Here is a 72,089-nt window from a genome sequence, read left to right as displayed (position 1 = left end):
CTGTTAAGTATGGAGCCTGATTTACCCTTGTACTTTTATGTGGTAAAAGCGCACATTTGTAAGGCCCCCATTATGAGGAGAAGCCATCGTGCGTGAAGGAAAATCACTCACCGGAAACCAAAATTTTCATGGACAAGAATCGCCGGAATATTATGGCCGTACGGCGGTCGGAAAGTGGTCGGAAATCAACCGGTCGGTTGGCCGGTGGTCGGAAGTCAATGGTCGGTGGCCGGTGGCCGGTGGCCGAATTCAAAAGCGGACTTGTCTTCTCAATGGGCAGCCACACATGGACGGATTGGAGGGTCCGATTTGGACTTATTCGCACAAGGGCGGCTACACATGGCTGTCTCTCATAAGAGAGGGCAACCCTTTTGGCCTATAAAAGGAGGCCATTTCTACACACATTTCATAGTGTGAAGTTGATGCAACAAGGTGAGTGTGAGGTGGTGAGAGTGAAGCAAGGCGGGAGCTCCATTAAGGGTATAATCCCTTTGTAAACTACTTCTTGTTTTGAAGTATTAAAGCCATTGAGTGGCTTCTTTCCCGTGGACGTAGCCCACATTGGGTGAACCACGTATATCGTGTGTACTCTCTCTCTCTCTCTACTCTATAATCTGGTGTATGTAAATATGTCTCTCTCCATTAATTAATCTACTCAATTATCTATTTAGCTACGTCTTATTTCCTAACATAAACAAATAGAGGAGGGCCCAATATTATTTGCTTGTGAAAAGAATATACAATTTGAGTCTTTTTTAAAGGAGAAAAACTATATGTATATTCTTAAGAGATATTGGGCCACCTATGTAGGGGGCATAGAAGACTTGTAGAGATGGACCATAATCTTTGGTAAAGACAAGTGGAGAGTTGATTTTCCATGGTAATTTATCTATATGGGATGGAAGATGGATATATTATTTTTCTACTACTAATTCACAAGAGGTAAGAAAGTTTGGGGGTAGATAGTTGGTTATTGTATGCTTACTTTTATTTGCAAAGCAAAAAAGAAAAGGGTGGTAATATAAATATATGACTAAGGTGACATTTTTGAGAAGAGTACAATGTATGTGTCGCCACAAAGGTTAAACGAAGAGGGGGAATTTACTCTAGATAACTTAATAGCGTAAAAAAATATATACACATATGAGGAAGAGGACATTGAGTAGGCTGAAAAATGTTGCAAAAAGATGGTTACCATTTTATGCCACTCAGGACTAACCTACAAAATGAGGGGATGATCACCATCGAATTGAATTCCTACTAAGAATCTCACCGCATAACAAGCCTCCTTATTGAGTTTCATAAGCTCAACAAGAGGAGATCATGAGGTAAGTACAAGAATTGGTTGACAAAGGGATGGTGAGGCCTAGATCCTCTCCCTCAGTGTTCTCCAATTCTTTTAGTCGAAAAGAAAAATGGTACATACCGTATGTGTGTGGACTATTGAGCACTAAACCATATCACTATCAAAAACAGATTTCCCGTGCCTCGAGTAGAAGGTCTGTTTGATAAGCTACAAGGTTCTACCTACTTCAATAGGGCTGACCTTAAAAGTGGCTATCATCAAATAAGGATAGGGGATTAAGATCTCCTAAAGACCGTGTTTTGCACAAAGTTTGGTCTTTATGAATATCTAGTCATTCCTTTTGGCTTTACTAGTGCACCAGCTACGTTCAATCGTCTAATGGAGAAAATCTTTAGACCCTACCGCAAATTCACTAGGATATCATCATCTACTCCAAGTCTTTGGAGGAACAAAAGCAGCATCTCTAAGTGATTTTTCAAGCACTTGGTATGTGTGCATACTATAGATGCTTCATAGCAAAATTTTCTCAAATAGCAGAGTCACTACATGACTTAACTAAGAAGAATGTCAAGTATTTATGGATTGCTAAGGACCAAAATGCTTTTGACAAGCTCAAAAAGAAACATACCTCCCAACCAGTCCTCATGCTTCTGGATCTCTCAAAGCCACTTGAGGTCCAATGTGATGCTGGTAGTGATTGCCTTGGAGAAGTTTTGCTTCAAGAATGGCATGCCATAGCATATGTATTGAGCCGAAGGCTCAATACATATGAGCGTGTTTTAGGAATTTATGAGAAAGAGCTTTTAACTGTTTTACATGCCCTAGACACATGGAAGCATTATTTATTGGGGACTCCATTTATTCTACAAACCGACCATCAAAGTCTCAAGTACTTCATGACGCAAACCAAGCTTTCCGACAAACAAAATGATGTGGACAAATTTTCTTTTGCAATTTAATTTCCATATTGCTCACATTGCTGGTAAGCACAATCAAGTGGATGATGCACTTTCACGATGACCAAAAGTTAATGCGGTGTCTATAGCTACTCACAATGATCTATCTTCTATGATAGATGAGTATGATACTAACCCTGACTATAGAGAAATAATGTCAGTCTTTGCTTTGGGGAAGAGAGAGGAACCATTCACCTTGTAGGATGGTTATCTTCTCCACAGAAATAGGATGTGTTACCCACTCCCTTCATGAGAAATTAATGTATATATCCAATGCTTCTTCCTATGCGGGGCATAGAGGCATTTAACCTACTCTCCGAGGAGTAGAAACGTACTTCTATTGTCCTACCATGAAAGTGGACATACAATGTGTAGTATACCAAAAGACCAAGTATGATAGAGGGAAGCAACCTGGATTACTCCAACCATTTCCTATCCCAAATTCACCATGGGAGAGTATATCCATGGATTTTATCTTTGGATTACCCAAGTCTATCCATGGGAATATGGGAATATGGACAATAGTCGACAGGTTTAGCAAACAAGCACACTTTATTCCTGTCAAAAGACTATTAAGTTACATCAAATGGAAACTCTCTTCATATCCAGATTTTCAGACACCATGGATTACCAACATCCATCGTGACAGACAGAGATCCTAGAATGACCAGAAATTTTTGGAAAGATCTCTTTGAAAATCTAGGAACAAGATTGAATTTCTCTTCATCCTATCACCCACAAATGAATGGCCAAAGTGAGATAGCCAATCTTACGATACGTGATCTACTAAAGACTTATGTTACAGAAGTAGATCAATGCTCTCAATGGGAAAAGTACTTACCTCTTGTAGTTGGATGCAAGGAATATAGCTTAAGGATAGTATGAACCCTGTAAATTCTTACAATGCTACATTAGAGTAAGCAAATATACAAATTTCTTTTAAATGACCAATGTTTTTGTCTTATAAGACAAGTTCTCTTTTCATTGTGCACAAATTTAAATAGTATGCATGCTTAGAATCATGTTTGTGATGACGACATCTCTCAAACACCAAGTAGAATTTGTCACTCTACTTGGGAGAACGAAATGGACTAAAGAGAAAACATGCTTGCGGCAGCTATGTCTCCCAAGCACCAAATGGATTAGTCATCCATCTTGGAAAGATGTATTAGGGTAAAAAGGGATCCTCTGCCCGCTAAGCAAGATTGACTAATGACTAAGGGCTTTATCTCTTCTACCTCATAGTCGAGGACGACTATGATTTCAAGAGAGAGGTAATATTATAAAATCTAATGTCTAATCCTCTACCCGCTAAGCAAGATTGACTAATGACTAAGGCTTTATCTCTTCTACCTCATAGTCAAGGACGACTATGATTTCAAGAGAGAGGTAATGTTATAAAATCTAATATCTAACCAACCCAAATGATTTTCTCATATTAAAATGATCATTTAATGTGGGAGAATAAACAAGAACAAGGGTTAGGATATAGATCTATCTCAACACGGGGCTGATGGTAAAGGGACCCAAATGAGAGATGGTATGTCAAAGAGAAAAGCTTAACCAATGGAGCTCAAATAACTTAGGGTTAGCTTCATTGAAGACCTCCAATAGTTAGTGTTAAGAGTTCTTTGACCTTAGTTGAGATGGGAACCCGGTTCAAGCTTAAGGTGCTTGAGGTGCTTGTCGTGCTTGATGACTAAGGTGCTTGTCATGCTTGCTGACTAAGGTGCTTGAGGTGCTTGTTGTGATTGCCGACTAGGGATCTTGAGGTGCTTGTGGGAACACCACCCAATCTTGAGGTCCTTTGTCATGCTTGCTGACTAAAGTGCTTGAGGTGTGCAAAAGTCAATCACTATCCCTACAAGGAGGGGAGGATCCCTACAAGAGGGGGCTAGAGATAGAACACACACACCCTCACACAAAGCAAGATTGGTACAAAGAAAACAAAAGGGACACTTGTCAAGCTCCTCTTGATGTTTCCCTCATTGTGTGCCTAAAGCCTATTGGTTGACCACCCAACAGGTCCAATGATAAATTAGTAGATTTAATTAATTGTTTTTGCATTTATCAAGTCCTTCATCTCAAAGGGGAAAGGGGGACACTTGTCCCAAGACTACCCTTGTTGCTTGTAATGCCTCCTGCTTGTGATTGCCTAGGCCTGGAGGGGTCCAATGAGCTTCAAGCATGAGCTACAAGGGAGGGTCGACCAAGGAATCTAGGGGAATTCTTGGGGGGTATACTCCCCCAACACACACTCTCTCTCTCTCTCTCTCTCTCTCTCTCTCTCTCTCTCTCTCTCTCTCTCTCTCTCTCTCTCATTGTGTATTGTGCAAAGTGCAAGAGCTCCCTCTCCTTCTCCAAGCAAGCAGAGAGGTTGAGAGCCTACACCAACACTCTTGGCTATGGAATGCAAATCCAACCAAGAGCCATGCTTCAATTTTTAAGCTTGTCATCTTCTCCATCTTCATTACTTTGCTATTATGTATGCTAGCAAGAAGAGTGATGATAAGTGATGAACTAATTCTTTCTCCTATGAAATGTTTCTTCTTCCTCCTCCCTACCCCCATTCCCTGCTAGCTCTCTCCATCTTCGAAGGTATTTGAGGTATTGGGATTCAGGCTCGGGATAGTTAATGCTTTCCACAAAAAATTATGTTATGCTCATGATGCATGAAGCTTTCCATCTTCATTGCATCACCTAGGTCACAAGGAACACAAAGATTGTATTGTACCAAGTCTCTCTTGATGGGAGAAATTATAATACAAATGCCTATTGGAGGGGGACCGTTGGAGGGGGACCAGCTCCACATAAATCTGGTCCTCAATTGTTGTCATGTTATCTAAATTCTCTCTTTTACAAAAGTATTGTTCGTGCCAAGTTAACTAAATGCTATGTTTATGTTGTTACCATCAATTAAGTTCACCCGCTATGCTCACAAAGTAATTTCATAAAAGTAATTCTCTAATTTTTGCTACTCTCAAAGTTAATAGGCCATTTCCATTACATCAAAGCTATCCATGAGATAGATGAAATGGACACTTTCCTACTAATATCAAGTATATTAATGAGCAAGTTATTTCTACAGGTGAAGTCTTTATAACAGCTCCCTTGTGCAGATTTTTCTTTATGCTTTGCCAGATTCTTACCAAACTTTTGCTAGTATCTGGAGACTTATGACCCAAGGAAATCCAAAATTTTTCAAGTTTGATACAATGCACATTGCTATTGCAAGAGTCACTTTAAAGAAAAAACAGGGCTAAACAGCATGCAGTTGAATAGGCCTTTATTACAGGAAAAGTGGTAACAGCAATGTAGCCACTTCGCATGGTTCTTATGTGAGAGGTAAATCACATGTTCCTAATTTTTTGTTGGCAGTAATTTTTCTGGGAATTATGGTGAAAAGGAAAAAACAGAAGATGCATTACCATTATTGTAATTCTAATGACAACTTGATTAAGTAGTGTCCTAAGTTGAAGTAAAAAGAGGCTGCAAAGAAAGAGGTTCATTCCACTACAAGTGTAGCTATCGTAGAGTCTTCTATGAAAGGAGACTGTGATGTTGATATAGATGCAAAATGGGCATTTAGTGCAAAGTGCACTTATGATCCTTCTGTCCATGATGCATGTATGTCAGTTGTTGAAGATGCTCATGTATGGTACTTTGACAGTGGTGCTACAAAGCACATTGCCTCTCATCATGACTTTTTTACCTCTCTTGAGGATATTCCTCATGGGAGTTCAATCACTTGTGGCAACAATGCCTCTTATCCGGTCAAGGGAGTTGGAAAGATTGTGTTGACTACTGCAAATGGCAGTTCTTTCACACTTGCTGATGCACTTTATGTACCTGGAATCAAGAAGAAACTTTTGTCTGTATCTGCACTTGATAGACTTGGTTGTGTTGTCAAATTTGTGGATGACAGATTTACAGTTCATGATCACAATTTGGTGATGAAATTGCTGCATTTGGTATTTTGTGTTGTGGGTTATATATGCTATTTTAGATGCAAAACTTTGGTGTGCATGTTTTGGGCACGTAAATTTTGTCTATTTGCTGCATTTTCACAAATCTAATATGGTTCCTTCTTTGCTGCCTCTTGAAGCACCTGTAAAGAATGTTTGTGAAGGCTGTATTTTTAATAAGATGCAGCGTTCAAAGTTTTAAAAAAATGGTTCAGTTATTAGGACTACATACAGGTTGCATCTCATGCATAGTGATGTTTGTGGGCCCATGCAAACTTCGTCCTTAGGCAACTACCTTTACTTCGTGACTTTTATTGATGATTACTCCAGGCATGCATGGGTGTATCTACTTTAAATCTAAGTCCAAAGTGTTTATGTGCTTCAAGCAATTTCTGGCTATGGCTGAAAATATCTCTAAATGTACTATGGACACCCTCCGTTCTGATTGAGGGGGGGAGTATATGTATCATGAATTTAATGTATTTTTCGCCAGTCCTGAGATAAAACACCAATGTGCAGTGCCCTTTACACCTCAACAAAATGGTGTTGCTGAGAGGAAAACTAGGCCACTTATGGAGATGGCATGATGCTTGGTCAAGATTCAAGCTTTGCCACATGCGTTCTATCATGTGTCCTACTTATGTACTTAACAGGTGCCCTATCAAAGCTCTTAGTCTATATGACTCCATATGAAGCATGGCATGATAGAAAGCCATCTATTGATGATATGCGTGTTTTTGGTAGTTTGGCTTATGCTTTGGTGCCACAAACGCAGCACAAAAAATTGGATGATAAGGCTATCAAATGTATTTTTGTTGGTTATAGTACTGAAAGCAAAAGTTACAAGTGATACCATCCACAAAGAAAGCATATCTTGTTTTCACGTGATGTTTTGTTTGTAGAAGGTTGTGTTCAACCTTTGCTTTCATGTACTTGAGACAGTAATGTAAGCTAGTGGGACATTTATCACAGTTTTTTGCCTCTTTTAACTGGTGGCAACTTACATGTAAATTCCAATGAGGCAAATATACAATCTATGGAGGTTTCTAAAAATGCTACGGATCCGCCTATTTTTTATGTCGATGTACTTGATGTGGAAAGGGTTGAGAATGAGTAGGCTAGAGGTATGTCAAAATGGTTGATGCATACTTTGTGTGAGAGTAAACTAGATGCACCTTTCTCTAGTCGTACTCGTTCAAGTTCTCGCCATGCATCTTATGCATCAGATTTTTATGATTTGGCTATGTCTAGCTTATGCGATGTTGAGAAACTTTTATCTTTTGATGAAGCACAAAATCCAAAAAATTGAATGGCTACCATGCAATCAAAATATGATGTATTTAAAGAAAATGAATGACACATGACTTTGTGTGATTTTCCTCCTGGAAAAGAGTCCATTGGTACGAAATGGGTTTACAAGCTGAAACGTAAGCCAGATGGTGAGATTGATCGCTATAAATCTCGACTTGTTGCAAAAGGTTATGCATAGAAAAATGGCCTAGATTATGAAGAGACTTTTGCTCCCACTGGACTTACGGCTTCTGAGTATTTTCTATGTGCATTAGTAGTTCATTTTGGATGGGATGTACATCAATCAAACATTGTTACTACTTTCTTGATTGGTGACATATTTGAGGAAGTTTATGTAATGTAGCCTCATGGTTTTGTCAAGAAAGGACAAGAGGATAAAGTGTGAAAATGTAAGAAAGCTTTGTATGGGTTCAAGCAGTCTCCTCGTGCGCTTGGTATGAGAAATTTGACACTCATTTGGCCGAACAAGGCTTTTTTAATAGTCCAACAAAAAGCACTTTGTATATAAAGCATGAGCGTGATGTACTTCTCATTGTTGTTCTATAGGTGGATGATTTGTTGATCATTGGTCTGAAGCAGACACATATTACTAAATTTAAGGCTGATTTGAATGCTACTTTCAAAATGAAAGATATGGGTTTTTGCATCATTACTTGGGCATACAGTTTAAGCAGTGTGATGGTGGTATTGCCTTGTGTCAAACACATTACATAGAGACATTGCTACATAAGTTTGGACTTGAGGAATGTAAGCCTATTGCCATTCCCATGGAATCAAGTTTGACGTTGAGTCTTCATGATGTTGGTGATCTTACCGATGTAACTCTTTACCAAACTGCTATTGGATGCCTTATTTATGTATGCAATGCTCTCTCTCTCTCTCTCTCTCTCTCTCTCTCTCTCTCTCTCTCTCTCTCTCTCTCTCTCTCTCTCTCTCTCTCTCTCAAGCATACACACACACGCACACACGTGAGCACACAAAGGAGAAGGAGACAGAGATGGAGCAAAAGCACTTCTTTGCTTGTACCTCCAAGAATCAGGATTTTTAGGTCAAATGGACCTTTTATAAGAGTTTGACCCATTCACACATGGATGTCCACAGTGATCATTCATTGCAAAACTACTATAAAAATAAGATAAGTGGTGCGTCTCTCATTGGCGATCACCTACACACCTAATGGACCGACAAGCTCAGTCCATGACTCAATCAAATATTTAATTTGGTGTTCATTAAAGGTGATAGGGTGTCCATGAGGGTTAACATGTCCCCCTTCCTTATGTAGATTCTGTCCTCAGAAACTATTGAAATGAAGCTCGTTCATGAGGTGGAAGAGCATTTGAGATTGAATGTCCTTAACCTTCTTCAATCACTGCAAAATCAACCAAAATTGGCACACTAACTATATTCTCATATACAATTAAAAAGCATAAGCAGTTGTAAGCACACAAATTGATTGGTAACATAATATTCAACAATTTGTTAGTAGTAAAACATTAAATTGTAATATAATCAAACGCATAAGCAGTTGTAAAGGTCAAAAACTAAACCAGTCTGGGTCTCCAGTCTGGGTCTCTGATTTAATGGTCGAAAGGCACTAGAGGTCAACTATTAATACTATGGGCCAGGTTCTCAATTCTCTATGGTCAATTATGTTGTTTAATCACGAGAGCCAAGTATTTCATGTCCGAGGGCTGACTAGAGGCTATACCTAAAAGACCTTGTAGTTGAGGTACGATAAAAGAAATTGCTCATGAAATCATCACCTTGCTTATTCCCTTTTCTTTGACCCCGCCAAAGTTTTTTCACATTGATTGAATTTTGATGTGTGTGCTTATTTTGTATGCCTTCGGCTTTTTTCTTTTCAAGGAAGAGCACCCACAGTGGGAACCTCTAGGGATGTAGTACCATAGGCAAACATGTGAGTGAAGTACCAAATCAAGCTAGGATTTCTCTTCCAGCTTAAGATTTTACATTGTGGCACTTTTGGGTTTTTTTTCGTTTGTCATTGCATTTCAATTTTGAACTTTGGGGGGTCAAATGACATTGTTTCCCGTCCCAGGCTCATCACACTAGTAAACTCCCTTTATAATACTTAAGCTAAAGGTCAATATGGACTAAGTCCACTAGAAAGCCCTAGCACATTGCACACAATGTTGCCTAAATCGGATTAAGAACCTAAAGTAACCGTTGATTATTAGAAAGGCATTCCCCATGGTATTAAGAGAAGATCTCTAACTCCTAACTTGGTCAAACTAGCTTAGTCAAACTGCTTGATTCCGAAACCTAGACAAGGGATTATGACAAAAAATTAGGAAGGCATAATCTAACTCCTAACTTGGTCAAACTAGCTTAGTCAGACTGTTTGATTCTTAAACCTAGACAAGGGATTATGACAAAAAATTATATAGAATCTAATGTTTAATTTAAGTAGATGTGATGAATATTGTGCTACCAATCACATTTAAAGCATACAAATATTGATGCTAAAAAGAAGACAAGAGGCAATGCTAATGGACAAGAAACACATGTTTGTGTTGATGATCACACTTGATTTGAAGAGTGAACGAGAGAGAGATTCCATGAAGTTTGCTACCTTCTTGCTTGCATGCCCAAAAAACAAGCTCGTATGTCTGCAAAACAAAATATTAATTACACTACTCACTTGAGTTTGCTTACCTCTCTATATCTTTCCATCAAGATGCAAACCAATCCATTCTCGGCTGGCTGAACCGGTACAGATCGTCTGCAATGCAAATTGCCACTACGTCCTGGTATGTCATTGCAGATGGGAATGTCATGCATATCCAGAGTGCTTTCATCTTCTTTACACTCATCCCTTGCCCTTGGTATGAGTGATCCACGTTGACGAAGGATAGTAGCTGCCACTACGCAACATTTTGTGCAAAGTGCCTAAGAAGTCCTTTCCAAATGGATGTTGCATTTGAAATCTCCAATATATCATGGCACGGTCAAAGATATTGTTGTGCATTAAGCAGATGCGGCTCTTTGCATCATCCACCCCATGTAAGTTGTATGATTCTATGCCCTCGTTCATCTCATCCACTTACGTTGTGCTCTACTTTCTGGGACTAGGGATTTCAAGCAATACCCAATGATGCCCTCAAACGTATGCAGGTTTTCCTGCCTCAATGCTCGACACAACACATTCCCCCCAGATGGGTTATCCTTGTCCCAGCTTAGATAAATTTTCAATTTTTTGTTTATAGCAATAAGGGAACTACTTCACATGCGTTCGACCATTTGAAAGTGTAGGTGGAACATGTAACATTCAATGGACTAATAACTTATGTGTAGCGGAAATTAGCATGAACATAGTGGGCATTTCATTAGAATAGATTCCTAATGAGAATTACAAGAGTGCTTGGGTGGAGAGAGCAACAAAAAGCATAACACCTAGTTAGATAGCATCGACAATACTTTCAAAAGAGAGAGCAATTAAGCTATTGACAACAGTTGAGGACCGGATTTTCATGGAGCCGGTCCCCCCTCCAAAAGGCTTTGTATTATGGTTTCTCCCATCAAGAGAGACATTGTACAATACAATTCTTTGTGTTCCTTCAAGACTAGCTAGTGCAATGAAGATGGAAACTTCATGCACTAAGCGAAACACTTAACAAACACAACTTGAATTATCCCCGTTCTCAGACCCAAGACCTCACACACCTTCGAAGATGGTGAGAGCTAGCAGGGTATGAGAGTAGATTGAGAGGAAGAAGGAGTACCTTACGAGAAAGATGTACATCTCCTCACATAATCACTCATATGTAGCATAGCTTAGCTTAGTAATTAGCTTGGTAGAGGAGATGAGCATGCATTGAAGCTTGGCTCTTGGTTGGATTTGCATCCACATGCCAAGAGAGTGTTGATGTAGGCTTCTATCTCACAAGCTTGGAGTAGGTGATGAGTTCTCCATTAAAGCTTGGGAAGAGATAGTCTTCTCTTTCTTCACACATGAGATTGTGTGAGTGCGTGTGTGTGATAATGCCTTGCAAAAATCAGCCCCCTCTCTCTCTTGGGCGAGCCCTCTTGCTAAATGCTCTTCCTGAAGCCTCATTGGCCCTCCCCAAGTCAAGCCAATTACAATTAAGCAGCATAAGTGATAGCCTTCTGACATGTGTCCCCCTTTCCCCTTTTGTGAGAGCTTTAGGTAATTAAATAATTAAACTAAACTCTCATTGGACCCCTTTGCCTCCTGGCCAATAGGAATCAGGCAAGCCATGGGGCTCCTGAATGCTCATTGGACCCCTTGGGAGACTGCCCAATAGTCTTGTAGGAGACTTAATTCTCATTGGTTTCTTTTATTAAATGTTTTTAAATTAATTAAACTAGATTTTCTCTAGCTTAATTTTCATTGGTCCACTTCAAGGGTCATCCAATAGAAATTGGGCACACCTTGTGGGCATCTGGCCTAGGGAGCTGACATGTGTCCCTCATTCCCTTTATGTAAAGGGAGCCTGTGTGTGTGTGTGTGTGTGTGTGTGTGTGGCTTTCTCTCTCATCCCCTACCTTTAGGGCTCGCCCCCTCCCATGTAGGGATGTGCAAAGACTTTTAGGGCACACACAAAGCATCCAATTTTCCCTAGGGTTGACCTTTGGACACAACCTTTGAATTTTGGAACCTTAGCATTTTGGAAGTCTTAATGGGCTGAACCTTAGGGTCTTTTTAGCCCATTGTTGCACATGGCTCTTTTGCAGATGGCCCCCCCCTTTGGATCCCTATTTTCCCTCCTTTGGATCCCTACTGTGGCCGGTCTGCTAGCTTAACCAATATTCTAGCTTTTTCTCCCCTAGCCTTCCCCACATTAAATGATCAGGTTAATATGAGAAAATCATTTAGGAGAATTAGATATTGATTATTATGACATTACCTCTCTCTTGAAATCATAGTCGTCCTCGACTATGGTGTAGAGAAGATAAAGCATGTTCATGAGTCCTTTTCTTAGCGGGTAGAGGATCCCTATGTTACCCTAGGACATCATTCCACAATGGATGACTAGCCCATTTGGCGCTTGAGAGCCTGAGGCTGCCGCAACCATGTCTGCACATTAGTCCTATCAGTCTTCCATAGTAGAGTGACAAGCTCTACTTGGTGTTTGGGAGAGGTCGTCTCCGCAGACTTGATCTAAGCATGCATACTACTTCATTTTTGTGCACAAATAAAGAAAAATAGAGTCTTATAAGACAAAAATTTTGTTTATTTTTAACATTTTGTACATTTGCTTACTCTTGGGAAGCATTGTAAGCATTGACAAGGTTTAGGTTATCCTTAATTGTATGCCTTGCATCCATCTAGCATCTTCAAAAGGATAATTATTAAACTTAATAAGATATCGTCGGATAGTCTTACCGCCTCTTAGTACCTTGTCTTCATGTCGGAGAATGGACTCGGGCTGCAGCACCTCTTCTTGGTCCTCGATCTCCGGTGGGTCTTCAATAGTTGGTTCTTGAGGTGGCTCTCCTTTGTAAGGCTTTAATAGGCTCACATGAAAAGCATTGTGTATGAGCCAATGATTGGGCAACTTGAGTTGATAGGCCATCTCATTGATTGGCCTAAGAATCTGAAAGGGACCATAGTACCTTTTTGCTAGTTTAGCATAGTACTTTTGGTGACCCGTAGGATTCTTGCCCGTTGTGTGCCTTAATCGAGCCTTGGGAAACTTTAACAAGACCCAATCGTTTTCTTTAAAGGCTTGGGCTCTTCTGTGCTTGTCAGCAGTAGCCTTTTGCCTTTGCTATGAGACAGAGATAGCATCCTTAATCTTTTGGAAAGATTCTTGTAGGTCTCGGCTATACTCATCTGCAGCGAAGATCTTCCCATGTACCTTAAGTAGCAAGGGACTTTTTGATCTTCCCTCAATTACCTCGAAAGGTGCTTTTCCTGTGGAAGTATGTACAGTGTTATTGTAAGCATACTCCACTAAGGGTAAGTACTTCTCCCATTGGGATCTTTGATCTACTTCCGTTACATAGGCTTTTAGTAGATCAAGAATGGTTAGGTTAGCTATTTCACTTTGGCCATCAGTTTGTGGATGATAGGCCGAAGAGAAGTTTAACCTTGATCCTAAATTCTCAAAGAGACCCTTCCAGAAATTACTGGTCATTCTAGGATCTCTATCCCACACTATGGACATGGGCAAGCCATGGTACTTGAAAATTTGTGAAATAAAGAGGGTTGCCATTTGATGGGCTTTGATAGTCTTTTTGACAGGTATAAAATGAGCTTGTTTACTAAACCTGTCTACTATCGTCCATATTCCGGTATTCCCATGGATAGACTTAGGCAATCCAAAGATAAAATCCATGGATATGCTCTCCCATGGTGAATTAGGTATTGGCAAGGGTTGAAGCAATCCAAGTTGCTTCCCTCTATCAAATTTTGTCTTTTGGCATAACACACATTTGGAAACATACTCTTGTATGCTCACTTTCATGGTAGGCCAATAGAAATATGTTTCAATTCCCTTTAAGGTAGACTGAATCCCTCTATGCCCCGCATAAGGTGGAGCATGAGATTCATACATTACTTTCTCATGTAGTGAGTTAGTAACGCATAGTCTATTGCCATAGAGAAGATAACCATCTTGTAAAGTAAATGGTTCTTCTTTCTTCCCTAATGCAAGGGCTGAAATCACATCTCTAAAATTGGGATCAATAGCATACTCATCTATCATTGAAGATAGATCATTGTGAGTTGCTATGGAAACCGCATTCACTCTCGGCCATCTTGAGAGTGCATCAGCTACTTGATTATTCTTGCCAGCAATGTGAGCAATATGAAAATGAAATTGCGAAAGGAAATTTGCCCACCTCATTTGTTTGTCGGAGAGCTTGGTCTGTGTCATGAAGTACTTAAGACTTTGGTGATCCGTTTGCAGAATGAAAGGAGTCCCCAATAAATAGTGCTTCCATGAGTCTAAGGCATGTAGAACTGCAAGGAGTTCTTTTTCGTATATGCCTAGAGCTTGCTCAACAGGGTTGAGCCTTCGACTCTCATAGCCTATGGTGTGCCCTTCTTGGAGCAAAACAGCTCCAAGGCAATCACCACAAGCATCGCATTGGACCTCAAATGGTTTTGAGAGATCCGATAGTGTAAGCACAGGTTGAGAGATAAGCTTTTCGAAAGCATTGTTCTCCTTAGCAGACCATGTATACCTAACGCTCTTCTTTGTTAGTTCATGTAATGGTCCCACAATTTGTGAGAACTTTTCTATGAAGCGTCTATAGTATGCACACATACCTATGATGCTTCTTAGTTCATGCAGATTCCTTGGTTTAGGCCATCCTTTTATTACCTCTAACTTGGATGGATCCATTTCGATGCCATCTTGAGAGATAATGTGACCTAAATAATGAATCTCTTGCAAGAAAAATTCACTTTTCTTTCGATTAACATAAAGTTTATTCTCTCTTAAAACTTGAAATATTACCTGGAGGTGTTGCTTGTGTTCCTCCAATGAATTAGAGTAGATGATAATATCATCAAAGAACACTCTAGTGAAGGTTTGATGAGGCCTGAACAGCTTCTCCATCAAGCGGTTGAATGTGGCTGGTGCATTGGTCAAGCCAAAAGGCATGACAATGTATTCGTAAAGACCAAATGTAGTACGAAATGCGGTCTTTACAATGTCTTGATCAACTATCCTTATTTGATGCTAGCCACTTTTTAGGTCAACCCTCCTGAAGTAGGTAAATCCTTGTAGCTTATCAAATAGGTCTTCTACCCGTGGAACGGGAAACCTATTCGTGATAGTGATCCTACTTAGTGCTCTATAGTCGACACACATACGATATGTGCCGTCTTTCTTTTGCACTAATAGCATAGGTGAGCAAAATGGAGATGAGCTTGGCCTAACCATACCCTTCTCAACTAACTCATGCACTTGCCGCATAATCTCCTCTTGTTGAGCTTGAGAAACTCTATAAGGAGGTTTATTAGGCGGTGAACTTCCTGGAAAAAGTTCAATTGCATGGTCATCATTACCTTCTTTAGGAGGTAGCTCACAAGGGATGTCGTCAATAAAAACATCTTGAAACCCCTTGAGAAAATTGGATAACTCTAATTCCTTTTGGTTGCTTTTATTTTCTTTTGCTAAAGCATTAGGTTCATTTGGAGAGTCTTTAACAAAAATCATGTACACGGAAATAGAGCTCTTTATTGACTTGTTGAAAGCTGGTGTATGTACAATGGGGATGGTGTTACCCATTTCCTTAGCATCTATATACATGTCTTTTTCCCTGAACTTAAAGGAGATTCTCCTTTCAGGAAATTTAACATCGGCAGCCAGGCGGTCAAACCATGGTGCCCCTAGGATTACATCCTCATGCTTGAGAGGAGAGATAAAGAAGTCCTCTTTGTCCACATAGCCTTGGACATGAAGCCTCAATTTCCTGATTAAGGGAGTGATTGAAGCTTCTTGCCCCTTGAAGGCACTGTCTGCGGGTAGGACATCTCCCATCTTGTAGGATTGTATTCCTAGCTTGGTGGCCAACTCTATAGATATAAAATTGTGAGTAGAACTAGGGTCAAAGAGAATAAAAGCATCATGTTCTCTTACCTTTCCCCAAGCATGGCATAGAGGAGATCCTCTGTGGTGAGTTTGGTGAGTCTCCTCGTCTTGGATTTCAACCAAGGAAGCTCTAGGAGGATCTTGACAGTTGTTCTTTTGGGGACAAGCACGGTACGCATTCCCTTGTTCGCCGCACTTGAAACACCGATTATCCTTACGATAACGCTCAAGCTCTTCAGGAGAGAGTTTATTCTTACCTTTGTAAGCTCCCTTCTCTTTAGCTTTGTTGGAGTTGCCCTTAGGAGACTTTTGGATATTGTCCTTCCCCTTAGGCTCATTGGAACCCTTCTTTTCCGGGGGCTTATTATTTCTTTTTGCCCCCGTTTGGAAATTGATTCGAGAGGCGACCATAGTGTGGTGTATTACCGCCGATATGGTACGTGGTCTTTGGGAGTTGACATACTCCGCCATTTCTTCAGTTAAGCCCGCACAAAATTGTTGCTTTTGCTCTCCAAAATCCAACTTTTTGAAGACAGTGGCTTTGAGTTGTAGGTCCCAAAACTTGTCTACACATTTGTGGATAGATTCATTGGGAGAGAGCTTTAAGCTTCGCCATTCGGTGAGTACTTTGTCTTTGGCATCGGTGGCCAAAAACTGCTTCATAATGGAAGCTCTTAAAGCTTTCAATGTTCGTGGAGCTTCACCGTTGGCTCGTAGGCTAGACCACCATTGTCTGGCGGACTTTTGAAAGTGCATAGCTACATGGCGTAGCTTAGAGGACTCCGTGAAGCCCTCATCTCCAAACGCCGCATCGAATTGTTGGATAAAGGCCAAGACTTTGTCCATAGCACCAAAGGTACCATCATAGGTAAGGAAAGAGATGCTCTTCCCTCCCTCTTTGAATTTCTTCAACTTGGACGACCTCTTCCATGCGGCATAGGATTTCCTATGACCTCTTCTTTTTGATGGTTCAAAGGTTGCACCATCACTTTCTTCAGAAGGTGGAGAAGAGGGTGACCTCTTTCTCGCCTTTTTCTTGTCTTGATCTTTGTCGTCTTCACCATAGCTTTCATAAGAGGAAGAGGATGAAGAAGATGGTGAAGAGGGTGTCCTCTTTCTCGCCTTTTTCTTCTCTTGCTTTTTATCATCCCTCTTTGAATTATGGCGTGGAGAAGAGTGTGATGGTCTTCTCCGCTTTGGTGGTGATGGAGAGCGTTTAGCCCGCCGTCTTCGTGGAGCCATCTCCGCCGAGGTGGTGGGCGACTCGCTTATTTCTCGTTCCTTCGGTGGAGGCTCTTGAGTTCTCCTTTGGGAAGGAGATGCATCATCAAGAAGTAAATTCTTGAGCCCTTCATATGGATTCTCTTCTTCTTCCCGAATCGGAGAGAGACCTTTTTTGGTAGTCTCACAAGGAGGCTTCCTAGGTGTTCTCTCGTCATGGTGATGAGCTTGGAGAATCCCGTGAGCACGGAGCTGCCATTGCACTTCACTTTGGAGAGATGGATTGCCCATGGCTTGTTGAAGCCTAGAAACAAGATAGTTAACAAGCATTGAAGCATCATTAGTAGCTTGCTCATGAGCAAAATCAAAGCTATCAACATTAATTTCACTCTCTTTACTATTGTCAGCCATTCTAACAACTTTTAGGTGTAAACCTTTAAGGTGTACTTTGGCACTTCAAGACCTAGTTGCTACTCCTCTTTACCCCTTTAGAAAAAGCACTCAAGCTACTGTACCCGCGGCTCGAATACCATTAATTGCAAGGAATAGAAGAGAGGGTCTTTCGACACCAAAACAGCACCGGATCCTGTCAAGCTTCTAATAGCTCAATAGTGGTTCAGCCGTAGGCAAGCCCCGTAGGACTCCACTATTAAGACCATAGCTCTTGGCGGTGATGCCCCGTTAACTGCACGAAGGCAGGCACACTGCAAGGCTGAAAAATCCCTATTCTACTTACTCACAGGCAATTAATAATACCAACCATTTGTAGCTAGCTTGAGGACCTCCCTTCTTGAGCAAGAAAAGAGAAACCTTGAGCTCTGATACCAATGTAACATTTAATGGCCTAATAACTTATGTGTAGCGGAAATTAGCATGAACATAGTGGGCATTTCATTAGAATAGATTCCTAATGAGAATTACAAGAGTGCTTGGGTGGAGAGAGCAACAAAAAGCATAACACCTAGTTAGATAGCATCGACAATACTTTCAAAAGAAAGAGCAATTAAGCTATTGACAACAGTTGAGGACCGGATTTTCATGGAGCCGATCCCCCCTCCAAAAGGATTTGTATTATGGTTTCTCCCATCAAGAGAGACATTGTACAATACAATTCTTTGTGTTCCTTCAAGACTAGCTAGTGCAATGAAGATGGAAACTTCATGCACTAAGCGAAACACTTAACAAAAACAACTTGAATTATCCCCGTTCTCAGACCCAAGACCTCACACACCTTCGAAGATGGTGAGAGCTAGCAGGGTATGAGAGTAGATTGAGAGGAAGAAGGAGTATCTTACGAGAAAGATGTACATCTCCTCACATAATCACTCATATGTAGCATAGCTTAGCTTAGTAATTAGCTTGGTAGAGGAGATGAGCATGCATTGAAGCTTGGCTCTTGGTTGGATTTGCATCCACATGCCAAGAGAGTGTTGATGTAGGCTTCTATCTCACAAGCTTGGAGTAGGTGATGAGTTCTCCATTAAAGCTTGGGAAGAGACAATCTTCTCTTTCTTCACACATGAGATTGTGTGAGTGTGTGTGTAATAATGCCTTGCAAAAATCAGCCCCCTCTCTCTCTTGGGCGAGCCCTCTTGCTAAATGCTCTTCCTGAAGCCTCATTGGCCCTCCCCAAGTCAAGCCAATTACAATTAAGCAGCATAAGTGATAGCCTTCTGACATGTGTCCCCGTTTCCCCTTTTGTGAGAGCTTTAGGTAATTAAACAATTAAACTAAACTCTCATTGGACCCCTTTGCCTCCTGGCCAATAGGAATCAGGCAAGCCATGGGGCTCCTAAATGCTCATTGGACCCCTTGGGAGACTGCCCAATAGTCTTGTAGGAGACTTAATTCGCATTGGTTTCTTTTATTAAATGTTTTTAAATTAATTAAACTAGATTTACTCTAGCTTAATTTTCATTGGTCCACTTCAAGGGTCATCCAATAGAAATTGGGCACACCTTGTGGGCATCTGGCCTAGGGAGCTGACATGTGTCCCTCATTCCCTTTATGTAAAGGGAGCCTGTGTGTGTGTGTGTGTGTGTGTGTGTGGCTTTCTCTCTCATCCCCTACCTTTAGGGCTCGCCCCCTCCCATGTAGGGATGTGCAAAGACTTTTAGGGCACACACAAAGCATCCAATTTTCCCTAGGGTTGACCTTTGGACACAACCTTTGAATTTTGGAACCTTAGCATTTTGGAAGTCTTAATGGGCTGAACCTTAGGGTCTTTTTAGCCCATTGTTGCACATGGCTCTTTTGCAGATGGCCCCCCCCTTTGGATCCCTATTTTCCCTCCTTTGGATCCCTACTGTGGCCGGTCTGCTAGCTTAACCAATATTCTAGCTTTTTCTCCCCTAGCCTTCCCCACATTAAATGATCAGGTTAATATGAGAAAATCATTTAGGAGAATTAGATATTGATTATTATGATAGAACACATTGCTCCCCCCCCCCCCTTCCACCGAGCAAATGTCAGCTATTGTTTCTTTGGTCAAGAACTCATGCACTCACCCCAACAAGCTGACATCGATGTCGACACCACCTATGGCCGCAGCTGCGCTAACTTCCATCACCTTCTTCGGTTTCTTCCCTTCCATGTTGCATTTTTTTGCACTCGTCAATGCAAGCCTTCCTTTCTTCCTGGGTGGGTGAGTGCAGTCTTCCGCCACACCTCGTGCTGGACTCTTCAATTGTACCATCATATCAGCAATTTGTGACCATGTGACCTTGTACACCCCCCGCCCCCCCCCCCCCCCCCCCCCCCATTCAAACATGCACGCCACTATATTTCCCGAGAGGACCATGTGAACATGCTCTAGGAATTTTGTCATTTTGTGCAAAAATTATGTTAGTGCCGTTTTCTGCTTAACAGGTCCCGTACAGTCTTCTACGGTCTGTGGTATATAGCACGTGTTGTTCCCACTCGCTTTCTCCTCTTTTCGGGCAATTTTCACATCAGGTGCAGCATTCGCCATGGCTAACAACAACATGGATGTGTTCAAGATGTTTGTTGTTGAGGATATGTTGGATGGGGACAATTACCATATGTGGGCTTACACGATTCAACATGTACTTGTGTCAAAGGGCATTTGGAACATTGTGCAAGGCATTGATGTTTGTCCTGATTTTGAGGATGTAGGCGATGTTGAGGATGTTGCAGGTTTTGGTGGCAAGATTACTGCTGCCAAAGCTGTTTTGCCTATGGTTGAGCAAGCTCGTTGGGATGTAAAGGATGTTCAAGCTCATGCATTGATTGTATTGTCTGTGAAGTGCACTATTACTCCTCACATTCGTTCAGCAAAATCTGCAAAACAGGCTTGGGATATTCTGGCTAGTCTTTATGCAAGTTGCAATGAGGCAAAAATTGCATTGCAGCGTAAAGAGATGGAGTCGAATATTATACATGAGGAAGATGATGTGGACACTTCCCTTGCTAGTGTCAAGGATATCAATGAGTAACTTATTTTTGTAGGTGAAGTCATTTCAGACAGTTCCCTTGTGCAAACTGTTCTTGATGCCTTGCGAGATTCTTACCAGACTTTTTCTAGTACTTGAAGAGTTATGACCCAAGGAAATCCTAAACTTGTCAAGTTTAATGCATTGTGCACATTGATGTTGCAAGAATCACTTTCCAAAAAAAACAGGACTAGACAACGTGCAATTGAATAGGCTTTTAATGTTGCTCAAAGAAAAGGTGGTACCAGTAGAAGAAATCATTTTAGTCAACAACCACTAATCGAGTTAGGAATTTCTTCCCCATCCAATGTAGAAAGCTTGACGGGCCCACTTGGTGATAATTCTTTGATCACAAAGGGTCATGTCCCTCGCTTTTTAAGTTTCTTAGCATGTTGTTTTAACGTGTAAATCAAGACATAATGGCCTGTTTTGAACTTTTTGGATCGTACATGCTTATCAAAAAATTCTTTTTGCCTTCGTTTTTGTGCATAGATGGAAGCTACTACTTTCAAGCAAAGCTCGTCTAGCTTTTCAAGGTCATCCATTCGTGAAGACATTTCTTGACCTGTCCACTCTAGAGATTTTGATACTCTTAGTCTTGGGATCAAGAATTTCGTAGGCAATATAGCATTAAGTCCAAACACCATGTTGTATGGTGTTGTTCCTATCGAGTTTTTGTAAGAAATTCTATATGCCCATAATGTTGAATGTAGTTTTTGATCCCAATCCATTCTAGACTCTGATACTATCTTAGTTAAGATTGTACATAGAGTCTTATTCATAGCTTCTGGCTGGCCATTAGCTTGTGGGTGGTAGAGAGCTGACTTCTTATGAACTATCATGAAGTCTTCAAGAAGATTTTTGATTATCTCATTTATGAAATGTGTGCCCCAATCACTGACAATTTCTATAGGTAGACAAGTCTGGGCCAAAATTTCCAAAATAGACATTATACACGTATAATGTCTATTAGCCCTGAGTTGACAGGTTGTAATGGAATTGGAAACTCTAAACTCTTTGAACACATCATCATGAGCTCCCAGCACACTTTAATCACAAATGGATGTGTTTTTGACCTCCAATCACTCAAAAGAGTGGAATCGTGTGTGATGAGACCTCTTGAAGACCTTTGACACAATTCACAAGTTCAAATTCATATCAGAGATCATGGGCACCTTGCACAAGCCATACACAACCTACCTATGGAATCTCAAGCTGTTTTGCATCAGTATGAAGGACCACATAATCCTATCATAAGCCTTGTCTAGGTCAAGCTGCAACAGAATGCACTCTTGCTTTATGAAGGTTGTGTACTCAATGCCAACCATTGTTGTCAAGATATTGTCATATATTGACCTTCCTTTGATAAACTCGTATTGATGAGGGGAGATGACTCTGTCCAAGAGGGGGGCAATTCTAAGAGCAATTGCCTTGGCAATGATTTTGTATGCCACAGATATCATAGTTATGGGACTCGAATGCTTAAGATGTGAGCAACAAACCTACTTCGGGATAGGCTTGATAAGCCCTCTTTTCACACTAGGGTCCAACGACCCGTTGAAAAAATCTTGGTTAGCCATGTACATGACTGGGACCTTGAGGTCATCCCAGAACTCCAATGGTAAGACCATCCCAGCTGAAGGACTTCTCCTTGCCCAGAGCTTGCAACACAAGCGAGCATTCATCTTCAGAGAAGGCCATCTCAAGATGGTTGACATCACGTAGGGGAATTTTCCTCTTGACACTCTTGAGCAAGGTTTCTCTGGCTTCATCCACTTCTTGTGATCGGGTCTCTGGTTGGCCAATGATTTGGCTTAGATGATCGAGCATCATCCTAGCCATTTCATCTTGGTCTTGTGTAGCATTTCCATTTTCATCCGTGAGCAAGTGGACAGAGCCTCGACTTTTCTTGATTTTTAAGGCCCTATAAAAATGTGCTTGATTCGGAGTCTCTGGCTGGGGGAAGGTCTCCCTAGATATCAACCTCACCCTCCTGACCTCCTTGAGCTGCTGCTCAGCTAGGTTGGCTTTAGCTTCCAGCCACCTTTTGTGTTCTTCTTTGGAGGCCAGCCCAGAAGATTTTTTGGAAGCTAGACAAGCAACCTCCTCTTCGATCTTCTTCCAATGCTCTTCCCATGCCTTTTTCATCCGAGGGCCTGAGCGTTTGATCACTTTTGAATACTCCAAGCAAAGAGATCCCAAGATTTAGGTTTTTCCATATTAATATCTTGTTTGAGTTTACTCAAGGCTTTCTTGGTCAACCTTCTAACGAGAGGGTCTTTGAACAGGTGTACCCTAGTAACAAACAACTCCTTACTTCCTTTGGGGGTGTTTAAGGATAAATCAAACGGGCGCCCAACAGGTCGGACACGTAACCGGACACCACATTTGTAGTCTATTATTTTGTCCAAGCTAGTGTAGTGATACTCTGTGTAAATCCTGATTCCAGAGTAATGGATCAATTCCCTGAGTTGTAATGCTGTAATGATATTTGTAAAGGTCCATGTAAACCGGCCACTGGCCATTTAGAATGCCCTAGGTATAAAGGTCAATAATTGTAATGTGAAAAGAGGCTTATCTTTGGAGAAGAAGTGGGAGATCAAAAAATGTACGCTCAAGCTACGAGCTGCTCCATCTTGTAATCAACGCAACTAATGAATGGGTAATCAAATTTCAGTTTTGAAACTTGCATTGTGTTCCTCTTTCTTTGCTCTTTAATTCAAGTGTAAGCATTGTCAGTTTTGTAGTGATCAGATCTATAATCGAGAGCCAGAATTGCAAGATTCAACAGATCGACCAATAGAAGCAAATCTAATTGGAGAACCAAGCCAAAGACGGTACAAAGGTCAAGATGGAGCAATCTACAGCTTGATGCTTAGTGTTTTAAAAGAATATGCCCACAACTTGGTCAGCATAGAAGCAGAAACTTCAATGACCCTGATTGTATATGCACCAACTGTATGTTTTACTGGCTTGTGCTGATTTCTGGATAACCACTTGGGTCCGTTTGAGTGCCGAAATGGCATGATGACCTAGAGCTGTGAGAAAGGACATAGGCAGATTTCTCTGATCGTTAAGTGTTGGTTTGCTTGTAGAGTTGTTGTGTTTTCTTGTTAAGGTTCACCTCGTGAGATTGACGATCTCATAGAGTCTCCGTGCCCCATCCGGGTCACTTTCCCTGAGTATTGACATTATGTTAGTGCCAGAAAGCTATGCTGCAGACGTCCATCACGGCGACCCGCTAACATTGGCGCCGCTGCCGGGGATATGATCCTTAGATGGTGAGTGACCTAGTGCGTTTTTAGAGCGTTCTTTTTCTAAGATTTGTCTCTCCATTCCATTTACACCTTAGTAGTGAAGCAGCTAGACACGGGGTTTAGTGCTTGATAGAGTAGATCTATTCTTGAGAAGTAAAGAGGGTTGTGAGTGAGATAGCCAAAAGCATTTCATCCTCCGATTTTCTCTATGCTTTCAGAGTGCTGTTCCGTTTTGCGTTATGACTTTATTTTGTACCGTTCTGTTTGTTTTTGTTTCATGTTTCATTTCAGTACTTAGGACTAGGGTAAGTAGAAACTACCACCATCAAATTTGGGCTAAAAGATTGAGGGTAAAAAGAGTGAAAACCATATTTTGACTGAAATGACCATAACTCTGAAATTATGAAAATTTGATGGTAGAGAGCTCAAAAGTGATCCAAATTTGAAAATTTGTGGATCAAAGGTATCAGCAGACTCTCTAGAAGCAATCTGAGAAGTTTTGCAAGATTCTGTGGAGGAACATGGATCGTGATCCATGTACCCCAAAAAACCATTTTTGGTAAAAAGTGACCAGTTACAGTGTACATCATTGGGAAACTACTCTGATCAAGTTTGCTTGAAATAAAAACTCAAAAATCACTTCAGAATTGGTTGTTAGGGCAAAAATAGTAAAACAAGCATTACAGACACAAAATTGGGCAAATCTTGAGATTTTGGGATCCAAATTCAAAAAGGGATGAGATTTGGCTTCTACAGGTCATAAAGAACCAACGGAACAAAATTCATGAAAAAATGATGCCAAACATGGATCGCGATCAATGTACCTTTTTGACATTCTGGGTTGATATTTGACAAGTACATCCCTGGTATCATTTGGAACAACTTTGCCAAAAAATCCCTGGCAGACAGAAAAACTCACTTTTGATTAGAAAAAAGTTGGCCAAATTCAAAAAGATTTGGGGAAGAGTATCATCATAACATGGACTACAAGCTGACCAAGTTTGATGTAAAAATGTGGTCAAACATGGATCGCGATCCATGTACCTCATGAAATTTTTTTGAAAATGTTTTGGCTGAGATTTGAGTAGTGGATAGCTGACACATAGACAAACACTTTTCTCAAAGGAACCATATGCAAAAAAGTTATAAAAAGTGGTCAAAAGAGCCAAAAATAGAACATTGTCAAAACTGTCGCAGCAGACTGTAGAAGTCAGTTTTGGTTGGGCAAAATTGATCCAAATTCAAAAATTCTTGGTGAGCAGTCTACAAACATCATAAGCTATCAGCACACCAAAAATTCAGATCCAAAAGTGGTGGAACATGGATCGCGATCCATCTACCCTTGATAAATTTTTGAAAAAAAATCTTTTCAAGCATGTAGCAGAGACCATTGTGAACAAAAGTCCCTAAAGAAATTTGGTCAAAAAAGTCCAAAAAACTCATCAAAAGTGTCAAAAATAGCTCAAGGTGAAAACCTTAAAACAGACTTATGAATTGACTTTTGCTTGACCTAAAGTGATTCAAATCACATAAAAACCATATAGCAGGGATCAGTGAGCTAAGGGCAAGAGCCAAGGGCAAGCTGTGTGCCAAGTTTCAGTGCAATCTGACACATAGGTACATGACTCGTGATCCATGTTCCTTTGTCACAGACTGATACCATATTTTCACCATAGCTAGAGACCATCACCATGAGTCTAGTGGTCTTTTCAAAAGTGAATTTGGATATCAAAAACCTGTCCAAAAGCCTAGAACTGCCAAGTACTCTGTGCAAGTGCCAACTGACCTAACTTCCAATCTAGAGGTCAATTTTCAAAAATATTGATACCATAGGACCCCCTAAGCATGCTGATTTTGATGGTACCAAAAAAAAGTCAATTTGGGCTCCAAACATGGATCGCGATCCATGTACCCATAGTGATAGCTTGAGCTGGAACTTTCCAGATCAGTAGTGCTTACACAAGAAAACATATCCTCAACTCCAATTTTGGAAAAATTTGAGAAAATTTGGGTCAAAAGGGAGCAAAACAGGTGACATACTGAAAATTGCAGTGCAGACCTAGTATTGGCTATTTGACCTATCAAACCAAGTCCAAATCCAAAAAGATTTGAGATTTAGCTTGTGGACATAGTTAGGAACAAAATCCTGAGAGGACAAGTCCAAATGTGGTTGAACATGGATCATGGTCCATGTACCTCAACCTCAAAATTTGCTGAAAATTGGCATAGAACCTGCACATGACCTTGTCTACACACAGTAAAAATTTGGAGAAAAAAATCTAACAGGGAACATGGATCGCGATCCTTGTACCTCTCAGCATAGTGGGGGTATCTGAGTTGATGATCTTGTAGACATACTTGAGGACATCCCAAATCTCAAGTTTGAGTTTAAAATACCTTCTAAAGACCAAGATACAAGACAAAGTTCCTGTTTTTGGTCTTGAGACTGTTTTGAGTGTTGTTTCAAGTGCAGTTTACCAAAAGTGCTCTAACTTTTGATAGACAACTCCAAATTGAGTCAGGTATAGCTAGGAAGAAAGCTTGTGGGCAATAGCACGCACCTAGACCTGAAATTTACTAGGTTTCCTAAATCAAAACTTTTAGGGTACCCCAAAACCAGTTTGCAGAGACCAAAAAGTTCCAAATTCCTGACTTTTGAGAGACCTGACCAGGGGCAAAAAGAGATAAGTTGCACTAAGCCAAAGTGGGACTGTCAAGGACTATATTGAGAGATTTGAGTGATCCTTAATCATGATAAATCATTCACCACCAGGGTTCTCTACTCCACTCGAAGACATGAAAAACACAAGAAACGATGCAATGCCGACAATTGGGGGATTGGGAGAATACATAGAGAAGAGGCATCTTCTGATCAACAAACCGAACGTGAGATTCATCAAAGCCAATGAATCCAAGAGATTGCTTACAGATTACACTTATGAGGGCTTATATAGATTCACAAACAAGGAGCCATACATCTTCTACAGGTGTGTAGAACCCAATGCTAGAGAGTTGACCACCCATAAGCATCTGCATGCCTTCACATATACAGATGCCCACGGAGTGCAAGTTTTGATGGTAGATAAGTATGGACGTGAGTACAAACTTGTTGATCCAATTGACCTAGAACAATACACATGCAAGGGTACTCCGATGTCTACTTACTTTCATCCAATAATGATGCCACAATACACATCAGAGAGGATTCCACCGGGATTCTCTCCAAGACGCGAGGATAGGGCAAGAGATGTCTTTCCAAGAGACCACAAATTTGTTAAACTAGTGACTGAACCACATTGATTAAGACCATATCAAGTGGCTCAATGTGTCAAGACAAAGTACGATGGGTCAGGGGATCCATATGCTCATGTCTCTCTCTTCAAACAAGTTTTGAGAGCTGAACAAATTGTAGATTTCCATACTCAATATGAGGGATTTGGGTTAGCATTGGAAGGAACAGCTTTGACTTGGTTCCAACGATTGCATAGGGATGATTTTCCCAACATATCACAACTCTTACAAGAGTTTTTAGAGGAATTCTCAAAAAGGGGAATCAAACATAACACCGTATCCCAAATCTACGCTTTCAAACAAAAAGCGAATGAAAGAGTGAAGGAATCTTTGCTTCGCTTCAAACAATACATTGATAGATGTCCTGTGAGAGAGTTACCACAAGATGAGAGATTGTCAGTTCTCTTCATAGAGGGCTTGAGGAATGAAACTCTCAAAAAGGACCTACATTTGAAAGGATACACAACGTTAAACCAAGTCAATAGAGAAGCTCTATATCTAGTTGACAATTGCAAGGCCTATGGAGAGGTGACTGAAGATACAGACAACACGACTAGTAGTGCCTCTTCTCCAAAGAGCAAACTCGCCACAAAGCAAGATGTTCAAACTCCTTGGGAACCAATCATTGATCAAGTGGTTGAGGGGGTGATTAGAAGAATAAACCAAGACTACATACAGAACCTGGATGTACAACAGCCTCAATTGAGGATATACAATACTTGTGGAGGGGATCATCCCACTCCATGGTGTAGCACTCAACCAAAACCACAACGTGTGGTAGGGCAACAACCACCTGTTTTGAATGATGGTAGAGTAGTAGTCAACTACACTCAAGCAGCATATGGGCCACAACCCATGAGAAATCAGTAATCCATGGATGCGAATATGCTCATGTTCATAGCCAATCATCCTGAGTATGGGTCAAAGAAAATTCTTACTAGGCAAGAACAACCATTGGCTGGATCACCAACTATGAAACAAGAAGGTCCATGCTATGAATGTGGAGGTGACCATTGGGCAAGAAGCTGTCCAAACAAGGGTCCACAAATCGAATTATTTGTATTCTGTGAACGTTGTGGTCTAGACCATCTACGCCAACACTGTGCTAAAAATCTAGACTAAAAGGGAAAAGCAACAATAAATGTTGTAGGCATGATGCCTTCTTCAAGCGGATCCAAGGTAGAACCCGCCATTCCTTTAAATGTGATGACCTAGAGCTGTGAGAAAGGACATAGGCAGATTTTCCCTCATCATTGAGTGTTGGTTTGCTTGTAGAGTTGTTATGTTTGCTTGTTAAGGTTCACTTCGTGAGATTGACGATCTCATAGAGTCTCCGTGCACCGTCCGAGTCACTTTCCCTGAGTATTGACATTATGTTAGTGCCAAAAAGCTAACAAACCAGCTAAAAAAGCCACATTGCCTGTTCAAACAGAATTTGAGATCAAACCTGTGAGAAGCTTCGAAAGAAGATCATGGAAAGGCAGACGGGACAAAATGAAATTGAAGAGGCTGCAGGAGAAAGCTGCTTTGGAAACTAAACTAAATCAAATAAGAGAGCAACTTAGACAAGAGCAAGAAAGGAACAAAAACGCAAAGGGACCTAAAGAGTCAAAGACTAACTCGGGAGGTTCAGTCTTGGTCGACAAAGTGTTTGAACATTTGGATGCGATCTTGAAAGCTTATGAAGCTATGCTAAAACCCAATCAAACCCAAGAGAATAGATGGCTAACGTATCCTCATCCAGGGTATGAAAAAGAGAGGTTGCAAATATGCAAGGAGCTCATCCAAAAGGCCTAAGCTCTTATGGAACCACATGTTCCAGATGCTCCCAAAACGGAGGTGCTAATCCGTGAAAAAATACAAAAATTGGAGAGCCAGGGTATTGTAAACAGAGACCAGGAAGAGCCGGGAGTTGAGGCACCTTTAGATACAAGGGAAGTAGCCAATACCATAGATGGGGTGGGCTCACAAGCAGTGATGCCTATTGAGGATGTAGAAGAACCATGGCCACAATCCTTGTGTGAATCAATCAGAAACCGAAAAGATGATAGTGCTACCTTACAGTTAGCACCTATCCTGATAAACATGGATCAAGAATTTTTCCCAGGAGATATACAATCTCTATACGGGGATGTCGGGTCAGTCGCATCTCAAGAGAGTAAACCACGCTCTCTAAAGACGTTGTCATCTTTCATAGGAGAACTTGAAACAAAATCGGAGGTTAAAATGGTACCTTCTCAGTGGAAAGCCACACCAAAGATGATGGATACCAAGAGCTTGCATGAATTGATGTCTTCTCCTATACAATGCACACTTTATCTCTTAGAGCTACTAAAAATTAGACCACATCTATGGGGCCAAATGGGCAAACACCTGGAAAACATGGGGTTGAAAATCCCTTCACATGACCAACTTGCAGACAAAAACAGGGATGATACCATGCCTACAAAACCACAGACAAAGCCAGTACTAGTAAATAAGGTGGGTGACTACTGCGAAGGAGATGAAGGAAACACCACCTTACCACTTGAGTACAAAGGAGTAAAGACGGTTGCTATATTAGATAGTGGGGCGGGAATTTCCATTGCTACCAAAGAGGTATGGAAAAAATGGGGAAAGCCTTCTCTTAGAAAAACTCGAATGAAACTGCAATTAGCGGATGGATACACGGAGAAACCGATTGGAATTTTAGAACAAATCATTGTATCCTCGTGTGGCATCGAGTATAAGCACACCTTTGCCATAATGAATTTTGACAAGAGCAGCAACTTTGACATCATATTGGGCAAACCATTCATGTGTCAGCTCAAAATGGTACAAGACTGGGGCTATGACTATATCTACTTGAGACACAAAGAGGTCACAACAAAAATCAGTGTCAAGGATCATAGTTATAAAGATGTAGTGCAAACCCCGGGGGAAGACTTAAACTCCACAACTGATTTGGAAAGCAAAGCGCATATTTGGATGTACGGAGCTCCTAAGAGTGGAAGTCTTAGAAAGCAAGATTGCATCCTAGAGCGTTCAGTAGAAGATGAGACATATATTCTAGATCCTTTTTCAGAGGAGTTATTTGAACCCTTTGGATGGGATCAAATACTGGCCACTCTTGATGTCTGTGTGAATGAGGTGACCCTGACTAAATTTTGCGATGAAGATGGGTATGATATAACTCCCTTGTTTTTACGATAAAGGTGTTGAAGGAAGCTAATGAAGTTTGTGAGTGTGAAAGCACAAAAATTGAAACAGATAGCGACATCATGGAGCATGGTGCCAAAGTGCACATGAAGGAAGCAGAGAAATAACGAGAATATGTCATCATTGACATACCTGAAGAATCACCAGAAGCTGTTTCAAAGAAGTCGACTACAGAAAAAGCACAAACAAAAGCAGATGAAGGAGCAAATTTTCCAAGTGCAACGTCAAATGTTCAACAAACGCAAGATCAAAAGAAAAACAGGGATAAGGACGAAGCTCGATTGTCTCCTACGATGATCAAATTCAGCATAAGCAACGAAACAGGACTCAAAATCACATGTTTAGCTGTGATAGATTCAAAAGCAACAAAGAATCTAATGACATTTGGAACTTGGATCATGATGGGAAAGCCGCCAATCACAGAGCTAGAGGAGATCGTGTACACAAGTTCAAAAATGCCGATTCCTAGCTTTGGCATGGCAGAAGTCATACTCAAGTTGAGTACCGGGGAGTATAAAGATACTTTCCACATAATCGACTCCCATCATATCAAAGAGAGTTTGATCCTGGCAGAAAGCTGGAGAAACATCTTCTTCGACAACAATCAAAAGCTTCAACAACAACAACAACGATAAGACTCCATGAAGCTTCTCAAATCCATGCAAAGAAGAAATCACCAACCATCACGGAAAAAGGTAAAGCAAAGGTGAACACTGAAGTATATCAACCTCGTCAAACGACTTTACCTTCAATGAGCTTCCATCAAATTTCTCGCGAAGCCTCTACATCAAGAGCCACATCACCAACAATGCAATGGAAACCAAAGCAAAAAGTCTATCAACCAAAGTTTTCATCACAAAAAAGAATACAGAAGAAACCGAAGAATGTCAACCAAGTGCTAGTATCCAAAGAGCACATCCAAGTCAAAGACCCAGTTTGGATACGTGAAGCACAAGTTCAGCCTCAACAACAAAAGGTGACAAGGTGGGTAGCATCAAACGAGTCAATCATGCTCAGGGTTACTTCCAAGGAAACACTAATGTTTGGGCCAAAAAGCCTACAGTAATAGCCTGGACGTACCCACCTCAACCAAAGAGCTCTACAAAGAGCAACACGAGCTATAAACACAAGACAAACAACTCAATCAGAAGAAAGAACTACCACAAAAGGCAAAAGAAAAAATCAAAGCAGCAAGGAATGCGACAAGTTTGGATACCAAAGTTAGACTTAAATCAAGCTACCTACCAACAGGTAAATCAACGGATGATTCCAATAAAGCTACTCAAAGCACAAGGATTTTATGGAGGTAACACTCAAATATGGTTACCGAAAGTTGTAGCTCAATCTGGGTCACCCAAGAGAAATTAGGCAGCACAAGCTTCTACCCTAAAGCAAGCAAAGACGACCAACATCCAACAAAAGCCAATTGCAATCAAGGCTGCTGCAATCTACAGATGGATACCTTGTCATCAATTGCAAAAGCAAGGCTTTTACAACGAAAATCATCAGGTTTGAATACCGAAGCCTAATGTCCATCAAATTATAGAAGAAGATAAAATGCCAAAGACAGTCACACAAGGACCAAAAACAAGATGGGTTCCAAAATTGCTAGTGGAAACTCAACAACCGCTTCTCATGGGAAATAACGGAAAAGCTACATCAACCCCTACAAGAGCTGAAGGACTTGTTTTACAAAGAGGTATCAACATACAACAAGCAAGTCAAGAGGAGCCAAAATATGCCAACCTCCTCGACAAAAATGGTGGCATCCAAAGACCAACACAATAAAAGAAGCCTAAATTTCCATAACTTATGGAATTGGGTTTCTGGCCTTGAACAGGTAAGTCCAAGTCGCCATTAAAAATACATGGCATAAAAGTCAGAGTCGGGCAGCTAAGCCACTAAATGAGCGAGGTGTTAGTCCCAAACCTTCATGTAATATTCTTTGTGGTCTAAGCGTCTTAGTTATTCTAGGTACTTCTCAAGCTGGAAGAGTTGAGTATAATTACGTTGTGTTGCTCATGCTGGTATAGGTGAGCATAAGATTCAAAGTCATTGTAGTATAGTGGTAAGTGAAGGAGGAAGTCCAAAAGACACCCACGCACTCAGCACAGTGAGAAATGAGTGGAGAAGCTTCTACATCGAAAACCCTTCTTGGAAACGTGGAAGCTATTGAGAGGTCCTTTGATGTCACATGTGCTACATTTGTTCCTTGAAGCACCCATCAACTCCATCTCTTACACTACACAATTTTGTTTGAAAACTTCTCATAAGCATATAGAGTGTCCCATAATTGGCACTTGCATTAGGCACTCTTCCTTTGTTTCTCCCAAGCACTCACCTTGCACGACAGGTACTTCAAGTCCAAATGCTCAACTCCAATAAGAACGTATACCAAAGGAATTTTTTTCCCACTGTGTTTTTTTCCTTTGGTCATCCAGGTTTTAAGACCCTAATCTAGAAACCCTCATCATCAACTTCTTGTATATATTCCTTCTACATCAACAATAAGAAAATCGATGCCCAAATCAATTGACAAAGACTTGGAGCAGAAACTAAAGGTCTCCATATGCTTACCAAGAGCACCTTTTATCTCCAAGGTCAACAACAAAGCTCCACCAAACAATGGCAAGTCAAAGAATGGCCTACAACACCAAGCAATAAGAAAGTTAGCAAGCAAGCTATCCACAACAATCAAAACTAGCTCACACAGTGCTTTAACATTGGTGACCTATTGCAGACAACTGAAATTGCAGTGGAACTTGAAAGAAAATCCATCATAAAGTCCATGTCCCAAAGAGGTTCAGTTTTATAAGCTCAAACACATCAACATCCATCTTCCCGGCGGCCAAGACTGGCAACAAAGAGGAGAATGCACAACAAGAACAAAAGTTGCCTCAACAATCACGCTCAAATACGTATCAACAACACGAAAGATATGAATCACTCAAGAAAGGGGGAGTGTCACCAACGACAAAGCACTTCCCAAGTTGAAGACCAACCTTGAAGACAAAGCTAAAGACAACCCTATGAAAAGACTGCACAAAGGTCGTGTCAAGGGACGACACGAATTAGGAAGGGGGGAATGTTTGAGGATAAATCAAACGGGCGCCCATCTGGTCGAACACGTAGCCGGACACCACATTTGTAGTCTATTATTTTGTCCGAGCTAGTGTAGTGATACTCTGTGTAAATCCTGATTCCAGAGTAATGGATCAATTCCCTGAGTTGTAATGATGTAATGATATTTGTAAAGGTCCATGTAAACCGGCCACTGGCCATTTAGAATGCCCTAGTATAAAGTTCAATAATTGTAATGTGAAAAGAGGCTTATCTTTGGAGAAGAAGTGGGAGCTCAAAAAACGTACGCTCAAGCTACGAGCTGCTCCATCTTGTAATCGATGCAACTAATGAATAGGTAATCAGATTTCAGTTTTGAAACTTGCGTTGTGTTCCTCTTTCTTTGCTCTTTAATTCAAGTGTAAGCATTGTCAGTTTTGTTGAGGTTTGCGACTACGTGTCTGTGATCTATAATTGCAGATTTGAGTGCTTAAATTGTTGTTTATAGTTGTTTTGACCATAGGAGAGTGTTCCTAGACCATAGGGCGATCTTTCTGGATAGTTCTATTGCAGTTTTCAGGACCTTTTTCATGATGGATCGTGATTTTGGTACCTTGTTGGATTGCGATCAGACTTGCTAGGATAGTGTTCCTAAGTGTCCTAGACCTCCTTCTAAATTTTCATTGCATTTCAAGTCCGTTCGAGTGCCGAAATGGCGTGATGACCTAGAGCTATGAGAAAGGACATAGGCAGATTTCTCTGATCATTGAGTGTTGGTTTGCTTGTAGAGTTGTTGTGTTTGCTTGTTAAGGTTCACTTCGTGAGATTGACGATCTCATAGAGTCTCCGTGCCCCATCCGGGTCACTTTCCCTTAGTATTGACATTATGTTAGTGCCAAAAAGCTATGCTGCAGACGTCCGTCGCTGCGACCCGCTAACAGGGGACCTACCCCACCCCAATGACTTTCCTGAGTTTTAGGCATAAAGATAGATGGTTTGACATTCTCTTCGTTGACAGCACCTTCATCTCAAGTAGCGACAGGATCCAATCCACTTGGTAAGAGCACTAGCATCTATCAAGCCGAGACGTCATGCATGCATATTGTAGGCTTGTGTTTATGAAGCCTGGCGTGTTGTTCCAGGGACCCATCTCCCACAAGTCCATCATAGCCCATTTCTCACAGAGCCCAATTTATTTAACTTTTTTCAGAACCTGCCAACAGATTGGATGAGCTTGTTCTTTCCTTGCTCTTCTCCACCATATTAAAGGCCAGTATAGCCACTTGCCTTCAATAGGGGGATCCCTAAGGTGCATCCACAAGTTGGCTCTACCCTTGGCATTGCAAGGACCATATATGCTTACCATGGTGATAGGTTAGACTCTCTCCGAGAGGTGATTGATGACTACTTTGGGCTCCAGGTGCTTGTCCATAATAGAGAGGATGCCACTAAACCAATCCACTCCCTCACCATAGAACATCAACTTCCTCCCAAATGCTCATTTTCTTTTGATGCGAGCATCTAGATGATGTCTTGGATGGCCCAACAGTTGACTTCCTTATCCTTTCTGACTTCCTCCGAGAAGAGGGCATGCTTCTTCCGAGTCTTTAATCCTTTCACGTTCCATGATTGAATAGCTAGAGCTTCCATCATAAGGAGAGCAGGACAAATTCCTCTACATCTGACCCTTGTCCAATCCTCACCTCCATGTCCCCAGGAGAATTCGGAGGTTCTACAGGGTCAGATGATTTCTTTTCTTGTAGCACCTCAAAGGGATTGTGAAGGAGGATAACTCCAGTCGCCCCTTTTAATTGGGCGGGGGGTTACGGGGAGCCTATATCTTTCAAGGCTCCATTAGCCTCCAGTGTTATGGATTCTCTTGCCACCGCTCTCACTCTTTTGGCCCTCTTCAGTCCTAGAATTTTCATAGCCGAGGCCCTCTTCAGTCCTAGTTGTTACTATCAAAAGCTTAGGTGTAGGTGCAGGAAAAGAAAATAATTTTTGAACCTCTTAGTCTTCTCTTGCAATTGGGTGACTTCATTTTCACAAACCATAGCCTCTTTTTCCTCCCCTATTCTCGTCCCTTCGCAACTCTTAACCTATTTCTCACCCTCTTTTGCTGCTCTTTCCTTGGCAGAGACATAATTGACATCCCCTAAACTGGAGTCCTGGGCTGCAGGCCCGGAGTTCACTTTAGTCCTCAAGGGGCAATCTTAAGCAAAGTGCCCAAAATTTGTTACACTCAAAGCATACCCCAAAGTAAGTCCCGAAATTGAGCGGAATAATTACGGATCCTGCTCCAACATTGATCACCATGCTTTTTGGTGGCGTCTTAGTCATGTTCCAACCTATACAAACCCGGTTAGAGTTCCTGCCTAGGCCCCTCTTGTTAGGAACAAACAAGGAGGTGCCCAGCTCACTGTCAAGCATCCTGATATTATCCGAGAGCCAATACTACACAAACAATTGTCTTGTTAAATAGCAGGGGACTTTTATCCAAGATTTTTGCAATGTCGGTGTCGTCCTTGAATCTCATTGAGTAGAAGCCCTTAGCGAGGTATGTAGTACTTTCAATTGCCCCTCCATGTCCAAGAACTTGTGGTCCCTGAATCCATTGCATCAGTCGTACCTATTTGGGATTCTCCCACTAAAGCCAAACACAAGTGTAAGCTTTTCTTGCATGGCTAGCTACTTTTTTATAAGTGCAGGTGGAATCACAACCATGATAGCCTCCGCTACCTTCACTTGCTGCAAAAGCGACTTCTTTAAAGCATTATATGCTCGATCCGCACGACAATCTTGGAGTAGACCACTGCAAACGGCCTATTAGCTAGTCCTTTTGTTACCACCAGGGATGCTCTCTCTCCGTCTATTATCTTATTTTAGTTCTTGTTCGAGCTGGATCTTAGTAGTCGTGGGTTTTTCATGGCCTTCAATAGTAGATGCCTCAACTCTTGTCACTTTGTTGTTGTCCATAGGCTTGGGACCCTTGAGAATGCTCGCAAATGAGATTCCTAGTCTGAGGGAGGCAGAGCCAATAGGAAACTTGTTCACGTCTGCACAAATGGTGCCTTGAGGTACCCCTATCTTAAGTGCCTTTACCTCAAAGTTAAATCGTGTATTGCTAGGGTCAACCACTTTAACTTTTTCTTTGCTAGGGAAAGACTTCAGAGACGAAAATTCTTTATTTTCTACCTACCCTTTGTCTATGCATCACCTATCATCATGTCGATGCTTGGTGAACGTGATGTTGACTCAACACCTTCCTCCATCGGCACGATGCCTTCAAGCAACAATTTCCTTACCGCAAGCATCTGCAAGAACTTCAAAATGTCCTCCTCCAGTGGCACCATCTTTGCATCCATGTTAGATCTCGTTATGGAGCAACACCGAGTAGTAGGGGGGAGATGGTAGAGAGAACCGCAGCCAAGCGGGACTGGCTTCTACCAAAAGGCAAAAGGGAAACCAGCAAGCACCGAAGATAAGGGCTAAGAGCCAGTTCATGTGGAGCTTCGGTTTGCAACTGGTTGCCAACCAATTGCGAACCAATTTGGTTCCCATGAGGGGTTGCGAAGGAAAAGTGTGCAGCTGGTTGGAAACTAGTTGCGATGCCGCTCCTAGGGGAGGAGGTGGAGCAGACTGAAAACCACGGAAAACGACAAAAGTATGTTCACTTTTTCAGTTTCGCAAAGGAAAGAACGCCATATTTCAATGTAGTTGCAACATTTTTGCTTTCCATGTGAACTGAACAGTCGTTGGTTGCTGGTTGGCAATCAAGATGAGGGCTGATAATGCAAGGGCTAAAAAAACATGGAAGATAAATTACTCCCATAAGATAACAAGTGATAAAATCACAAGGCATACCAATGATAATAAGATGCAACCCTTTGCTGGCATACTATGGTCGTATGGGTGCATTAGTTTACAAGTGAATCAATGGGTAGGACTTATGCAAGCTACAAATGTGAGTGTAACAGCTCTTGCGCATAGAGAAAATACCTTAAAGAGACAATTGCATTGAGAAAATTATCTTAAGCAACCAATTTCAAAAACGAGAAAAGAATGGAGCAATGAGCTTTAAAAGAATCAATTTTCTTATATTGAGACTTTGGATCAAAGGTAAACAAAGCATAGGTGTATTTAATTATTCCTCAAGTCATCAACAGATGCATTTATTGCTCCTCTAGATCAAGTACAAATCACAATAGCAAGTCGTCTTTTCTCACAACGTTTTGCTATGAAATGCAAAGTGAGAAACACAAATGCTGCCATGAAATGCAAAGTGATCAGCATCGATATGAATCCTACCATGCTTGCTTCTGCAAAGGTTGATGTAGATGAAGCCCTAGTTGTGCCCTTAACCTCTCTCATTTAAGGCTATCTTAACCTTGTCTCTCTCCAAGGTGGGTCGGCTTCTGCCCTACCTCATCAACACACAATTGCGGGAGTTTGTAAAGCATTTGTTGTTGCTAGTTGGACAACAAAAATTCAGAAAGCAAACAAGAGAGAGAGAGAGAGAGAGAGAGAGAGAGAGAGAGAGAGAGAGAGAGAGAGAGAGAGATGATGGTATTGTACAAACTTGCTAAACAAAGCTTCTTGTAGTTGGCTAACATCAAGTCTCTTCAATTAATGCAACCTCGTAGCATGCCCATCTTTCCAAGACCTTCATGCAAGTCCATAGTGTCTCCTCAAGTTTAAGCCTAGCCTCTTTTGCACACAGAGGCTCAAGTCAAGAGACATGATTTTGCACATGTTTGGACAAGCCTCATGCTTGAAAGAATTACCTTCGAATTGCAAAAGAACTCCAAGAGCCAGCTCTTGTTCCATCGGGCCAGGGATATGAATGCTGCCATTGTGAGCTGGTACGGCTCTGCTGTGGCTTTCAGTACTCCATGGTTGTCGTCCCTACGCTCAGGAGTCTTCATTATTCATCGCAACGCTAGCATCCTGATTCCCGTCTTCCGTGCGTCTGAGTTAGGCTAGAATTGCCTAACTCTTATGTAGCATTCCCCTCCCATCGCATTTGGGACCGCTTCCCATCGGAGGTCCCTGTGGTGTCAGTAAACGTCTCTTATGTAGCATTCCCCTCCCATAGCATTTGGGACCGCTTCCCATCGGAGGTCCCTGTGGTGTCAAAGTGTACACGGAGCCAGTATAATGGAGGAAGCCCTCAAGCTGTCGTATGCCCAGGCGGTGGCCAGGAATCGGGAGTCTCAACTACAGCAACACAGCTTGAGAGCCTGCAACCCGATCCCAAGGGTGCTGTGCTTGAAAGCGACAAGGTTTTACAAGAGGGTCACCAGTCCCTACAATTGGGGAGAAGGCCTTCCAAGCCTTGAAAAAAAGTATGTCGCAGGTGGAGGAAGTGGATAATGCGTGCACAGTGTCGGTCCCTCCAGCACTGATCAAAAAGCAACTGGCGACAGTGGCCAATTTGTCGCTAGTTTTTGGCTTTATGGGTAGACTACCATCACAAATAGAGCTCATCAGATGGATTTCTAGTCCGATGGTTCTCAACCAGGGCAGAACGATTGATTATATTTAATACCTGACCAAAGGTTTCTTCACTGTCAGGTTTAATGATCCTGTGGTGATGGACAAGATCCTAGCCAAAAGCCCGTTGTACCTCAACCGATCCCCAGTGTGCATCTTACCATGGAACCTAGCCTTTGAATCGCCTGAGGTCTTCAAGGATTTGTTCCATGTGTGGGTAGATTTTGTCAACTTGCCATTTTGGTTGTGAGACAACCTCAAAGACCTTGCTAGCACCTTGGCTATCCCTCTGTTCGTACCATCGCACAAGAAGTTGGGGACAACGGAAAATAAAGTGTGCATTTGTTGGGACACACGCAACCCTCCTCCAGAAAGCATGGTGATCAATGTAGGGTCGGGTCTGAAAGTGATTCTGCTTAGGTTTGATACATTTTTTGGAGCATGTTTTAAGTGCAATGGATTTGGGCACTTTGCTAGAGAAGGCCACCTGAATGCCTATAGGGAGGGCAAAGAGGACAAAACAAATCAGGCACAAGAAACCACAGTTAAAGAAGCGACAGTCTCCAACATGGATGTTGAACGTGCAAAGCAAGGTGTTGTTGAGAGCAGCAAAGATAGTGAAGTGCTCGAGTCCGACAAGATGGCCACCCATAATGACACTCCTCATAAGCTTTTGATTGTTGATCCAAGTAGTGAAGTGCTCGAGTCTGACAAGATGGCCACCCATAATGACACTCCTCATAAGCTTTCGATTGTTCATCCAGGTATCAACAGCCAAGCTTCACCAACCTTGTAGTTCGCTGCTTCCCTAGTATTAAACCTCCCATAAAGCCGGGTCAAAAAATTGTCTTGCCCACGGCCCGCGGACGATGGATGAGGGCAGCAAGTATCCTTAATCAAGTGCAAGCGAGTGAAAACATTGGTGAGGAGAAACTTCCACCACAAGGAGAATCCTCCAGATCATCAAGAAGCCCCCATCAATCTAGTTAACGTCTTTGAGGTGCTTAACGATAGGAGTCTAAAAGGTTTTCTTACCTCGAAGCTATCAGCCTCTCAATTAAATGGGACAGAGGAGGACATCGCACGAGAGGCGGCAAAGCATGGTTCTTCAGGCATGGAGGAGTTTGTCCCACTCTCCCCCTAAAATACAAGCATGATATGCATATAGTTGTACAAAAGGAGAGGTTTACCTGCTTCCCCCTGTTCTGTATATGTAGACAACAATGCATTCCATGTTATGAGAGTGCATCCAGGTAATGTTGTGAAACTGTCCTCTGTCTTTTATATAAGCCCACACTTTCCATACGCACTGAAAGGGTGATTCCCACAGTACATCTGCAGTATAGCCATATTTTTAGTGAGTGTCTGTAAGGCCCAGTCTCCAGACCATTCTTTGAGCCAATAACAAACAATCCCCGAACTTCCCAGCCTCCATCTCTTCTCTTTCTACCAAGATGTCACACGCTTGAAGGACAAGTACATCTATCATTCTGACATACAATTTCAAAGCTTCTTCAATTTGTCCATTTTAAAGAAAAGCATATACCAATGAAGTCGATGTAGGGATAGTAGGATTTTTTAGGTGCTTGAAAGTGTGTTCTGCCTTGGAAAGCGCACCACACCTGCCATACAAATTCACAAGTGTAGTCGCAACGAAGGGATCCCTGCTTGCAAGCATCAACATGTAATGCCATTGCAATTTCAATGCGTACCTTTCTACTTTCATCCTGCCTATCAAGGACAAGCTTGCATGCTTGGATGGCAATCACAAAGGTTGCTTCATTTGGATTTACTCCTTCCTTGATCATTTGCTTATATGAAAGAAAAGCTTCCAAACCTAAACCTTCATCAACAAAAGCAGAAGCCATGGCAGTCAGGGTAGGGCATACAAGCAGATCATAGTCTCATCAAGCAAGATTAGGCATGGAAAAGTTTACAATATTCAAGGTCTGGCACACAGCCACATTCTTTGAAGAGCGCATCAAATGTGTAAGAATTAGGATCACACGATCTTTGATCATGTGTTAATATAAATAGAGGGAACCACCGGCACGTGTAGTGTCACCGAAGCTCGAGATGACAAGCAAGAACATTTTGGTGAGGCAATGTGTGGATAATGAAGAGGGCATCTTGGTAGTGAGAAGAAATCCACACTACAGGCTTTCAACATATTTGATCATGTGCTAATATAAGCAGAGGGCATCACCGGCATGGCATTGTCAGCGAGGCTGGAGATGATGGCAGTCCAAACAAGAACAGTTTGGTGAGGCAATGTGTGGAGAATGAAGAGGGCATGTTGGTGGCACCGTAGTTAGCAAGGGTGAGTCCCAAATGATTGCCAACTAAGGCAAAATCAACAATGCAGCTTTCAAGTTGCATGACTGGTAGAGCTTTCCTCTTGGGTCACACCTTGATGAGGCACAAGTAGGACGATTCAAAGGATGAAGGGTGTCATAATAATCAATATCTAATTCTCCTAAATGATTTCTCATGTTAAACTGGTCATTTAATATGGGGAAGTGCCAGGGGAGAAAAAGCTAGAATAATGGTTAAACTAGGAGACCGGCCACAGTAGGGATCCAAAGGCCATCTGCAAAAGAGCTATGTGCAACAATGGACTCAAAAGACCCTAAGGTTCAGCCCATTAAGACTTCCAAAATGCTAAGGTTCCAAAATTCAAATGTTGTGTCCAAAGGTCAAACATTAGGGGAATTGGATGCTTTGTGTGTGTCCCAAAAAGTCTTTGTCAAGCCCTACATAGGAGGGGGCGAGCCCAAGAATTAGGGGATGAGAGAGAAACACCCACACACACTCACAAGCTTCATTTGTACACAAGGGGAAAGAGGGACACATGTCAGCTCCCTAAGCCAGATGCCCACAAGGTGTACTCAAATCCTATTGGATGGACATGGAGGTGGACCAAGGAGAATTAGGGTAGAGTGAATCTAGTTTAAATAATTAAAAAACACTTAATAAAAGAACCAATAAGAATTAAGCTCTCTAGAAGACTATTGGACAGTCTCCCAAGGGGACCAATCAGCATTCAGCAGCCCAATGGCTTGCCTGATTCCTATTGGCCAGGAGGCAAAGGGGTCCAATGAGAGTATAATTGCATTTATTAATTACCTAAAGCTCTCACAAAAGGTGAAAGGGGGACACATGTCAAAAGGCTATCACTTATGCTGCTTAATTTCCATTCGCTAGGCCTGGGGAGGTCCAATAGGGCTGTAGCATGAGTAATTAGCCAGGGGGGTCGACCAAGAGAGAGAAGGGGCTGATTTTTGCAAGGAATTATCACACACACACACTCACACAATCTCATGTGTGAAGCAAAGAAGACTCTCTCTCTCCTTCTCAAGCTTTAATGGAAATCTTCCACCTACTCTAAGCTTGTGAGAAGGGAGGCCTACATCAAAAACTCTTGGCTTTGTGATGCAAATCCAACCAAGAGCCAAGCTTCAATGCATGCTCATCTCCTCTACCAAACTTCTTACTAAGCTAAGCTATGCTAATATGAGTGATTATGTGAGGAGATGTACATCTTTCTCGTAAGAAAACTCCTTCTTCCTCTCAATCTACTCTCATACCCCGCTAGCTCTCACCATCTTCAAAGGTGTGTGAGGTCTTGGGTCTACGACCGTGAGGGAATTGATGTTGTGTTTGATTAGTGTTTTGCTTAGTGCATGAAGTTTCCATCTTCATTGCACTAGCTAGTATTGAAGGAACACAAATAATTGTATTGTAAAATGTCTCTCTTGATGGGAGAAACCATAATACAAATCCTTTTGGAGGGATGACCTGCTCCATGAAAATCCGGTCCTCAACTATTGTCAATTGCTTATTTCTCTCTCTTTTGAAATATTGTTCATGCTATATAACTAGGTGTTATGCTTTTTGTTGTTCTCTCCACCCAAGCACTCTTGTTAATCTCATTAGGAATCTATTCTAATGAAATGCTCACTATGTTCATGCTATTTTACGCTACACACAAGTTACTAGGCCATTGAATGTTACATTGGTATCAAAGCACAAGGTTTCTCTTTTCTTGCTCAAGAAGGGAGGTCCTCAAGCTAGCTATAAATGGTTGGTACAATTAAATGCATGTGAGTAAGTAGAATAGGGAATTTTCAGCCTTGTAGTGTGCGTGCCTTTGTGCAGTTAACGGGGCATCACCGTCGAGAGCTATGGTCTTAATAGTGGAGTCCTGCGGGGCTTGCCTATGGCTTAACCACTATTGAGAAATTAGAAGCTTGACAGGAGCTGGTGCTGTTTTGGTGTTGAACAACCCTCTCTTCTATTCCTTGCAAGTAATGGTATTCGAGCCACGGGTACAGTAGCTTGAGTGCTATTTCTAAAGGGGTAAAGAGGAGTAGCAACTAGAGCTTGAAGTGCCAAAGTCACCTAAAAAGTTTACACCTAAAAGTTGTTAGAATGACTGAAAATAGTAAAGAGAGTGAAATTAATGTTGATAACTTTGATTTTGCTAATGAGCAAGTTACTAATGATGCCCCGATGCTTGTTAACTATCTTGTTTCTAGGCTTCAACAAGCTATGGGCAATTCATCCCTCCAAAGTGAAGTGCAACAGCAGCTTCGTGCTCATGGGATTCTCCAAGCTCCCCACCATGACGAGAGAGCACCTAGAAAGCCTCCTTGCGAGACTTCCAAAAGAGGTCTCTCTCCGATTCGCGAAGAAAAAGAGGATCCATATGAAGGGCTCAGAAATTTTCTCCTTGATGATGCATCTCCCTTTCAAAGGAGAACTCAAGAGCCTCCAACGAAGGAACGAGAAAGAAGTGAGTCTCCCTCCACCTCGACGGAGATGGCTCCACGAAGATGGCGGACTAAACGCTCTCCATCGCCTCCAAAACAGAGAAGACCATCGCATACTTCTCCACACCATACTTCAAAGAGGGATGACAAAAAGCAAGAGAAGAAAAAGGCGAGAAAGAGGACACCCTCTTCTCCATCTTCTTCATCCTCTTCCTATCAGGACAAGGGTAGGACCAGTCATGGCCAAGGGCCAGGATGGACATTCAGTCAAGGGGGTCCCTATATTTAGCAGGCCAAGGGTCTATATAGGGCACAGCTGGGTGGAGATTAGCATGTTCAGTCCCCATGCCCTTTCACTGGTATCAGAGCTCAGGAGAGGGGAGAGCTATGGAGGAGGAGGAAGGTCTCTCTCTCTTTAGGTCTCTCTCTCTCTGAAAATTCGGTATGAGGCATGGCCTCTCTCTCGCTTGGGAGTCTTCTCTCTCTCCCTCGTTTTCAGCAGAAAGGCGTGCATGATCTTTGTCTCTCTCTGGTCAAGACGTTCATGGCAAGCTTGAAGTCATGGGCAGAAACCCTAAGGCGATGCAGCGGGGGCATGGTCCCTTGATTCGAAGCAAGAAGTATTCGACAGTGGAGAAGACGAGGAGAGCCGTGGGAAAGGTTGCCTACGGGTTGAAGTCGACCTCTGCAAAAACTGCCGCTTGCTGCCCTGAGGGATGCCATACGCAGCGCAAGGCCGCCATGGCCGTGACCTCTGCAAAAAGTGCCGCTTGCTGCCCTGAGGGCTGCCATACGCAGTGTGTAGCAAGGCGCCATGGCCTTTGGTGCTCTTGTTGAGGCATCTGCAGACGGGCACGACATCACCCCCTAGACCTTGGCGGACTTGTCGCACCTGCAAACGACGCCATCTCTACTTCTTTGAGAAGTTTTTTTTTTTCTTTCACCAGGTTTCCCACGAACCGCCGCCCAAGGACATTATTTTTTTTCTACAAAGGGAGTGTGCCCACCCTCGACACACCCATCCTCCATCCGAGCGGCAAAACCGAGTGTCGAAGAGGAAGTTGGCACGGTCGTCACAGACTGGCAATTACAGAAACTGTTAACTAATGGGTCGAAAAGGAAGTCGGCAAGGTCGACACAGGCTGCAAAGGACAAACCCGATGGGGCGATGTGGTCACAAAATCAAAGGACTCAACAAACGGCATGCTAGGAGTGCTCAAAGGGAGCCAAACAAATACGAAAATCATAACGAGCCGGCACGTGAATTCGAAGGACGTGGTTGACCTCGGCTTTGTTATTATGGGCACTTCGAGCCGGCCCGTGAATTCGAAGGACGTGGTTGACCTCGGCTAAGGACAAGCAATGATTATCAGATACAAGAGATTCACGTCTTTACAGCAAGGCTGTTACTGGAACTAGCCAATTCTGATTCTCGGCATCGTTTGTCAAACTCATGCATGACTTGAGTCTCTATCGCCTTGACTCGAAGCACAACTCGTCAGCAATTCAATGGGATTACACGGGAGCAAGGCTCATCAAAGATGCTCATGGGTATGGTCTGTGTAACACCACAAGAGCATGGTAGTTTCTCACAAGCTTCCCAATTATTTGAAAATTGGGCAAGGCCCTTGGCAGTACGAGGTCAAACAGCTGTGAACCTTGATTCCAACTCATTCGATTCTTACAACGGCCATTTCATCGGTAGGCGTACTTCATGAGGTATGCAATTGGTATTTATTTATTGCACATATAATTCTGTTTTTCCAGCAGATCTCCAAGTAGACAAGGTCGAATTTTTGTGCATGAACGACAAGGTCGTCTCCCTTTGCTATGACATCTGTCGTCAATAGCATTTGTTGGCAATGAGGCTAGATAGAGTTCTACGAAGCAAGGCTCCATTTCTACATCTTGCATTGAAGTTGGTCACGTTTGGCATATGCTATGAGCATACACAATGGGGAAGGAATAGGCAAGGTGTTTGCAGGTGGATTCAATTTTGCAGGTTATGGCCTTATGTACCAGATGGGTGTATAAGACATACGAGGACGTCTATGCAGATATGTCTATGGGCCGTTTTGGAATGAGTTTTCCTCCCAACTTTCATGACAACTGGTTGCAGCAACAACGACCAGTGCTTTGGCAATTTTATATGCAGCAAGGCTTCGGGGAACTAGCAAAATAGGGAATATCAACTCATCAAATCCCTACCAGTCTAAACTGTGCAAGGCACTTATGGTTTTGGTTCTCACGGTTGAGGACATCACTCTCCGCAAGGGCTTACCAGACGGGATGCAAGGCATGCTACTTAGGTGGATTTGATTCTACCGCCTCGTGAATTACGCTTTTGCCATCACACTTGCAACTCTGTCACGGACAGACTAAAAAAGGGATTGTGTACAACACCACTAAACAGAACCTAAACTTTCGACTTATTTCACAGGCGAAGTGCCATATTAGTCTTGTCATTACGGATGTTTAGGGTGTCATTTTTGCACTACATGTTTTTAGTGCGACACTCAAGTTGAGTTTTTGCTAATCTTCAACTCATAGCAGCTGATCTCTACAAGAAAGCATAGATGCAGCAATCAGTTGCGACAGCATGGCTGTCCATAAGAGCTCGGCAGTTCACTTGTGTGGGTCTCCTGCTCTCTCTATAGCACTTCGGAGTGTTTATGAACATACTGTTTTGGGGTAAGACCCGGTGGGCGATTGCTACATCACCCCATAGGCATTAAGGATCACAGTTTGATCTACATTGAGGATCACAGTTGATGATTCCTAGTTATACTTTCAATGAAAGCATTCCGCAATCTACCACGCAGTAGCGGACGAACACACTTTTCACGTTGATTCCAATAATTTTGTACACTGTTGACTATGTTGGTTACTGTTATCTGCTAGTTGAGCAGTTTCTACAAAGAGTCTTACTAAGGGGTTTGACTACGTAGATTCTAATCCAAGGGCTTGGATTGCAAAGGCAACACCCAGGGTTCCCAGTGCAATGCTGTTTGTTCTTTTAGGTAGGGGACGTGCTCCTCTCCATTTGAATACGGGTGAGTGAACATTACGTTCAAATCTCTAGGTACGCATCTATTAATTTGGTGTTATTCCATTTTTAGTATGCTTTGCTTGGTTTTTCAATATGTATAAGTACGCTGGAATGTTACAAAGCCATGCCAAGGGCATGTCTGCACAAAGTAATTTGGGCCAAGTGTCCAATCTATCTTTCTGCCTTATGCTGTTACGAACCTACTTGCAGGATTCAATTTGGCACATGTTGTCACATGGGATACAACATGGTCTAGGAACTCAAGGAGTTCGGTTTAGCCAGTGTGGAGCATTGAATGAGGGTCCCTCTCACTCTTGTCGCAGAGTGTTTAGAATTACCTCCACACACAAGTACGTCTTGTACTTGAAGGATGTTCTTTTTCCAAACATCCTTAGTTGAGACATATTCCACATGTGGTGAATATGAGTCTCCGGAACTGACACTGGCGTCCCCTATTTCAAATATGTGTCACGACAAAGTCCCTAGGTGCTGGTCAAATCTGTTTTCTAGACCATTTTCAGCACGACGTATCAGGAGCAATTTCAGTCGCTAGAAATTGTCGGATACTTAGAATGACTTGTTCAGCTACAAGTATTGCTAAACAACATTACAGATAGTTGTTTAGCATAGAGCAAGGCTATAAGTTGTTAATGAAAAAGTTCATTATCTGTACCTAGAAGTGATCAATGTTTCACCTTCCATGGTGATTCAGACATTTCAGCAAGGCTTGCAAAATATTGCAACTGAAAGTATTTAGTTCCTTTTTAGAACTATTTATATTCCTCTTTACTGCGTGCTACGTACGCACATCACATTCGCCATAAGTACTGGCAAGGAGGATCATGTATATAAAGGTTCGGATCTGTTTTTTGATAAATGCATGCACACTAGGTGTTATGGGCCCTAGTGTTTAGCAAAGGCTGATTTGGAATGGCATGCATATTCCTCAAGTTAGTGCTTATGAAGCATTTTGCACTCTATGTGCAGTATCTCTATGAGATTACTTTTGAGGTCTACTCATCACCAATAGAGGTCATGGCTCGGTTTGGGTATTTGTAGATTTTTCAAGTTCACCATGATGGTTATTCCGGACATTGTTGATTCCTCGACAATGTTATACGATAATATTGTAAATCCTTGTTTTCCAGTCGTTTGGGAAGACTGTCTGTAAACCATGGGGGAAACACACCTCAGTACTGTCAGTATCCAAGGAGATAGGCAAATTACAAAGTGTAATCTTGGGCTAAAAGATATGCAAAGTGCATACATTAGTACCAAGCAATCCAAGTAATAAGCATTTATTGCTCTTCTTGGAGATTACTTAGTATCAGTTAACGCATGTTGCAACTAGGTAGTCTCTTCATGTATAAGTCAGGTTCTCAACCTTGAACACTCGTTAGGGTGGGGTTGTTTAATGATGATGCAAATTGGGAACAAGTCAAGGACTTAAACTTGGCTGATGAGTTATGTCAACAAGTTACTTTCATGGAAAGTGACAAGAGGTACTCTTTTTTGTACAACTTTGTTGTGATAAACTCGTTTACCATGATCATGAGCATTCTAAATGGAGTCTACACACTATGTTTGGATAGGAACCGGTACCATCATATGGTTACAAATGGACAACAATGTAGAAAATCAAGATGTTACTGTTGGTTTCATTGAACCTCCTACTCAACCGGGTTCCTCTCAAATGAACCATTGGATCCATGAGGGATGTTACGGTAGAATACATTAGTGTTCTTATGAAGATACCATCCTTGTGTTTTCGCGGACGAGAATGCTTCTCCAAGGGGGGAGTAATGTCAGGACAAGGGTAGGACCAGTCACGGTCAAGGTCCAGGATGGACATGCATTCAAGGGGGTCCCTATATTTAGCAAGCCAAGGGTCTATATAGGGCACGGCTGGGTGGAGATTAGCATGTTCAGTCCCCATGCCCTTTCACTTCCTCTTATGAAAGTGATGGTGAAGACAATGAAGATCAAGGCAAGAAAAAGGCAAGAAAGAGGTCACCCTCTTCTCCATCTTCCTCAAATTCTTCATCTTCTGAAGAAAGTGATGGTGAAACCTTTGAACCATAAAAAAAAAGAGGCCATAGGGAATCCTATGCCACATGGAAGAGGTCGTCCAAGCTCAAGAAGTTCAAAGAGGGAGGGAAGAGTATCTCTTTTCTTACCTACGATGGCACCTTTGGTGCTCTGGACAAAGTCTTGGCCTTTATCCAACAATTCGATGTGGCGCTTGGAGATGAGGGCTTCATGGAGTCCTCTAAGATACGCCATGTAGCTATGCACTTTCAAAAGTCCGCCAGGCAATGGTGGTCTAGCCTACGGGCCAACGGTGAAGCTCCACGAACATGGAAAGCTTTAAGAGCTTCCATTATGAAGCAGTTTCCTGGCCACCGATGCCAAAGACAAAGTACTCACTGAATGGCGAAGCTTGAAGCTCTCTCCCTACGAATCCATTCACAAATATGTAGACAAGTTTTGGGATTTACGACTCAAAGCCATTGTCCTCAAGAAGTTGGATTTTGGAGAGCAAAAGCAACAATTTTGTGCGGGCTTAACTGAAGAAGTGGCGGAGTATGTTAACTCCCAAAGGCCACGCACCATATTGGCAGTTATACACCATACTATGGTGCCCTCTCGAATCAATTTCCAAACGTGGGCTAAAAGAAATTTGAAGCCTATGGAAAACAAGGGTTCCAATGAGCCTAGGGGGAAGGAAGATGTCCAAAATTCTCCTAAGGGAAACTCCAACAAAGCTAAAGAGAAGGGAGTTTATAAAGGCAAAAATAAACTCTCTCATAAAGAGTTTGAACGTTATCGCAAGGATAATCGATGTTACAAGTGCGGCAAGCAAGGGCATGCGTACCGCACTTGTCCCCAAAAGAACACCCGCCATGAACCTCCTAGAGCTACCTTGGTCGAAATCCAAGAGGAGGAAATTCACCACAAAGGATCTCCTCTATGCCATGCTTGGGAAAAGGTAAGAGAACATGATGCTTTTATTCTCTTTGACCCTGGTTGTTGACCCTGGTTCTACTCACAATTTTATATCTATAGAGTTGGCCACCAAGCTAGGCATACAAGCCTATGAGATGGGAGATGTCCTACCCGCAGACGGTGCTTTCAAGGGGCAAGAAGCTTCAGTCACTCCCTTAATCGGGAAATTGAGGCCCCATGTCCAAAGCTATGTGGACAAAGAGGACTTCTTTATCTCTCCTCTCAAGCATGCACTACAATAAAAAAGGGGGTTATCGACGTATATAGCGACGCTTACCATCGCTATACACGTCAATATATGCGTCCCTGTGAATCTATCGCAAAGAGCATCGATATACGCGTGAAAAGGCTTTATTAGCGATGCCTATAGCGACGTGTATATCGACGCGTATATAGACGAGTATAGCGACCCGTATATCGACGACCATAATAGTAAAAAAATTTTCTTGGGCAGAGGGCAGGTAGCCTGGCCTGTGCCCAATGAAAAGATGGACAAAGGCACCACAGCCAGACTTCTTGCCATCTACCCAAGAAAGCGAGCAGCACCAAAATCAATCGTGCTCCCGCAAAAATTTCGGCAGAGTTCCCTTCGTTTTTACATAAACTTTTCAAAAAAAATATATCATGTATACGCCTCCTACATGCTATCCATGTAGGATCTCACATGAGATTTAAGGCCAATGACCATAACGAACCATAACCATAACTTAAAAGCATAACCATAACTTAAAACTATAATCATAACTTAAAACCATATCCGACCAATATAATCACTTTGATCATAACCAGAAACAAAATTAACAATAACCATAAGCATAATCAGAAAGTTAAACATAACCATAAACAAAACCTGAACCATAACTATGTCTATACAAAAATAGGAGAAATAACCATGTCTATACAATGACAATGACAACAACCTTAACCATAAGGAAAACAATAACTGTCTGAACAATAATCATAACCATATATATATGTCTATACAAAAGGAGACACAGAAGCGTGTATGTGTCTCACAAAGCATATATATGAAATCCGGGCCAATGATGACTAGGCGTCACAACCTGCACATAGGACAACTCACAAAATTAGTATTCACATATACTTACTTAAGTAAATCAACTCACACATATTAACGTCTCACCTCAAGCGATCAGCGAAACTGTAAGGACGCCCAATCTATAGGCTCTCCTGAAGCATCAAGATCATTCAATACTTCATAGATACCTTTGCGATATCCATCTGACTCCTCCTGATGTGTCGGGGCTCGATTCATCGCAAGATTCTGCGTTTATACAAAAATCAGAGTAATAAGAATACATGATTCATCGCGTTTTAAAAAATGCCATAGTTAAGATTGGATTAGAAACTCACAAACTCATAGCGAAAGGTATCGAAGCCTCCACTGCCAAGATGAGATGTCCCCCTGGTCATCTGTCGTATCTGCGCAGCCTCACGCTGCTGTCTGAACCGCGTGGCCGCTGTCCACTCATCCTCCCTGATCTGAAGCCACGTCTCGTGTGGAATGCCCGAAGGCTTTGGCGAGCCAATCCTGAAAGCCTTCCGAGTTGCGTCTCGTCGATGTTTCACAGTGTCCCGTGCAACACCCTTGATCCAGCTTCTCGGAACAACGTCAGAACCCGAAGCAGGCTGGTACTCTCTCAGGATGGTCTCCACTATGTAATTGACTTTGTCCTTTTCTTGCTGATCCCAAGACGTCAGAAGGCTGGTCAAAAACTGTAGCTCCGCGAGCTGGCGAATCCGCTGTCTCATCTCAGTCCCGAATCTATCCATGTCAACAGAACCATCTGGCCGTACAGTATAGAGCTTGGAGGCACTAGGATCGTGTGCCCCCCAAGGTGTCCGAGGTGTGCCAATAGATGTGTCGAGAGGTGTGCCTGGATAGGACGGGGGTAATGCGCGAGGAGGGGTCGAAGCATCTGTGGACCCTCCTCCACAGCAACCACCACCTCCACCTGACGATCGCTGAGATCGGCTAGTGCGCCTGTGCTGCGGAGATGAGGATGTACCCGCCTCTGCCCCACCCCTAGGTGTCGAAGTGGCCGTGATCGGAGAAGCAAGCGTCGTACCCATAGGTGTCCCCCCCCCCCCCCCCCATAGATGTCCCTCCCCTAGGCATCGGACCCTTGGGTGTGAAGCCCGGAGGTGTAGTACCCGTTCCTCTGGCTACCCAGTACTGAGAAGCCTCTGCCATCTGAGCAGGCGTCATCCGTGTAACGAATCCCATGAATGCATCTGCACTCATAGAAGCGGAATCTAGAAACTCGTTTGCCATACTAAAGTCCTGCACAAAGAAAGTAAAATAAAGCGTTAGAACACAGTTGTTTAAATTAACTTTAAGCTTAATTTTAAATCGACGTCTTCACACAAATACTTACAGGCCTAGGCCTCGACGAGTGAGGCATCATCGATAAGATCTTGCACCGTTTCATCGTCTATCTCTAATTGCACACATAACTCTGCCCCAACTCGTTCTGGCAGATTGTCTTCATCCATTGCATCTTCATCTACAAGTGTCAATTCTGGCTCGTCTGCGTCATCCCTGGCATAGAAGCCATTTTCCTCTGCCATACCTTCGTCCATCTCATCTAATGTCACAGTAGTATGGACGTCGTCTGACTGACTTTCCTCCAGGAGATCTTGCCCTTCAAATACTTTTTTATCTTGCCCTCCAACTGAGGTCAATAGTTGCTTTGCGTCTGGCCTGGAGGGGGGCATTTTATTGCCAGCCGGGAGAAGTTGCTCCCACAACAACCTGTTTAAGCCACATTAAATTAAAAAGCTCTCCAAGCACGTCACCGTTGCAATCGGAAAATGCTTTTTATAAATTACGTACCTAAACAAAGCAGTGACGCTTGCATCTGACCATCCGTACACTGACTGAAGATTCAAAAACGCTAGACAAGTACGAAGCGTCGATATTTTGGCGCCTTTATAAATTGGTTGACGTGCCAACTTCCTCAACATGTCTTCAGGAGATAGGCGCACGGTTTCTGGTGCTGCTTCATTAGCGTTCTCCTCGCTTGTTTGGAAGAATGCATCCAGCATCTCCTCCATGCCGTCGTCTTCTGTCTGTAAGTCCTTTTCTACTTCCATCCTTGGCTCTATATTGGTCGGACCTTCACGCATAATCCTTTTTCTCTCTCTCTCAGATGTAGGTGCTATGTCACGAAAATCAATGCTCGTTCCATAAGAGTCGTATCGTAGATTCTGTACGGTTTCTTTAGCAAACTCTCCGTACTTGTGCACATGCTCATTACATATCCTACGCTTGCGCATGATTTGATACTTGCAAAGCGTGCACGAGCATGCAATCTTTTCCTCCATGTTACTTGATGACGTTGCCATCTACAATGATTATGAATGTTGTTTTAATATATATACTCCTCACAATGTAAACTACCTCGCATTCTCTAGTCTTGCCCAATCTTCGTACACCTCGGTCCAGAGGTGTACGGAGATTAGGACCACCGGGTCAAAATCTCATCTTTATTGGTCAAATCCAATATGGGTAGACACATACGTGTACTCCCAGGTGTACATGGCAATGCATGTAGCGGGCAAAACCCCTTTGCCTCTTTTAGTTCCATAGTTTCTTCAACATCTTATGGCTACCTACGGCTTGTGTAGTTGACGTTAATTCAAACCCATTGACCTACGACTTACCATACACGCTCTTGATATTGCTTTAAGACTACTTAATGAACTACGGATGGTTTTGGTATGGATAGAAGCCATTTTCGAAGTCCGTTTGCGTTTTTCCGTAGAAAAACGCAACCGGATTTGACCTACGGCTTGTGTATTTGGCGTTTCTTCTATCCGTTTGACCTACGGCTTGCCATACGCGCTCTTGAAATTTTCTAAAGACTACCTAATCGTCTACGGATGGTTTCAGAAGGCATAGAAGCCATTTCCGAAATCCGTTTGCGTTTTTCCATAGAAAAACGCAACCGGATTTGACCTACAACTTGTGTATTTGGGGTTTCTTCTATCCGTTTGACCTACGGCTTGCCATATGTGCTCTTGAAATTACCTAAAGACTACCTAATCATCTACGGATGGTTTCAGAAGGCATAGAAGCCATTTCCGAAGTCCGTTTGCGTTTTTTCGTAGAAAAACGCAACCGGATTTGACCTACGGCTTGTGTATTTGGCGTTTCTTCTATCCGTTTGACCTAGGGCTTGCCATACGCTCTCTTGATATTGCCTAAAGACTACCTAATCGTGGTTTCAGCAGGCATAGAAGCCATTTCTGAAGTTCGTTTGCGTTTTTTGTAGAAAAACGCAACCGGATTTGACCTACGGCTTATGTATTTGGCGTTTCTTTGATTCGTTTGACCTACGGCTTGCCATACGCGCTCTTGACATTGTCTAAAGACTACCTAATCGTCTACGGATGGTTTCAGAGAGCATAGAAGCCATTTCCGAAGTCCGTTTGCGTTTTTTCGTAGAAAAACGCAACCGGATTTGACCTACGGCTTGTGTATTTGGCGTTTCTTCTATCCGTTTGACCTACGGCTTGCCATACGCGCTCTTGACATTGCCTAAAGACTACCTAATCATCTACGGATGGTTTCAGAAGGCATAGAAGCCATTTCCGAAGTCCATTTGCGTTTTTCTGTAGAAAAACGCAACCGGATTTGACCTACGGCTTGTGTATTTAGCGTTTCTTCTATCCGTTTGACCTACGGCTTGCCATACGCGCTCTTGACATTGCCTAAAGACTACCTAATCATTTACGAATGGTTTCAGAAGGCATAGAAGCCATTTCAGAAGTGCGTTTGCGTTTTTCCATAGAAAAACACAACCGGATTTGACCTACGTCTTTTGTATTTGGCATTTCTTCTATCTGTTAGACCTACGGCTTGCCATACGCACTCTTGATATTGCCTAAAGACTACCTAATCGTCTACGGATGGTTTCAGAAGGCATAGAAGTCATTTTCGAAGTCTGTTTGCGTTCTTCCGTAGAAAAACGCAACCGGATTTGACCTACGGCTTGTGTATTTGGCATTTCTTTGATCCGTTGACCTACAGCTTGCCATACGCGCTCTTGACATTGCCTAAAGACTACCTAATTGTCTACGGATTGTTTCAGAAGGCATAGAAGCCATTTTCGAAGTCCGTTTGCGTTTTTCCGTAGAGAAACGCAATCGGATTTGCCCTACGGCTTGTGTATTTGACGTTAATTCAAACCCATTGACCTACGGCTTGCCATACGCGCTATTGACATTTCCTAAAGACTACCTAATCGTCTACGGATACGTTCAGAAGGCATAGAAGCCATTTTCGAAGTCCGTTTGCATTTTTTCGTAGAAAAACGCAACCGGATTTGACCTACAGCTTGTGTATTTGGAATTTCTTCTATCCGTTTGACCTACGGCTTTTTCACTTTTGGCCTTTTGAAGAGTTAAACCATAACATTTCATTTCCATTTCTTTCTTTAATTTAATTTTTTATTATTACGCAAACCATAAACTCCACCTCTAGTTTTTTAATTTCCTACGCAACAGTTTTTTTCCCCTCCTCTCTTTAAATTTCCTACCAACCACATTACACTTCTCTCTATCCTACACACACACAACTTCTCTCATTCTTTCTCCTTTCTTTTTTACACACACAATCCTCCTCTCTATCTCTCTCTTTAAATTTCCTACACGCACACACACTTCTCTCTTTTCTACACTCACACTCTCTCTCTCTCTCCTACACACACACACTTTCCTCTCTCTCTCCTCTCTCTCTTTCCTACACACACACACACACAGTTCTCTCTCTCTCTCTCTCTCTCTCTCTCTCTCTCTCCCTCCTACCTACACACACACACCCTCTCTCTCTCTCTCTCTCTTCTCTCTTCTCCTACACAACACACACGCCGCTCTCTCTCTCTCTCTCCTCTCTCCATCATCACCCTCCAACCCCCTCTCTCTCTCTCTCTCTCCTCTCTCTCTCTCTCTCTCTCTCTCTTTCCTACACACACACACACGATGTGGAGAGAGAGAGAGAGAGAGAGAGAGAGAGAGAGAGAGAGAGAGAGATTTTAGATAGATAGATAGATTTTATTATCGTCCTCGGAGGTCAAATATGACCTATGGGACCAAAGTTACATGTGATGTAGTATGTGTATGGCTGATGAGTGACTCTCGATGCTCCAAAATTGTAGTGATGAGAGTCGCAATGGAGAGCCCACACTTTGGCTGGGAGAGGAAAGTGTGTAGGTCTAAGTTATGGCTGAAAATGTGAGAGAAGCAAGTTCGGAGAGAGAGAGAGAGGGGTTAGGGGGGGGAAGAGTGCCATAATACCTCGCAGCAGGTTTCGACCAAGATCTGAAAACACGCACATTGAGGGCGAAAATGGCCCCTTCGCGCGGGTTCGGCTTTTTTTCCCCAAATTACTTCTGTCGATATCTGCGTCGATATACGCATGGAAAAAATGAGCTTTCGACGCATATATCGACGCCCATATCGACGCGTATATTGACGAATGATAAGTACGTCGATATGAACGTGAAAAGGCACGAGCGTCGATAACTTTGGATTGTGTTGTAGTGATGAGGATGTAATCCTAGGGGCACCATGGTTTGATCGCATGGTTGCCAATGTTAAATTCCCTCAGGAGAATCTCCTTTAAGTTCAGGGAAAAAGATATGTATATAGATGCTAAGGAAATGGGTAACACTATACCCATTGTACATACACAATCTTTCAACAAGTCAATAAAGAGCTCTATTATTATGTACATGATTTTTGTTAAAGATTCTCAAAATGAACCTAATGTTTTAGCAAAAGAAAATATACAAAATCAAAAGGAATTATAGTTATCCAATTTTCCCAAGGGGTTTCAAGATGTCTTTATTGACGACATCCCTTGTGAGCTACCTCCTAAACAAGGTAATGATGACCATGCAATTGAACTTCTTCCAAGAATTTCACCGCCTAGAAAACCTCCTTATAGAGTTTCTCAAGCTCAACAAGAAGAGATTACGCGGCAAGTGCATGAGTTAGTTGAGAAGGGCATGGTTAGGCCTAGCTCATCTCCATTTTGTTCTCCTGTGCTACTAGTGCAAAAGAAAGACGACACATATCGTATGTGTGTCGATTATAGAGCACTAAATAGGATCACTATCAAAAATAGGTTTCCCATTCCACGAGTAGAAGACCTATTTGATAAGCTACAGGGGGCACCTACTTCAGTAGGATTGACCTAAAAAGTGGCTATCATCAAATAAGGATAGTTGATCAAGACATTGTAAAGACCGCATTTCGCACTACCTTTGGTCTTTACGAATACATTGTCATGCCTTTTGGCTTGACCAATTCACCAGCCACATTCAACCGCTTGATGGAGAAGCTATTCATGCCTCACCGAACCTTTACTTGAGTGTTCTTTGATGATATCATCATCTACTCTAATTCATTAGACGAACACAAGCAACACCTCCAGGTAATATTTCAAGTTCTAAGAGAGAACAAACTTTATGTTAATCGAAAGAAAAGTGATTTTTTCTTACAAGAGATTCAGTATTTAGGTCACATTATCTCTCAAGATGGCATCCAAATGGATCCATCAAAGTTAGAGGTAATAAAAGGATGGACTAAACCAAGGAATCTTCATGAATTAAGAAGCTTTATAGGTATGTGTGCATACTATAGACGCTTCATAGAAAAGTTCTCACTAATAGCAGGACCATTACATGACCTAACAAAGAAAAACGTTAGGTACACATGGTCTGCTAAGGAGACAATGCTTTCGAAAAGCTTAAAGAAAAGCTTATCTCTGAACCTGTGCTTACACTACCGGATCTCTCAAAGCCATTTGAGGTCCAATGTGATGCTTGTGGTGATTGCCTTGGAGCTGTTTTTCTTCAAGAAGGGCACGCCATAGGCTATGAAAGTCGAAGGCTCGACCCTGTTGAGCAAGCTCTAGGCATATATGAAAAGGAACTCCTTGCAGTTCTACATGCCTTAGACTCATGGAAGCACTATTTATTGGGGACTCCTTTCATCCTGCAAACGGATCACCAAAGTCTTAAGCACCTCATGACGCAGACCAAGCTCTCCAACAAACAAATGAGGTGGGAAAATTTCCTTTCGCAATTTCATTTTCATATTGCTCACATTGTTGGCAAGCATAATCAAATAGCCGATGCACTCTCAAGACAGCCGAGAGTGAATGCGGTTTCCATACCAACTCACAATGATCTATCTTCTATGATAGATGAGTATGCTATTGATCCCGATTTTAGAGATGTGATTTCAGCCCTTGCACTAGGGAAGAAAGAGGAACCATTTACTTTACAAGATGGTTATCTTGTCTACGGCAATAGACTATGCATTACTAGCTCACTACGTCAGAAAGTAATGTATGAATTTCATGCTCCTCCTTATGCAGGGCATAGAGGGATTCTGTCTACCCTAAAGGGCATTGAAAAATATTTCTATTGGCCTACCATGAAATCAAACATACAAGATTATGTTTCTAAATGTGTGGTATGCCAAAAGACGAAGTTTGATAGAGGGAAGCAACTTGGGTTGCTTCAACCTTTGCCAATCCCTAATTCACCATGGGAGAGCATATCCATGGATTTCATCTTTGGATTTCCTAAGTCTATCCATGGGAATACGAGAATATGGACGATAGTAGACAGGTTCAGTAAACAAGCTCATTTTATACCTCTCAAAAAGAATATCAAATCCCATCAAATGGCAACCGTCTTCATTTCACAAATCTTCAAGTACCATGGCTTGCCAATGTCCATAGTGTGGGATAGAGATCCTAGAATGACCAGTAATTTTTGGAAGGGTCTCTTTGAGAATTTAGGAACAAGGCTAAACTTCTCTTCAGCCTATCACCCGCAAATGGATGGCCAAAGTGAAATCGCTAACCTAACAATTCTCGATCTACTAAAAGCCTATGTAACGGAAGTAGATCAAAGATCCCAATGGGAGAAGTACTTACCCTTAGTGGAGTATGCCTACAATAACACTGTACATACTTCCACGGGAAAAGCACCTTTTGAGGAAATTGAGGGAAGATAAAAAAGTCCCTTGCTACTTAAGGTACACGGGAAGATCTTCGCTACAGATAAGTATAGCCGAGACCTACAAGAATCTTTCCAAAAGATTAAGGATGCTATCTCTATCTCACAGCCAAGGCAAAAGGCTGCTGCTGACAAGCACAGAAGAGCCCAAGCCTTTAAAGAAAATGATTGGGTCTTACTCAAATTTCCCAAGGCTCGATTAAGGAACATGACAGGCAAGAATCCTACGGGACACCAAAAGTACTATGCTAAGTTAGCAAAAAGGTACTATGGTCCCTTCCAGATTCTTAGGCCAATCAATGAAATGGCCTATCAACTCAAGTTGCCCAGCCATTGGCTCATACACAACAAGCACAGAAGTAGCCCAAGCCTTTAAAGAAAATGATTGGGTCTTACTCAAATTTCCCAAGGCTCGATTAAGGAACATGACAGGCAAGAATCCTACGGGACACCAAAAGTACTATGCTAAGTTAGCAAAAAGGTACTATGGTCCCTTCCAGATTCTTAGGCCAATCAATGAAATGGCCTATCAACTCAAGTTGCCCAGCCATTGGCTCATACACAATGCTTTCCATGTGAGCCTATTAAAGCCTTACAAAGGAGAGCCACCTCAAGAACCAATTATTGAAGACCCACCGGAGATCGAGGACCAAGAAGAGGTATTGCAGCCCGAGTCCATTCTCCGACATGAAGACAAGGTATTACTAAGAGGCGGTAAGACTATCCGACGATATCTTATTAAGTGTAAGAAATATCTTTTTGAAGATGCTAGATGGATGAAAGGCATACAATTAAAGGATAACCTAAACCTTGTCAATGCTTCCCTACAGTAAGCAAATGTACAAATGTTTAAAATGAACAAAGTTTTTGTCTTATAAGACTCTCTTTTTCTTTATTGTGCACATAAATGAAGTAGTATGCATGCTTAGATCAAGTTTGCGGAGACGACATCTCCCGAACACCAAGTAGAGCTTGTCACTCTACTATGGAAGACTGATAGGAATAATGTGCAGACATGCTTGCCTCTCAAGCGCCAAATGGACTAGCCATCCATTCTGGAACGATGTCGTAGGGTAACATAGGGATCCTCTACCCGCTAGGAAAAAGGACTAATGAATATGCTTTATCTTCTCTACCCCATAGTCGAGGACGACTATGATTTAGGTAATGTCATAATAATCAATATCTAATTCTCCTAAATGATTTTCTCATGTTAAACTGATCATTTAATATGGGGAAGTGCCAGGGGAGAAAAAGCTAGACTATTGGTTAAACTAGCAGACCGGCCACAATAGGGATCCAAGGAGGGAAAATACGGATCCAAAGGGGGGGGCATCTGCAAAAGAGCTATGTGTAACAATGGGCTCAAAAGACCCTAAGGTTCAGCCCATTAAGACTTCCAAAATGCTAAGGCTCCAAAATTCAAAGGTTGTGTCCAAAGGTCAAACATTAGGGGAATTGGATGCTTTGTGTGTGTCCCAAAAAGTCTTTTTCAAGCCCTACATAGGAGGGGGCGATCCCAAGAAGTAGGGGATGAGAGAGAAACACCCACACACAGCCACAAGCTTCATTTGTACACAAGGGGAAAGAGGGACACATGTCAGCTCCCTAGGCCAGATGCCCACAAGGTGTACTCAAATCCTATTGGATGGCCATGGAGGTGGACCAATGAGAAGTAGGCTAGAGTCAATCTAGTTTAACTATTAAAAAAACACTTAATAAAAGAACCAATAAGAATTAAGCTCTCTAGAAGACTATTGGACAGTCTCCCAAGGGGACCAATGAGCATTCAGCAGCCCAACGGCTTGCCTGATTCCTATTGACCAGGAGGCAAAGGAGTCCAATGAGAGTTTAGTTGCATTTCTTAATTACCTAAAGCTCTCACAAAAGGGGAAAGGGGGACACATGTCAAAAGACTATCACTTATACTGCTTAATTTCCATTGGCTAGGCCTAGGGAGGTCCAATAGGGTTGTAGCATGAGTAATTAGCAAGGGGGGTCGACCAAGAGAGAGAAGGGGCTGATTTTTGCAAGGAATTATCACACACACACTCACACAATCTCATGTGTGAAGCAGAGAAGACTCTCTCTCCTTCTCAAGCTTTAATGGGAAGCTTACCACCTACTCCAAGCTTGTGAGAAGGGAGGCCTACATCAACAACTCTTGGCTTTGTGATGAAAATCCAACCAAGAGACAAACTTCAATGCATGCTCATCTCCTCTACCAAGCTAATTACTAAGCTAAGCTATGCTAATATAAGTGATTATGTGAGGAGATGTACATCTTTCTCGTAAAAATACTCCTTCTTCCTCTCAATCTACTCTCATACCCCGCTAGCTGTCACCATCTTCGAAGGTGTGAGGTCTTGGGTCTGAGACAGTGAGGGAATTGATGTTGTGTTTGATAAGTTTTTTGCTTAGTGCATGAAGTTTCCATCTTCATTGCGCTAGCTAGTATTGAAGGAACACAAATAATTGTATTGTAAAATGTCTCTCTTGATGGGAGAAACCATATGTTAACCCTCACGGCTCACGGACACCCCATCACCTACGACGGACGTGTATTATGTATTTGGTAGAGTCAGGTACCGGGCTTGTCGGACCAATAGAAAAAGGGTAAGAGTGATCGCCGATGAGAGGCGCACTCTAACTGGGACATTCAAGGGATTAGTTGGCTAAGCATGGGCGCCCAAGTGTGAATAGGGTGAGCTCATGACTTAGGTTTATTTAGGTTTACCCACACATACACACACACACACACACAAGAAGAAGAGAGTTTTAACGTCGTAGGAAACTATCCCAAAAGACGTTAAAGATTAGGTAGATTAGACTTACGTTAAATTAGATTTAGTTTATTTTTAGTTAGATTTACGTTTATTTAGATTTACGCTTATTTACGTTAGATCGAGTCCACGCAAGAATTACTTACGGTTTAGGGTTTAGAGTTAGACGAACAGTGAAAAGATCTACTGTGAAAAGATGTTAAGATGCTGTGAAGTGCTACAGCTAGAGAAGAGGCAAAGGGGTTTTGTCCACTACATGCAGTATCATGTAGACGTGGGTGTGTAGATTTCTTGTACCCACAAATATAGGTATTGACCAATAAAGACGAGATTATAACCTGGTGGTTCTGATCTCCGTGCACCTCTAGACCGAGGTGTGCGGGGATTGGACATGACTAGAGAATGTGAGGTAAAGAGAGAGAGAGAGAGAGAGAGAGAGAGAGAGAGAGAGAGAGAGAGAGAGAGAGAGAGAGAGATAAGACGAAGAATGCCAATAGAATATTAAATTTGTTGTCCAGGTTATAAGATTTTTATCCTCATTATGAGTAGTGACGAGGATGTGGGACCGTCCAACCGAAACACCTATCTCTCAACGAGGTTCTTATGTCCTTGTAATCAATGCAAGCATGATGTGCGACGGACAAGACGTGTTTCTTTGCAGCACGTTCGTGAATTTGGCGAGTTCGATCCATCTATTATAGATCGAGTTGTTGCCAATTATAACTCGTCGGACTCTGACGCTGGCCAACAAGCAGCAATCTTGCAACCCAATAGACGTGTTCGCAGGCGCTTTGGTCAAGCAGCATATGTGAGGCCACAAGATGTAGCCTCTAACAGCTCGGGGGATGATCATGCAGAGCACATTCCCAACGAGGCAATGTTTGAGCCTGAGATTGATGAAATGATCGAGACGATCATGGATTCAGAAAGGCTTATCTATGATGATATGAAAAGTGAAGTCGATACGCCATTGTATAATGGAGCACGTATGTCTAGATTGAAAGCACTCCTGGTTCTTCTCAACATGCAGGCAAAGTTTGGATGGAGTGACACTAGCGTCACAGCGCTTTTCAGGTGATCTATTACAATTAGTTTACTTTAATAAAACTCTAAATGTATAATGATCTGATAGATTTTTACACGACTGTATCGTATTTTTATGTTGTGTAGATTGCTGAAAGAGCACATACTACCAGCTGACAATGTGATGCCAGATTCCCGAGATGAAGCAAGAAAGATTTTGCGAAACTTGGGGATGGATTACAATTCTATCCACGCTTGTCCTAATGACTGCATTCTTTTCAGAGGGGAATACATAGACATGGAGAAGTGTCCGAAATGTGATTCCGAAAGATATCGAGTAGATCTCCACGGGACAAAAATTCCACAAAAGGTTTTGCGATATTTTCTCTGCTTCCTCGCATCAAGCATTTCTTCGAATGTAAGTCCATGGCCGCCCTAGCATCATGGCATGAGAGAATAAATCTTCGGATGGTGTGCTACGAATTCCTGCAGATTGCGAGCCTGGAAACATATAGATGGAACATGGTCGGATTTTTCCAGGGAAGCTCGAAATTTGCGCTTAGGCCTGGCTATGGATGGCGTAAATCCATTTGGTCAAAGATCAACATCTTACAGTGTATGGCCCGTTGTCATCGTCAACTACAACATTCCCCCGTGGTTGACTACGAAGAAGGGGCACCTATGGCTAAGCTTGATTGTGCCAGGGCGATATAAAGTGGGGAATATGGATGTGTATCTTCATCCACTATTGGAAGAGCTACAACAATTGTGGATTGGCATAGAGGTGGTGGATATGAGCCGACACACAGGACGACGGAATGCTTTGATCAGAGGCATTCTAATGTGGACCATGCATGACTATCCCGGGCTAACAGAATGCTCAGGTGATCTATTGACACTCCTCACTCAGACACTGTAAATCTTGTTTTTTCCCATTGTCGATCTATTATCATGTGTATACATGCAGGGCTTCAAACAAGCGGATACAGAGCATGTGTCACATGTGGACCTAGACTGAATGCACGTAGGGCACCCTCACTGAAGAAGCAAATCTACGAAGGTCATCAAGCGTATCTTCCTCAAAACCACTATTGTATATGCTCCTTTATCATCAATAAATTGAGGTTTGGTGCATCAAAGGCGTGATTCGACGTTCAAATCTTCGTCCTTCCATTTGTGCAATACGGTTTGGTGAATTCAAGGTGACTTGTGTATTTTGAGTTTCCATCGGTTGATCTTGATTTTAGAAAGTGTTTTAGTGTGTTTTTCATTGCCAATTTTGTGTCCATTGTAAGAGGGTATTGTGGTGAGAGGTCTCCCACACCCTAAGACAGTGTGTGTGTGTGTTTTGGCAATGTTTAGCAATCACTAAGCTTTGAGTGAGTTTTGTACAAGCTCTACGATAGCAACCTAACAAACCATCTCCATTTGCAAGTCACAAATAAGGTATTACGCAAGATCCTTTTCTCTCTCTCTTCCCTTTGCTCTAGCTCTCTCTGGTCCATTTTGTGTGTGTCTTGGTGTGAGGTTGCTTGTGTGTGTTGTGTGGTGCATCTTCTTGGTTGTACCAAAATCTCTCTTGCGTCCTAGTTCGCATACCATAACTAGGTGGTGCCCCTATCTTGTTTGGGTTTGGCTGTGGGTTTGCTGTTTTGTTGTGCTTGTGGTTGCCCCAGCCCAATTGAGCAGCACGGGAGCCTTGAGGGGTGTTTAGAGGTTGCCTCTCTTGTTGCCCGCCCCGGACCGCCTCAATTTTGGTGCCCCCACTGAGGAGCGATTGTATACTTAGTGTTGTTGTATTCCATGAATGCTTGAATTTCAGCATAATCAAGTAGATTTCATGAATCATGAAAACATGTATGACCGAGTTTAATTTCAAGGAAACAAAAATTGATCTAGAATATGGTTCGGATTATGGATAACATAAGAAAGGAAAAAAACATTTTCACATAAAAGTCTAGAATTCATGTTGAAAGACCTTTTGTAGTTAGTTGATGATTGTCTGGAACTAATCTTTGTGTGGTTCTAGCATTGAGAGACTATGACACGCTATACCTTTGATGATAACCCAATCTTTTTTGGAAATCCAGAAGAAGATGTTGATGATTTTCTTGTTGATTTTAGAATGGTTTGTCATATCCTTGGTAAAAGGGATGACATTGAAAAAGGGGATTTTCTATTGCTATGCCTTAGAGGCAACGCTGAGCAATGGTTTTGGAGTATGTCTTCTCAGATTGAAGATGGATATACCCAAATTTCCAAAGCTTTGAAGGCCAGATTCTCTAAAGTTCCAACAACGGAGAAAGCATGGGCTTCACTACGGAGACTTCAACAACATGGTGAAGACTACTATGCTTATGAGGATATTTTTTCTCGTCAATGGGAAGGATGTGGATTTAGTTCTACATTTCCAGATTATGTAAAAATGGATCAATTTATTTCGGGTTTGTCTCCTTTCCTAAAGACTAAGGTTACTTGTAGTGGACCCTCTACCTTTGAAGAAGCGGTCACTATTGCCCGAAGGAAGTTTCACAAGTACTTCTACATCAAAAATGGTTTCCATCATGCTGGAAGAACCAACCATCATGAAAGTGTTTCTATGAAGGAGTCATCTCCTTTGCCATACTTGTCTCCTTCTACTCCGACAAATGTTGAAGAAGTTACTTACATGCTAGCTGATTATTCAAGTGCTAAAGTGTGTGGCCAAGATTCAAATGTGGAATCTCTTTCTTCTACCTTTATCACAAGCATGAAAAAATCAACGCAAGATATCTCAAATGGCATTGATGATTCAATAATGGATACATCCAACCTTTTGGCGGAGGATCAATTTCTAGTCCGAGCAGACGAAGCTTTTGTGCAACATGACTCTATGGAGAATGAAGACCTTGAAGGTAACCTTGATCTTATGGAATGTTCTGAGAGTGTATTTTGTCTAAAAGAAGAGAGTGAAGAAGAAGATGAAATCATAGGTGGAGAGATCATAGACCACATTGATCATAAAGAGATGATGGTGTACATGGAATGCCAACTCCAAAACAAAGTAGAAGAGTGTGAGTTGAATCCATGTGAGGATAATCTTGAAGAAGTGTTTGAGGATGTTGAAAAGCATTGGTATGACCCATGTATGTTAAGCATGGAGGAACCTATCATGCAAGAATCCAAACGTTTCACAAAATCAAACAGTAATCCATCAACCTTTGAAGTGGTACGATGTGAGGAGTTACAACCTTGCCAAAGGGGGGGCTTAGAAGGGGATGAAGAACAAGGGAGAGTAGTAAAAAATAAAATCATAAAAGGAAACTGTCAGAAGGATATCATTCTCTCCAATGGTGTTTTAGTGGGTGGCTCTTCATTCATGGGACAATCTCTTAGCAAGAAAATCCAAACTTTGGAAGCCCCAATCATCTTCACATTGGGTTTCACCTCTTCAAAGTCAACTTCTCCTCTCTTCACATATACCTTTCATCGAGGGCACCATACCTTCTTAAGTGGAGGAGGACATGAATACTTGGTGATGAACGGAGGTTTCCAAACCTTCTTCATTTGGTTCTTTGGTGTATGGAGGTCACGCATTGTGATGCTTCTGGTCTTCATCATAGATGAAAAACTTGTTGATTGCTACATGTGGATATCTCATCAATCAGTACCAAAATCTATTCTCTTCCAATGTGTTGGAAGCAATAGAAACCTTCGTCTATTATCTACTTATGTGGTAAACTATTTGCAATACCTTCCAATAGCAGCTGGAAGCATGGATCAAGCTTTCCTAAATCATGAAGGCCATATAATTTTTGACTTGGTGAGCCTACCCAGGTTGAATGAATTTTATGAGCTACAGTTCAGGAATTTGCTCATACAAGCTCTTGAAGATCGTAGCAGACACATCAACTTTACACAGGAGGAAGAGCAACCAATCTTTTATATCACATTCATAGTGATAGATGCAATGATGGACAACAGTAAAATCTACAAGTTTCTTCAACCGAAATCAATAAGTGATTCCATACCATACATCTCGCTTTGGGAAAGATATTTCAAGATCTTTGATCCTGGGGGGTGCTTATGGAAACTTTCTCAATGGAGGAGGTTTACTCCGTCACTTCATTTCATCTTGCTATTGGCTCGGAGAACCTTCCATATCACACAAGGTTTTTTAATCATACAACAAAGGTTCTTCAAAGATAAGAGCAGACAAAGACAGACGTTACATAATATACATGTTGTATGATCAGATAAATGGTACATGAATGTACCATTATCTAAGGGGGGGGCTAATGATAGCCGTTCTTCGGCTCTCCATAATTTCCATAGTAAGTTACTCCACCCTACCAAATTCACCCAAACGCTATGGCTATCCCTACCATTTCACTGTACATAGGCGTGTGTGAGTTAGGGGGCTTTTCCCATATCTTCTTAAAAACCCTTAGCTAGCTAGTCACGGGGCTAGTTGAGCCAAAAAAATAAAAGTATATTATGGCCTCTTTGTGTGTAAATATTTCATTGTATATATGGCCTAAATATAGGGATTTTTTATAATTATTTTGGTATTTTATTTAAATATTTCTACTTAGGTGTGTGTTTTATTAAACCTATGTACACCTTCTTTCATCCTCTTACACCATAAGTATATTTTTTGCCAATATGTACATACTCTAACCTTATATTTTTCCTTTATACAAATCACTCCCACATTTTCACCCTCACCCTCGTGAAAACAAAAAATTGATTTCTACTCATTGGTCACGTTTATTATATTATTTACTTGCATACCTTTTTCTCTTTCACCCAAAATAATTCAAAGAGGGACCATATCATATGATTCCAATATCTTTCCATATCCATAACTCCTCCATACTTTTATTATTATTTTTACTCATTATTCTAACACCATGTGCTCATTGAGCTAAAGTCCATGAATAGTCCATACACTAGTCCCACCATGTATATATTTCTTTATTCACCAATAATCCTCCTCCATGCATGGGTCAAGGGCAACTTGAATGCTTTGTATTATAATATGACAAAGGAGGGGCTCACCCTTGGATGCATTGTACAAATTCAACAAAGGAGGGGGCCACTAAAAGACTTTTGCAGGCATAAAAAACAGGCTTTTTGGTGAGAATTTTGGCACCTATCTCCACTCCGAATTTGGAGCGGTGGTCAAAAGAGAAAATGTAGCCCACGCTCTGAATAATCACCTCAAATTTTTTCATGATTTTTGGAGCTACCAGCGGTGAGCTATGATTTTTTGAATGGACCCCAGTCTGCCCACTTTTCTCACAAGTAGCCCTTAGTCTTCTCTCACCCTTCCACACACCTACTCACTCTTACACATCCCTCCCTCTCCTTCCCTCACTCAAACCTGCAATTTCCATGGCTTCTTCCACCCTCTTCACCATTATCCTTCTCTCTCATCCCTATAGTTCTTTTATGAACCTCTACATACATACACCCTCTCCATGTCTCTCTCTATTGCTTCTATGTTACAATTTCATTTACCTCTCCTAAAATATCTAAAATTCAGCATCTTAACCATGATAACTTCTGCAAATTGAGGATTTTTCATCAACAAATCCTCTTTTCATCGTGGTGGTCAACCGTGGCGGCGGCGTAAAGAAGCGAAGAAGAAGAAGAGCGGTCATTTTTTCCACAATCTACACAAGGGTGAGTTCAAGCTTCTTCAAAGCTTCACCATCTCAATGATTCTCTTTTAATTCACCCCTCTTCCTTCATCAAATCAACTCACTCTACCCATTTTAAATGTAACATTAACTTTCTAGTGATTACTAACGACTAACATACTAACACAAAATAGCATTGACCTAACCATAAAAGACACCTCACCTCAAGACATGTATAGTAACTCTCTCTCTCTCTCTCTCTCTCTCTCTCTCTCTCTCTCTCTCTCCCCTTCCTTAAAACTTACTTTCACCTTATCTACCATCAATAATGCTCTCTTTTGAGCCCACACCCATGACTCAAGCAGACAAAGAAGGCCCGCAATGTTTTGATATTCAAAAAAATCATAATCCTGATTTGTTAGCTTGTAAATTAGGATTTTCAATAATCTTAATGAGGGGTCTCCAGCCTATAAATAGGCCCCTCTCCTTCTTGTAAAACAACCTCCAACATCTCACATAGCACCCCAACACTCTATGAGTGAGGAGAGACTTAGGTGTAGCAACCACTTGTGAGCTTCACTCTTGGTGTGAGAGAAGCTTTCAAGCTACACATTGCAAGTGAGAGAGCGTGAGTTTCACAAATCTCAAAACCACTATTGTATATGCTCCTTTATCATCAATAAATTGAGGTTTGGTGCATCAAAGGCGTGATTCGACGTTCAAATCTTTGTCCTTCCATTTGTGCAATACGGTTTGGTGAATTCAAGGTGACTTGTGTATTTTGAGTTTCCATCGGTTGATCTTGATTTTAGAAAGTGTTTTAGTGTGTTTTTCATTGCCAATTTTGTGTCCATTGTAAGAGGGTATTGTGGTGAGAGGTCTCCCACACCCTAAGACAGTGTGTGTGTGTGTTTTGGCAATGTTTAGCAATCACTAAGCTTTGAGTGAGTTTTGTACAAGCTCTACGATAGCAACCTAACAAACCATCTCCATTTGCAAGTCACAAATAAGGTATTACGCAAGATCCTTTTCTCTCTCTCTTCCCTTTGCTCTAGCTCTCTCTGGTCCATTTTGTGTGTGTCTTGGTGTGAGGTTGCTTGTGTGTGTTGTGTGGTGCATCTTCTTGGTTGTACCAAAATCTCTCTTGCGTCCTAGTTCGCATACCATAACTAGGTGGTGCCCCTATCTTGTTTGGGTTTGGCTGTGGGTTTGCTGTTTTGTTGTGCTTGTAGTTTCCCCAGCCCAATTGAGCAGCACGGGAGCCTTGAGGGGTGTTTAGAGGTCGCCTCTCTTGTTGCCCGCCCCGGACTGCCTCAACGGCAAGAAGGTGATCTCGCGCATGCGTGGTCTTTGCTCTCAGCTGTTTAGACACTACATACTAAACAAATGGAGTGAAGTACCAAGTGATTTAAAAAACAGAGTCATCAGCATACTTCATGATGAGTTTCCCGTTCCAACACGGGATCATCGCTTCAATGAAGACCTGATGAAGATTCGAATGCGCGAATACTGCAAACACAAGCGTTCCGAAGTGCAAAAAGCAATCAAGAATGGGTGGAACAGGCCAGATTGGCTGGCCAAAGAAGATTGGAAGAATGCGAAGAAAGCAGCGCGCGAGAATCCCGACAAGTGGAAGCAACAAAAGGATGCAGACAGAGCGCGAGTAGAGGCAGGGAGCTCGCACCACTTGGGGAGCGGTGGATGGGCATCATTTGAGGCCGATTTTGTAAGTGTTTTCGCATTGCTCTTTATGTTCGATAGTTTAGGGTTTATGAGTTTTTTAATTCTAACATAATGAAATCTTTGTATGTTTTGACAGTGGTCGATGACAGGACGTGATCCCACACCGTACGAGCGCGAGTACGCAGGCAGGAAGGGCTTAAACGCCCTGATGGACATTCTCAGTTCTCGTGGCGGCATGGTTAGTGTTAGGGTTTACTCTTTTCTATTTTTTGTATTGTTTTATAAATGTCGTTATATGTTTATACTTACTGAAAGCTGTCTTATTGTCTTTTTTTGCAGAATCCGACAGATACGCCACTTGGACGCGATGAGACGTCTGACTAGACGACGTCAGTTTAGCCGTAGCTAGATAGCATTAGTTTAGGGTTTCTCATAGCTTATGTATCATGAGACGGATTTTATACGTCTTTTTGAACCATGTATATTATTACATTTGTCACCGCAGTTCCTTTTGCCAATCAATTCTTTATGCCTATGATGTTGTACAATTGTCATTATTACATTTGTCAATCAATTCATTTTGCCTATGATATGTACAATTGCCAATTTTGCAAACAATGCGTCTTGTGGGTGACTATTTTGGGTCTATTATCTACCCTTGCACTTTTTTTAAAAAGTGAATCAAGTACAATATGGTTGATGGGTGGCAGGGCATTCAATGCCCTGCCACCAAAAAAAAATTCCTTCGGGCGTCGCTATAACCGTCGCTATTTATGGCTCTGTAGCGTCGCTATGACCGTCGCTATAGTCTTCTGTGTAAACGTCGCTATAACCGTCGCTATGAGCGTCTCTATATAACGACGCTTATAGCGACGCATATAGCAACGCTCTCGTAGCGACGCTCGTAGCGACGGTTTTAGCGACGCTGGGGGTTATAAAAACCCAGTGTATTTCCGTCGCTAACAGTGTCACAAGAGCACACAACCTCTTGTAGTGAATAAGACGTAGTTAGCACACAACGCGTCACTTTTAATGCAAGTATGCAAGTCCTTTTCTAACTATGTCAATTTTGGTATATTCCAAGTAATCGGTACACGCGTGACCACATCCTAAATCATCACACTTTCATATATACATAAAACCCATTGTATTCTCCATGAGACGTAAATATTTGAAATGTCTTTAATGGTGAAAGTTGAGCAAATATAGACTAAGTAGCTAGCACATTGAATAATCGTAGTTGCAACCCCCATCCTTTGACAATACAGGTTCTAATATCATGCTATTCCACCCCCATCCTTGATGTGCTTCTCTCTCTCTCTCTCTCTCTCTCTCTCTCTCTCTCTCCCCATCGCTAAAATTATGTTCGTATTTAATTATGTGGTTTGCACTTACCTTTTGGTTTTCCTCTTTTCATAATGTTGTGATGAATAGTGAAAGTTTTAATATTTCTCTTGCTGTAAATTGTCATCAAGTGACTCAATAAAGGGTGGAAGAAAAATACTCAATCAAATTGATTGAGGGAGTTGGTTGGTTGGTACCAAGTATCGTGGCTCGTGCAAGCCAATAATCTCATAATAGGGAATATATCTCTCATGCGAAGATGTTGAAAATTTGAATAGTTTATTATTAAGATTGTACTACTCTGGGGTTCTACAAGTCTTTCAGGAGCTTAATCTTCTACAATCTATTGTTTATCTAAGAAAACCATTAGCTGCTGATGGGTGTACCTATAAAAATTTTCTTATTGTGCACACGCTTTAGAGATCATTAGTGAAACCTCTTATGGATATTAATTAAATTCAAAGAATTATCTCTCAAATAAAAGATACCAATTGTAGATGAGTTGAATTGGTGAAACTCTAGACATACCAATGATAATACAGTCTATGGTAAGACACAAAACTTGATGGAAGAGAGTTGGCCCTCATTAAAAATTATTCCAAAAGAAAAAAACATCGGAGTGTCAAACAACCACCTCATAAGCATTGAGTTCCTCTATCTATAGCACAAGAAGAGTGTAAAAGATGTGGACACTAGGGGTTATGTACC

General features: G+C 41.9%; 1 pseudogene; it reads right to left on the bottom strand.

Annotated features, from left to right (window-relative positions):
- Window positions 1–40,178: 40,178 nt before the first annotated feature.
- Window positions 40,179–41,486, bottom strand: LOC147429413 (pentatricopeptide repeat-containing protein At4g14850-like; annotated as a pseudogene).
- Window positions 41,487–72,089: the final 30,603 nt, after the last annotated feature.

The sequence above is a fragment of the Adiantum capillus-veneris genome, chromosome 22 (genome assembly GCF_014529385.1).
Source record: "Adiantum capillus-veneris isolate H3 chromosome 22, ASM1452938v2, whole genome shotgun sequence".
NCBI classification, from domain to species: domain Eukaryota; kingdom Viridiplantae; phylum Streptophyta; class Polypodiopsida; order Polypodiales; family Pteridaceae; genus Adiantum; species Adiantum capillus-veneris.
This window is presented reverse-complemented; position numbering and strand designations above follow the sequence as displayed.